The 71,591-nt window shown below is 39.6% G+C and overlaps 3 protein-coding genes and 1 long non-coding RNA gene across 11 annotated transcripts in view; 3 read left to right on the top strand and 1 right to left on the bottom strand.

Moving 5' to 3' along the window:
- LOC121942698 (bromodomain-containing protein 4-like) overlaps positions 1–8,119 on the top strand; it is a 24,181-nt gene extending 16,062 nt beyond the window's left edge. For 2 of the 3 annotated variants that reach the window (XM_042485979.2, XM_088074200.1), the window contains exons 14-22: positions 43–141; positions 279–677; positions 1,509–2,111; positions 3,085–3,185; positions 3,410–3,530; positions 4,282–4,415; positions 4,532–4,713; positions 5,738–5,981; positions 6,073–8,119. In XM_042485979.2, coding sequence (XP_042341913.1) covers positions 43–141; positions 279–677; positions 1,509–2,111; positions 3,085–3,185; positions 3,410–3,530; positions 4,282–4,415; positions 4,532–4,713; positions 5,738–5,981; positions 6,073–6,141 — 1,952 coding nt within the window. In that variant the 3' untranslated portion in view covers positions 6,142–8,119. The remainder of the gene's footprint in view (positions 1–42; positions 142–278; positions 678–1,508; positions 2,112–3,084; positions 3,186–3,409; positions 3,531–4,281; positions 4,416–4,531; positions 4,714–5,737; positions 5,982–6,072) is intronic. The other variant, XM_042485980.2, reaches the window with a different exon arrangement.
- A 9,297-nt stretch (positions 8,120–17,416) lies between these two features.
- Positions 17,417–45,052, top strand: LOC121941503 (lysophosphatidic acid receptor 2). The gene is made up of 5 exons (XM_042484307.2): positions 17,417–17,829; positions 29,348–29,825; positions 31,443–31,937; positions 35,696–35,955; positions 40,864–45,052. Exons 2-5 carry the CDS (start codon positions 29,570–29,572, stop codon positions 40,960–40,962), a joined length of 1,110 nt encoding a protein of 369 aa, XP_042340241.1. The 5' UTR covers positions 17,417–17,829; positions 29,348–29,569; the 3' UTR covers positions 40,963–45,052.
- On the bottom strand, positions 44,411–47,314 carry LOC121941505 (uncharacterized). The gene is made up of 2 exons (XR_006105758.2): positions 46,945–47,314; positions 44,411–45,554 (listed from the first exon to the last, which is right to left on the bottom strand). It is a non-coding gene; the product is annotated as an uncharacterized LOC121941505 (long non-coding RNA).
- A 241-nt stretch (positions 47,315–47,555) lies between these two features.
- LOC121942099 (calmodulin-regulated spectrin-associated protein 3-like) lies at positions 47,556–70,182 on the top strand. 6 transcript variants are annotated; one of them, XM_088074182.1, is made up of 20 exons: positions 47,556–47,639; positions 49,389–49,659; positions 56,865–57,142; positions 57,533–57,673; positions 58,450–58,536; positions 58,708–58,743; positions 59,705–59,752; positions 60,750–60,888; positions 61,235–61,374; positions 62,017–62,110; positions 62,210–62,261; positions 62,552–62,613; positions 62,696–62,726; positions 62,899–65,326; positions 65,447–65,568; positions 65,685–65,971; positions 66,065–66,164; positions 66,312–66,424; positions 66,539–66,657; positions 67,780–70,182. In XM_088074182.1, exons 2-20 carry the CDS (start codon positions 49,524–49,526, stop codon positions 68,107–68,109), a joined length of 4,743 nt encoding a protein of 1,580 aa, XP_087930308.1. In that variant the 5' UTR covers positions 47,556–47,639; positions 49,389–49,523; the 3' UTR covers positions 68,110–70,182. The 6 variants fall into 6 exon arrangements, with proteins under 6 accessions (XP_087930308.1, XP_042341135.2, XP_042341133.2 ...); XM_042485201.2 differs by lacking the exon at positions 47,556–47,639 and having other exon boundaries at positions 49,106–49,659; positions 63,001–65,326; XM_042485199.2 differs by lacking the exon at positions 47,556–47,639 and having other exon boundaries at positions 49,108–49,659.
- The last annotated feature ends 1,409 nt before the right edge of the window (positions 70,183–71,591 follow it).

The following is a 71,591-nucleotide window of genomic DNA, read 5'->3' as shown; positions in this document are numbered from 1 at the left end:
TGTCAGTCAGTTTCTGAACGTTATGGATGTGCTTTGTTGCAGCAGAGAAGTCTCTGGAAATGACAAATGTGACAAAGATGAAGACAGGATCCTCATCTTCGGGCAGCAGTGACTCCTCTGACAGTGAAGACTCTGAGAATGGTAATGTACACACACACACACACACACACACACACACACACACACACACACACACACACACACAACATTGTCTGCATTATACTGTAAATTTGCAATATATATATCCTACATTTAATTCATGTCCCTTTGTCCACCAGGGCTGGTTCCCAAGCAGCAGAGGAAGATCTCAACTAACAAAGACACCAAGAGGCTGCACCACCTGTCCCACGGTAGCGGAGCGGGCCCAGTCGCTCCTCAGCCTCAGCCTCAGCCTCAGCCCCAGACTCAGCCTCAAGTGGTCCAGTCTAAACCGCCGTTTGTCCCCCCTCCCCCTGTCCAGCCTCTGGACTCCTCACAGCTGATGAGCTCCGGATTTGATCCTCTGGCTCAATTCATGAACCCTCACCTGACGCAGTCGAACACAGAGCCCAACCCAACCATTACTACTGCTGGTGCCCCCCTCGTGACTGGCCTCCTCAATGCAAACACACCCACCGGCCAGACGCCCACTGAGACGCACCCTTTCCTAAACCAACATCCCATCATACCTTCGCCAGGTATGTGCACTTCAGTAACACTTTGCACAGCTTGTGTCTTTGTTGTTAATAATTTCCTTATGAATTAATCTGTTGACTACTTTCCTGCTTGATGCATTTTGTTTAGTCTGTAAAATGACAGAAAATGATTTTTAAAAAAAATCCAAATTGCGTTCAGACACCTTGTGTTGGCCAACAGTCCTCTGATACCAAGTGATAATAAAAATTTATCATATACATTTTTTTAATTTTAACAGATAAAAGTAGCAAATCATCACATTTTAGAAGCTAGAAGTTTGATAAATCAGTCATAGTCCAGAAGTCATGGCATTTTGAGAGTATCCAGCATCAGTATTGTGACATGTTATACGTTAGGATTTTGATTTGATCGTTGAAGAGTGGGTTTGTCGAAACAGTCATAACATTCATTTTTTAGGGACATAATCAAAAAGGTTAAAATTATGATTATCATAATTGTTGTAAAATAATTCTCAGTCACTTTCAGTTAATTCATGTACTTATTCTTTCAGCAAAAATGTTTGTGATTTTTATAATGAATAAATCTTTATTTCAAACATGTAAAAACAAAACGCACAAGCCTTACAGGTAGTGCAATGAACAAAAACAAGAAGTCCACACTGATTTATTCCTACCCGTATGTTTACATTCACATTCTACAGAAACGACTTTCCAAATTTTACAACCTGCTACGATATGGACAACTATCCCAGTTATACAATATAAACCGCTATTCCAATTTTATAAACAACTCAATTCAATAAACATGCTCTCCCGACATTTATGTATTATCCCTGCCGTTGACTGTTGCCTGTCATCTTGTCTTGTTTGCAGCGATCCACAATGCTCTTCCCCAGCAACCATCAAGACCTAGCAACCGAGCAGCTGCACTTCCTCCAAAGCCCGCTCAGCCTCCCCCGTCCTCCCTCCCCTCTCTGCCTCCCGCCTCCTCACCCCAGCTGCAGCCCACGCTTCCACTCACTCTCCCCCAGCCCGTCCCTCGCCCCCGCGTCCCTTCGCCCCCATCGCACGGCATCCTGGGGACCCTCTCGGCACAACCTCCCCAAGCCCTGCTGGAGGACGACGAAGAGCCGACGCCCACCAGTTCTGAAACCCCGCCCCTCAGTCAGGTTCACACCTTCTTGCAGTCGCTCCAGGCTCGGCCCACCGCGCCGACGCAGCCGCTGCACACGCATTCGCCTGCGCAGGGCGCCTCTCAGCTGATGCCATCGATGCACACGCAAGCTGTGACCACACCCACCCCCGCCCCCACACAGAGACACAGCTCAGGCCACGCACACATGCGCCAGCCGTTCCCTCATACGCATACGTCAGCGTCACAGCAGCAGAAGGGGGTTGCCCTGCAGCAGAAGGTACAACAGATGCAACATCAACAACAGCCATCGCCACGCAGCAAAGCTGAGCCTTTCTCAACAGGTAAGATATCCATAAAGCTGGTATACACTGTGCGATGCTGAGCTGTGCCAGACAAAAGATAACCAATGTGACAGAAATGTGGTGATATTTTTGGTCATGGCTCTAAAACGGTGAGAGAGGTGCAAGAATGGCCATTGTCATGGTTGTGTGACCAATGACAGCCTTGGATAAAATTCTGAAAAATCACTGTCAGAAATTTGGGATGACCGTTGCACTGTGTAACTGTTACGAGCTACGTCTACTAACCAACCAACAAAAATGCAGGATGACTCTGCTAAATGTTACTAGATGCTAATAACTTACTTTCAGTTCTTGATGCAGAATTTGTGTGCCAAGTTGGCCTCTTTTCCTCAGCCACGACCGTGTCCACATTCTCCTCCTCCGCTTCCTCAGACTCTTTTGAGACACATAAATGCCACTATAGCAAGGGCTCGAACACCAGTTAAAGGAAAGCCAAGTTTAATAGATTGTGTCGTACCTGTCTCTGGCCATGTTGTGGAGCAAGTTAGCTTCCTTTCAAAGGACAACTACAACCTGCAAAATGATGAACCTGGGCAAACTGTTCTCATAAAAGAAATCAGCAAAAGGTACAAGAAAATTAGCAAAAATAAAACAAAAGGAAAAAAAAACCCAAAATGCTAACTAAACAAAAAAAAAAGGAAAATGTCTATTTAAAAATTGCAATTAAATATAGTTCTCTGAAATTGTATTGTCAGCATTTTTAAGTGGCTCGTTATCTTTTTCCTTTGCTTTTGAAATAAATCAATTTTCTCAGAGTTCAGAGGATTAAAAACTTGTGAAAGACATCTGAGTGCAGCACAAGAAAACTGTCTTCTGTCCAGGTTCAGAGGGTTAAATATCGAAGCACTGCAAGATACTCTGCAGTTGCAGTTGGTACCTTAAAATACAAGCACCATGCTTAGATAGAATATATAGAATTAAATGGAGGAATATCTTTTTCGTTTTTTCCCAGGTTGCCTGCGTGAGAGTGCTTCTCCCCTGATGATGCATTCTCCTCAGATGCCTCAGTTCCATACGATGGGACAGCACTCACCCTCACAGACCAAGAAACATGTAAGTGAGCCACATTTATCTTTATGCTTTGTGTGTGTGTGTGTTAACTCTATGTGCTAAAAAAAACAAAATCTGCTGTGTCTCATTTGAATCAGTGTGTATTTTGATCCAGTTACAGGTTGGAGAAAAAACAGTTTGAATGCAGAGAACATCCCATAACGTGTTTTTCTTTTGTTTTTGATTCTTGATAATAGACTGTGAATGTGCTCTGTGTCTGCCTGTAGGAGCAGAGGTCCAACCTGGTGGCGGTCAAAGAAGAGAAGCCTTCCCAGTCGCCAGTCCTGCCCCCCTCGCCCTTTAGCCCTGCTATGCGTCAAGACACACACAAACACGACAACAAACATAGTAAGAAAAATAAATGTGTTTCACTAATTCTTAATCAAAGTGTCAGAATCTTAAATAGCAGAATATCAGTTCCTTTTATGTGTTAATTGTTATAATAATTAATGCTTCTGACCCCCTGTCCAATTATTAATCACATTTCTTATACATGGAAAAAGTATAGAAAAGTATGGAATCTAATTAAACTAATTTCCAGGTCTGGATAAGTATGGGAAAAAAGAAAAGAGAGTATGGAAAGAGACTAAAACACTAAATTCAGAGTTTCTAAAAATAAATTGATCATACAAGCAGAGTAGTTTTGGTGCCGTTTTGTAGCAGGCAGCCAGAACAGCCAAAATGTTGTACCACTGTATGACAGTGTGTAGGCCAGGGCAAGCTTGATGCGGTTTAAAGCAAAGTGAGAAGTATGGCGTGCAATTGAACGCACACTCCTACGCAGAGCTGCCTTCACGTCTGGACAACCGCGGCCAAAAGAGTTTGAAAGAAAACGCCAGTATCAGCAGCATCAGTTAGTGTACTTCCGCATTGAGCAGAGATGATGGACAGCAGAAAGATTCCAACTTTTTTGCCACAAGAGGTAAATGCAATATGTCCAAGGGCTGGATGATATTAAATATGGTCTTAAAAGTCCAACAAAAAGTCTGGAAAGTTTAGTCTGGAAAAGCATGAAATTTTGAAATGGAAAAATATGTAGGAACCCTGACTTAAGGTACACACTGTATGTGTAGTTAATCCGTATTTATGTCTGTGTCAGGGTTAGACGTGAAGCCATTGGATGGTTCTCGTCCCGGTTCTCGCCTCCCAGACTCCCCAGCTCCACCTTGCTCCCAGCAAGACAACAAAATCAAACAAGAGCCCAAAACTCCCATCGCTCCCAAGAAGACACAGGTGCGTCTGAGAGTCTACAGGTGTATTACAACGACTTCTGGCTTGTCTGTTTTCTCTCCTGCACTCAGTCCGTCATTCTCTGACCACTTCTCCTTGTCTTTTTACCTTATGTGCAGTTAAAGAACATGGGTTCCTGGGCCAGCCTGGCTCAGAGGTCCCAGTCCACGCCGGCCTCATCCGTGCGCTCCTCCAGCGACAGCTTCGAACAGTTCAAACGGGCCGCCAGAGAGAAGGAGGAGAGAGAGAGGCAGCTGAAAGCACAGGCTGAACAGGCCAGGAGAGAGCAGGAGAAGCTACGGTAGGAGGGACGACAGTGGAGGAGTGTGTCACTGCTCACCAGCAAGAGTCACTGTCTTAGACGATGACATTGAGGGACCTTTATAAAAACTGATGAGAAGCTTAAGAATCATACCAGATGTATTATTATCATTATTATTACTACTATTATTAGAATGTTATTATTTTTATTATTAGCACTGTTATCATTGTTATTTTTATTATCTTTTAAACACTAAATAATTCACGTAAATCATTTAGGGCATAAAATAACTTTAACAAAAAAATTTGGATTATAAATTGAACCCCAAAGATAAGGGTGCTTTGATTGATCGTTATCGACTAGTATAATCTATAGTTGGAATGCTGATCAGAAGAGCCGATCAGCCGATCAGCTGATACTGTGTTTACATTTAGCTGTTCGTCATGTATTACCGCAACATCACGTGACCTAACGTGACATCTTCATGCGCATGAGCTCATTTCTCCAGGATTTGAGTTGTTTTTGTCTCTGTGACTGGAAATGCACGGCTGATTCAGGTGATCTGTGTTCTTCTTGTTATCAGCCATCACTTGTTTTTATAAGCTATGTTAGAGTCACAGTATTTGTTTTTTTTGTTATCCAGGGTTTGTATACGTATTCAACTAATTAGTCATTTACTGTGGCCACAGCAGACATGGGATGTTGGGAGGGTTAGCAGTATTTTTGTTAGTGTTTTCTCTTTCTCTTTTTCTTTAATGCAGACACTCTGCTATAACCTATAGTTGATGCATTACTCTGTACTGTCTGCAAGAACTGAATTAAAATTGGGAGAAAAATAATCCACCCCCATGTGCATGAGCGATTTTAACAGCATGTGCGGGTATAGGAAGCATTTTTTTTAACCTAATTTAACATCTCCAAATATGTATAAATATGTATATTAAAACCTTCTTGTGTCAACAAAGGAGCTAAATATCTTTTAGCAGCACAAAATAAAACTTCAGATTCACAGGAGGTCAGCTGCAGCCAGCCGTCTGACTTTGTTCTTTCCTTTTTTATTTAGAAGCCGTGACGACGACGACACCATGGAGCAGGCTCGCCGAGCGCAAGATGATGCCCGCCGTCGCCAGGAGCAGCAGTCACCACTTGCCCCCACACCTCCGGCTTCCACCCCGCCCACCCACTCACCACAGGCCCCACCTGCACAGCCACAGGCCCCGCCCACGCCCTCCTCTGCAACACAGAACACTCTCGACCAGAGGGAGATGGCACGCCGCCGTGAGCAGGAGAGGCGCAGGAGAGAGGCGGTACGAAGAAAACTGTGGAAAATAAAACACTCATTCTTGATTTTTTTTTTAAGAGCTGTCTCAAATACTTGTTCTTTCGTGTGTTCTGCAGATGGCCGACACCATCGACATCAACTTCCAGAGCGACCTGATGGCCATTTTTGAGGAGAATCTGTTCTGAAAGGGAAAAAGCCGATGAAAGGAGTGAGAGAAGGACCTATAGACACACACACATATAAATAACATCAATACACACATGCATATAAACCACGATGCTCTGATACACACAGTCGCTGCTCACACACTCACACACTCACTCACACACTCACTCACTCACAGACTTGATAGTAACTGTCCCTTTCTCTCAGTAGTTGAAACAGCTGGCTTGTGTCATGTGAATGAGAGGGGGGAAGTGAAATTGAAATAAGCAGCCCTGTTTTCCTCCAACCTCAGATACGTTTTGGTGTCTGGCTTGGTGTTTACGGTTGCTGGCTCTGGGTTTCCCAGAGGGCGACAGGTGGAAAAACGGACAGAGAAATAATCAATTATGGTTCCCTCAGGTGGGAAAAAAGTCAGAAAGAAATGGAGGGGACAGAACTTTTACATTAAAAAAAAAAATAATGGCGCCGAAGAGGATTTAACTTAAGAAATTGCGTGGAAAATTTATAAAAACCTTATTCTCTAGTGTCTGAGAGAAGAGAAGAAGGTTTAAAAGGAACGGGTGAACAAATTACAAATGGACAGATCACTTTTTGTTTTTTCCTCTCTCCTAATATCGTTTTTTTTTTTTTTATTTTAAGTTGGATTTTAACTTGGAGGGGCGGGCGGGTGTGGTCTAGTTTGTCAGGTCCAACGGTCATCTTGGGTTGTTTCCTCAGGACACAGTGGGAATGCAACACCCCGGCCACATTCACACACTTCTATAAGACATCTTTCCTCCCTTTACCTCCATCTGTTTTTCTCTCTTCAGTCACTAAGCGGAGAGGTGGAGGCTTCGGTCTGATGAACATCTGGGGGGTCGATGAGGAAGGAAGTGATGGCATTTTAAAAGTTTCAGAGTGTGTCCTTTGCCTTAGCGCTCTGGCCTGTAAACTAACAATCATACCCTTACAAATTATACATATTATATATATAAATAGATACATGAATATATATTATATACGACGAAACGTCAATGAAAAAGATCATGAGAGGAATTTGGATTTTGGGGAGCAAAGCTCGTCTCTGTGTTCATCTCTGAGCTCTGGTTTTGATTTTGTAGAATTTACTGTAAAGAAGAAAAAAAAAACTTTTTTATGATTCTATTGAGAGGATTGTTTTCGTCTGTCTTATTCTCTCTCATACCTTTTCTGTTTTACTTATTTTTTTCTCGACTCTATGCCAAAACCAATCTATTGAGTGCTGAAAGTTCATTCACATTTTTTTTACATGTAAAATGCATCTTCTTTTCACTTTATATTAAAGGCTATGTTTTTATTGCTATTTAATTTTCCTTTATCCCCTTTTTAAATCCAATGTTATGCAGCGGTTTGCTCTGTAATAGTTTGAAGAAGCGGTTCCAAAATCATCGTACATCAAAACTTTACTAGGCCCCATCACTCTGCAGCTGCACTTAACTCTGTCATTACTTACATCTTCTCTTTTTGTATTATTTCCATTCATCATGTACATGTTTTTAGTCTTTCTTAGCCATCTCGTCCACCACTATTTCCGTCACAGCGTCTTCGGTCTGTATAATAGGTTCTTGTTTGTCTTTCCGTCTTTTAGTTTTTATTTTTTAAAATGTTTTCATCGTCCATTAACTGTTTTCGGGATGTCGTGTGCCATTGTGTTTTTCTGAAAACGGGAGGGTTTTCCCGGTTTCTGTAGGTTGGCCCAGAGATCTGTGAGTGTTTTCGATTCTATAATCGCTTTTTTTTTTTTAAATGTTTCATTCATTTCTTTTCCCTTTTCATATTTGATTGTTTTGAGTTTATTTTGTTCTCTTTTCCCTTTGCTATTTTTCCTCTTGATTTCCTCTTATTTTACCCAGAACAACCTGTCGGAATGTTTGTTGAGTGAGGCATTGAGGTCAATAGATTCATCTTGTTCAGATTATGGAGTACAACATCTTTTTTTAAGAAAAGTATTAAAATAATATTTAAAAAAATGTTTAAAAATCTTGTATTTGTGCTTTTGTCTTTTGCACTGTGAGAGTATATTTCTGCAGCTCTGCTGCAATTAGTCAGGAGGGCCAAAGGGGGGCGGTACATAGAAAGAAGTACAGTTTGAGCTCCCATTCACAGCTGTGCACTCAACATACTCGATATAGCCAAAAGTATATGGACACCCCTGTCCACAGACTACATTTCACAATTTTGGTGTGAAATGTTACAGTGTCCACATACTTTTGTCCATGTAGTGTACATGAATCCTTAAAATAGAACTGTTCTACAAAAAAATGTCAGCAGAGGCTGGCTGATACTGATTTAGATACTTGAGAATCTTATAATGATAATAATAGAAGAAGCTGTATTTGCATTGTGCTTTGAAATTAAAGTTTGGTAGGCAGTTTAAATTTTGGCGTCATTTGGCAAAATCATCATACTAAACTGTTGGCATAATGTAATTCAAGCGATCTGAGAGAACGGGAGACGTGTGCAACTTCGTTTGGCTCTGTTTTCAGGCTTTAGACGATCTAGTCCGAGACTTTGGCCAATCACAGAGCGTTTCAGAGAGAGCAGCCGTCAGTCATGTCAGTCACTGCATGTGAACTGCAGCCAAACTGTCAAATCAGGCAGTGCTGATCAAATACATATATATATGTATGTATGTATATATATATATATATACTTATACTACATCTGCTACTACGACTACTACTGCTACTACAACCACCTCTACTACTACTACCACCACCACCTCTACTACTACTACTACTACTACTACTATCACTACAACCACTACTACTTCTACTACTACCACTACCACCTCTATTATTTCAGCACCACCACCTCTACTACTACTACTAGTACTACCAATCCTACTACTACTACTACTCTTATAAGTTTTTTTAGATAAAGCATCTTTAAAGACACAAGTCGATATCACAATAGATCCCAGACAGTAATGCAGAGCTAAAGCATAATGAAAATTAAGGTCAAATTAAACGAAATAAGATACAAAAACTTATCAGATTAGAAAAAAACACGATAAATGTAGTATTGCATGAATTTATTAAAATATTGTCTAAAAACCAACTATATAATATAAAACAGTTATTAAAAAAAATAAAAGTAGGTCAAATTTACATAAAATATGTGCCACTAAAATATTTATGGCTCATGCGTACTCCTTTGCTATTTCTTTGCATATTCAGCAGTTGAAATTGCTGCCACATTGTTAGAAAATGTTTCACGGCCCATAATCCATATGATTTAATGCACATTTTTATGATGCATAAAACAGTGTTCATTTATATTTTTTAAATGGGAGGGTGAAATATTCGACCACCCGTTCCTAGATTTACACACTTCTGTTCCACTGTGGAGATGAAGTGTGATAACAGTGGGAAACACAAACAGGAAATGAATGCCGGTGAAAAGCAAAGAGGACACTTGGTTTCATGAGGCTCGAAGGTGTTAAAGGAGTCCCTCTGTAAGTGGACCACAGTGCAGGATGTACTTTGACAAGAGAGGAACAGAGGATATTGTGGTTGAGACCAGTTCAGACCAGCAGCAGGTTGGAAAGAGGCACATTCAGACGTCGTCAGTCACATGATTTGAACAGATCCAAAGCAAGTTTAGACATCGCCGCTTTGCATTGTAGGACAAGACTGAAGTATCGCATCTGAAGGCTTGGCGCACGCACTGCTAATAAAACTACAGTTATGTTAAACTGTATCCTAAACTGAGAGTCCTGTGGCCTTCGGTCTGATAACATGTACGCTGATAACCCTGCAGGATCTGCTCTGCTCCACTGTTCTTTATCTTCCTCAGCAGAAAGCTTTTCCTGTCCATCGCCTTTTGACTTTCAAATGAGCGCCTCTGTGGTTTTTGCATAGCATTTAACTTGTTGAAATCAAGTCCAGGGCGTGACAGAAACCTACTGCGTTTCCAAAATACTTGGAGCAGAGATCAGTGAAACTGAATGTGGAGAAACTGCCGAGCAGGCCTCTGAATTTATCAGGTGAGGATGAGAAAAGGCCAACATAAAGATAAGGGATGCTGGTGATATGCTGCACTCGCTTCTTCCGTCTCTAGATAAGAGGAATGAAGGAGAAACAAAGCAAATAGTCCGGTAATGTGAGAATACTTGAGACTGAGAGTTTTGCGGCAAATGCTGTTGGCAGCTGGAAGTGAGATTTAGAAATGTAACTTGGAAAAGGGAACCTGGGAGCATTTGTGGTTTTTGTAAATGACAAAGTTAAAAAGTGTGTTGAGACACGGAGAAAGCATGATGGGCAGAGGGATGATGAGAGGCGGATGAATAGCAGAGAAGGAATGAGAAACATTAGTTACTGCTGCATGTGGAAACAGATGCGAGAGGGTAAGCTTTGAGTGCTCATGGAGCGGTCATGTGATCCTCTCATAGAGGCAGAGAGGCGCTTTGCTTTCTTGACCTTTTCTTTTCAGGTCAGGTTTGTTTTTATGACAAAGAAAAGTACAGTTACGCATTTCTAGTATTTAAGCAGTTTTGAAATATGTTTGTTCTGTGTGACTATAGTTGTTTATGTTTATGTTTATGTTGTTTATGTTTCAGAGGGAAATGTGTGAAAAGTGTTTTTGGCTTGTGAACTTTTAAAGGGTAAGTTCTGTGGGGTTTTTTTTTTAACCTGCACCCTATTTTACCGTTCACATTTTGTGTCTTTAGCTATGTTTACACTCCACTGTGGGCCAAAGTGGCCCGAATCTGATGTTTTCCCCCCCATGTGACCCAGATGTGGTTGTTTAATGACATTGTAACCAGCACAAATCACATCGAATCTCATCTGCTAAAAACAGATTTGGGCCACTTTCATATGTGGTTTTGAATGTGTGGTGGGATATTCACATGTAGGCAAATTCATTTGACGTTCTAGAGGTCTTAATGAAAATATTTTTGTAATTTTGTACAGAAAACTAAAAAATCTAAAAAGGGTCAAACATAATTTTAAAAACATGCTTTGCCAAAGAGTTGATTTGGCCTTAAAAAAATACTATTTGCTAATATAAATGAACTTTTGATCATTTTTGTTACTTGATACATTTAATATTATCCATTATACACAGTATACAGTGAAAACATTTTGTAAGTACGATTTTTTTACCATCTTAAAACGTGTTTGAGGTTGGGTTGGCTTTTTATGGTCAAAGTAGTGATGGAAAGATAATAAATGTAATTTTTTTCTTGGGTTAAAAATTTTTGAATATTCACTGTTGTAAATACAATACACTACTATTAATAATAATAATGACAAAGTTCATTCATATAGCACCTTTCAAAACACAGATACAACGTGCTTTACAAACACATCAACACACAGAGAAAACAAAATGAACTATGAACCAAACACAAGGTACAAATTAAAAAGGAAAAGATGTGTGAAAAATGGCGTTAAACGTAACAGAAATCACAGAAAAGCAATTTTAGAAAACTGCTGATTTTAAAAGTGGTTGAGACAGATGAGACGGAGTTTGCGGCCCAGATCTCAGATGGGTCTTTCCAAAGTGTAAGAGCTCCGTGTCACCTTTACGAAATAATCTGGACCTGCGAATGACAATGAGGGACACATCTGAGGGTGCGAGACGGGACGGATATAGTTAATGTTAGTCCATTATTTATATATATATATATATATATATATATTTTTTTTTTTTTTTTTCATCATTTCTGGGATGTTTTCAAAGTAGTGTCAATATAAAGATCACAAATTGATATATGTTGGTATACTAACATACTGCAAGCATTATAAAGTAAACAATGGGGTCTGTTTTAAAATAAACATTGATTTTTTGGATTATAGCTGCAAGGACATAAAAAAATGTAAAGAAAACATTTTCCTTGCTTTCCTCTTGGTGAGGACTTTAAAGTGATACTGAGACATTATGTCTGTGCTGCCGTAAACAAAACCACAGATCCATATTGTCTCTTGTACTCTAACAGGCGTGACCACACGGAGGGCTGCGTCTACTCAGATAATGTTGATGTCATCTCTTATGTGGGAAAGATATTGGGGCTTTACAAACGTACTGTACCACATGCCAGCACGGCACATTTATGGCTTCCTCTCCGCACACTCAGATTGAGTAAGAACCGCTGCAGTGTTCCCGTTAATGGCATAAAGATCGACCGGTGGGGGGTGGAAATCGGTGATGAGGGCAATCATTGGGACATCAAGGCACTCCCCAAAAATTGATGCCAGATGACAATAAGCAACTCCATATGTGATTTGTGCACACGCAAACACACACGGTCACAATTCAGACTTGGGAACGTTGCACAAGACCCCTCATGAGTCTGACAAAAACACACACTTGCTGACACACTCTGCTGCTCACACGCAACGTGTTTTACGGTGCACATGTGGGAGGTGATCTGGCTGTCATTTGCTTGTTGACTGGGCCTTCCCTCTCTGTCTCTGCCAATTCACCACACACTGGCTGAAAATGTTTGCGCCGTCCTCAATAAATCACTCCGAGGCACTTCTGCTCATCCTCCAGAGTTTTCTTAGGATCCACAGTCCATTTCCTTTTCCTCCCTTTTCTCCTTCCTGTTCTAAAATAGAGCTTCCTTTTTGTCTGTTATGATTTTTTTGAAATAACCTTTGGGATTTTTTTTTTTTTTTTTTTTTTGCATTGTTATTTCATTATGACCCTCTGGTTACAAAAATAGCACCAATGAGCTATTTATGCAGCAGTTGCTCCAAAACTTTTGGGTTTAGGATCAGCCACAGGGGCTGCAAGATACATTAAAGGCCTTTATGTGGACTGACTTTACAGGGAGAGGAAACAGAACTTGGAAAAAAAAAAACTATCCCACCAAAGAATAATCAGTAGCTGCTCTTAAAATCTTAGTCATATTATGCCAGTTCCAATAGAGTTGTGCAGGAATGAGTCGTAAAACCCAGAAATGAGTTTCTTCCCTGTTCCCTTATCTCAAAGTCATTGGGTTTTATTTCTTTTTTTTTTTTTTTTTTGTGGGTTAGATGTGGTTTATTATCCCTTTGAACCCTTTATTGACTTAATATTTCTTGTGCTGCGTCCAGGTGCCTTTCGCAAGCTATTTAACCATGTCAAACATGTTTTTTAAACACAGGGAAATAATACAAAGAAATTAGTAATATGTGATGAGAAAATTACCTGAAAATAGGTTTCAAAAAACTATCAAAAAACTAGAAAAAAATTAAAACATTAAAACATTTTTAAAGTATCTATGATTATTATAATAATATATTAAAAATGATTATACAGGGAAAAATCTGTTGACTTTTTCTTTCTTTTTTTCTTTTTTGCTCATGTTAGCTAATGTTGATGTAAAATTTTACTAATCTTGCTCATTTTTGGCTATGTCTTGTTTAACTTTTGTATTGCTTTTTCTCCATGTTTGCATACGTTTTTTAAAGAGAGTAATGTTCTCTCTTTTAACTCTGAGGGAATTTCGTTAAATTTGGCTCAGAAGTTCTCTTGGACTCAGTGATGAACTGATTAAAATTTGATGGTCAAAGATCAAGGTCACTATGTCCTGGTCTGTCTCCCTCTTGTGAATATGATATCTTAAGAACACCTTGAGGGAGTTTTTTCACATAAGGCACAAACGTCCACTTAGATTCAACAATGTAATTATTAGAATTTGGTGGTCAAAGGTCAAGGTCACGGTGACCTTACATCTGTTTCATTCTTGTGAATGTGATATCTCAAATATGCCTGCAGGGAATTTTCTCGTGGCATACTGTTTCATGTGTATTTCTTGTGTTGGAGAAGCTCACACAGACCCAACCGTAACCCATATTTATAGTTTTGCAACAACTGATTTAAAGATATTCCAAAGACCTTTGCATGAGTCTGACATCGTTCTCAAACACAGGATTACAATAAGTTTTGGGACGCTGAGATGGCAAAACTGCGGGTCATCTCATGTCAAACAAAAAGGAAACAATATGAAGTAGTGCAAAACCAAGCAATATTTCCCCATTTTAAACCGGTCTGACCAGGCCTTAATGCTCTCAGTTCAAAACCATCATTGATCCTAGAAAATCATCACAGGTGTCACAACAATTTTTTCCCATGTTGCCATCAACTCTGAATGAGTTTTATTGATCGATTGGTGGACAAAGCCTGCTGTTTAATGGTCACTCATACAAAGAAAACTACATCCGATATAATTCTTGCTGCAATTTTACACCTCAGATATAACAATACATCGCTCTGGCCTGCCGGTAACCCTGGCATGGTGGGTATTATTGCCTAACGTGAAAGATTTATTTAGGCAGTTGCAGTCAGAAACAGGTGTGGAGGGCATGGAGGGCAGTCAGCATCTTTGTCGCCATGGCGACAGCTAATGCAGCCTCCAGGCAGCTGTTTGTGACGTTGAGAGGAAATCAGAGAATGGAGAGGCCTCCATACGTGGAAACTATGACCGTTGAAACACACACTTCGACTACCCACTGTGACACGCAACCCGCCTAATAAGGAAAGCAGATTGTACATGTTATATAAACACGCCTGTCACATTTCTCACGCGCTAACCTCCACACGCTCGGCCATTCATGTAAACAGGAAAGAGTACCCACTTTTTCCTCGTGCCTCTTCACTCTCGCTCAATCTCTAATTGCTGTGCAATCTTCCTGTTATTTCCTCCTTATCTTTTTTCCTGCTTTCCTCCACTCATTTTCATTATGAGTCAGTTTGCATTTGTGATAGAGTTCCATAAAAAAATATTGCAGCAATCTCAAGTGCAAACAGCTCATGCAAAACCACAGGATCATCCCCTGTGGTCCTCTATCAAGCTGAGGTAGAAGAGCAAATATAATCGTCTCTGTGACTGGAGTCTGCCCTCTCACTGGGGTGGTGAACTGGGCTGCCTGCGGGCCTCGTGCCCTCGTCTTGTGAATAAAAGATGAGCCTAACAGCCTATTGTTGCTGGAGGTTGGTGGTGTCGTTTCTATGGCTGCTATTGTCATTATTGTATTGTAGTGGAGGAGGATTTGGTTGTGATGAGGATGAAGACGGGGTCAGGAGGTCTGATCCACAAAAAAAATGTTTTGGAGTTAAATTGTTTATCTTGGTATAAAACTATTATAATCTGAAGGAATGGGTATGTCTTTAAAGTAACAATTATGTGGTTATGTGGTTGTAATACTGGCTCAAAGTAACAGAGGTTGGATTGAGTAATTGTTTTGCAAGTCACAAGTCTCAAGTCTTTGCAGTCATGTCTCGAGTTCAGTCCAAAGTTAAGTCTGACAAGTCCCAAGTTAAGTCCCAAGTCCTTACTTTGGGTTCCAAGTCCTTTGACAACAACCTATAGAGCGAGAATGCTGACATATAGCTGATGTGCTTTTCTTACAATCACAATTTAAACACATCAATATGCACACAACATTTTATAAACTGGAAGGATTTAAACCGTGAAATGGATTAGTTAAGCTATACCAAATGGAAAGCAGAAACTCCAGCTGCTCGAATATAATAGATGCATAGAAAAAAAACCCCAACTATATTACAGTTCAGAGGTAAGGGTACTTCACATGGTTATTTTTATACTTTGGACTTCCTACTTACCCATCTTTCAAGATTCTCATAAAGCACTAATGGCACATTAAACTATTTCAGGCATTTCCCCCCATTCAACAGCGAACCACTGAAAGGTGACAGGAAACATGAGAGAGATCTTGCAACAAAGGACCACAGCTGGCGTTTAACCAAGGATGCTGCAACTGTGCTTTTGTCAGACGTTTTAACCACAACCACAATCTGTGCTCCTATGTAGGACAGGAGGCGGGGCCTTTTTCATATCTATACAGGGACCCATTGTCTTTCTGTCCGGCCATTACCTGTTAGCTATTTATGTTATATTTTACACTTTATAATTAGCCAGTTCTTATATTTTGATCCTTATGGTTTTCTAGATATTTAGTTTATATTTGCTATGTAGTGTATTTTATATTTACATTTGCTTTTCTGCTATTTTAGTCCTTGTATATTGCACGCTCTGTGTCTGCAATCCTCTAACTTTGTATTGCAACTGCAGCACAGCAATTTCCCTCAGGATGAATAAAGTTTTACCAATCTAATGTTATCCTATTTACCTGACCTACATGATTTTAATGAATTCACTTGAGGGGAAAAATAAATCAGCTTTTCTTAGTTACTGAGATTCATATCCCAGAATGCATAGCAAAGTTTTCATAAACTGGAAAACAAATCTGCTATTGTTTTCTGAATTAATAAGATAATAATCATGTTAATTAAAAAAAAAAGAACATTTTTTTCCCATTAGAATATTTTGGCAGCATTTTTAGATAATTGTCTTTTTAATTCAGAAAAACTGGGCAAATTTTTTTCTGAATTTAATTCATTATGCTTCAGACAAACAAGTCACGTTGTTAGGCCTATTTTACAATCAGCCCAGGATCTAAATATATAGGCTATATATATTGTTTGAAAGTAAGAAAAGGCCATTCATATTTGCACTTGAATAGACATGCATAGTTTCATTTCACCACTGTTTGGTGAATGAAAAAAAAAAAAAAGCAATGAGCAATGAAAGAATAAATGACCCAGAGATTAGCAAGAAATTAGTTAAAATGACATGTAATTCAATTCAATTCATTTCAGTTCAAAACTTTATTAAACTCAGTGGCACGGAGAAAATAAAAAGGAAATAATATATATATAAACATACAACAGTGAATCAGGCATTTACCTGATTCTTTTAAAAGAAAAAAAAGGGAAAAGTGAAACAAATAAAAAAACACTAGGAAGTTATCTGGGGAAAGTGCTGAAAAAATTTATTTAAATTTAAATTAAATTCTGTAACATAATAATGTTTTTGAAATAAACAGCTTCAATTTGTTTGGATGTCAAATGTTTAAAAACTTGCAAACTTGCATTTGAAAGCAACACAAGTTAAAACTGAGGTTTCAAAATGATTAAAGCAGGTGCCTGAATGCACAAAAAAGAATCAGAATAGAAAACGTGTCTGCCAAATAAATACAAAAAAAAATTCTGAAAGCAATAACATACCCCCCCCCCCGAAAAAAACAAACAAACAAAAAAAAAAGTGAGGTCTGGGCTAATCCCCCAGCGTCCTCTAATCCTACAAACGCCCCTGGCACTAATTTACAGCGAATTTAGGGGCATGAATAATCAACCTCCCACCAAATGTAAACCCGCCTGAACAACAGCCCCGCCCACACCATCAATCACTCCAGCTCCACTCTCATTGGCTGTTCCGCCCTACGTCAGCTCACAGGGGGGTAGCTGGGGGCGTGTATCAGTCCTGCAGGTTTGCGGGAGCAGCAGACTATCCCGCTCCTTTGTGAAGGAGAGGCGGCAGCAGCAGCTCAGAGCCGTGCCGCACCCTTTCTGCTCTTCCTGGGACTCACCGCGCGGATCACTCCGCACAGGTAACCGCTCAAACTACCGGAAGCAGAGGACAAATCCAGGTGACGGAGACAATTCAAAAAGTTTGTGCTGCACGAGGAGAAAACTGGAATGGAGCCTCGATAGAAAGACATAAAGTAACATCAACTTACTTTTTATTTTTGACGCATTATTTTTTTTTTTACACCTTGTGCTCGGAGGGCGTTAGAAGTGCGCAGGAGCGGCTTCAGGTACGACTGCACTCTGTTTTTCTCCTGGACGAGGACCTGGATTTACTTGATAAACGAGTTCATAGACGAAAGCAAAGGGTGAGTTGACATGTCTCTCCTCTTTAGGCTGGATGTATTGATTTCCTGTGTGTAAAATGCTTCTATTTTGAGTGTGAATTGCGTGCTTTGGAGGAAGACGCGGACTTGTTTGTGTGTTTTATTGTTCGGGGCGCAGTGAGCGTGCTGAGGCATCTGCACCGTCTCACAGCAGTCTGGAGTTCATTACAGTCTCAACACCCTCATCACTGCCAGTTTGACCATGCCATTTTGTCATTTATCTCATCCTCCTTACAAAAAACAGTGTCATCTGTCTTTCTTTCAATATGATGTTTCATTTTCTGAGTCCTCCCCCCTGGATCTGTCTGGGTGTAACCACAGCACACTGTATCCTGCAGATTGCACAAATAAAGTATGAGTAGTTCATTTGTGCCTTAATGGTTCCAGGCAAGATAGACAAATATAATTTGCTTTTACAGTACAGGTGTTACCAGTTCTTTTTTCCTTTATGGGCAATCTAATGCAATCCAGTGCAGAACAGCCCTGCGATAAATCATGGTGAAGGTCATGGTGTTCAGGTATTGTTGACATTGTGTCACAGTGTTGACTCACCTTTATGGCAGTTTTTTCCACCTTTTACAGTATATGCTGACGGTGTTGTGTTTGACTGCAGGAAATTCCAATGCTACTCTTTTTTTGACATTTACATTTATTCATTTTCTTAATTTTTATTTTTAAATTTATTTCATCTTTTTAGTTTTTGTTTTATCTATTTTATTTCCTCTTATTTGTGGCATGATTGCTTTTATTGTTTCCGTTGTTGTTTTTGGTCTATTTCTCTGTATAATTTTATATTGACGTTATGCGCCCTGCATTATTTGTTTTCTGGTTTTAATTTGATCCTAACTCTACCCTAGTTTTTTCTTGCTTGTGCTTAATAGGATTGCTGTTGTTGTATCACCGTCTATGCATCTCATTTCTGCTTTGCTTTGTTTGTCAAAGCACTTTGTAGAGTCTGTTTCAAAGGTGCAATATAAATACAATTATGGTTATTATATTATTGTTATAATGGGGCAGATATTAAAAAAAAGAAATGTATGATTATTTTCATTATCAATTGAGCTGTTTTTTTTTTTAATTAATTGATCAATCATGTAGTCCAGCAGAAAATGGCAGTAAATAGCTTATCACAGTTTCCTAGAGCCCAAATTAATTTCTATAAATATCATTTTTATCTAAGTCTAGTAGTAAAAAATACAAAGACATTCATCTTACTGTCAAAAAATAGAGATTAGTCACAAATAAAAACACATTTGTGTTTTTGATTAATAAATTAAACTCTTAATTAATTAATGGAAATAGGCAACTAATTATTTCAGTCCTACATCCCTTACAATATCCACAAAATAATGTTCAATACATTGCCACTGCACTGTAAAAAATAAAGTAATTGTGTTAACATAAAAAATAAGTTGACTGGATTTGAGAAGACAAGTTGAGTTAATTTTGTTATGTTTCAAGTTGTCTTCTCAAATTCAGTCAATTTGACAAATTTAAGGCAGCTTAGCCTCTAGCTTTTTTTTAAAAATGAAGTTGAAACAAATATATTATTTCTACAGTGTAGAGCTGGGTATTAAACCTCAAAAAATGTTTTAAGTATTGACCAAAATCTGTCAGAAACACTTTATAAAAAAGTACCCAAACTACCAAAAGTAGGTTTTAAATGTCTGGTCTGGTTTGTAAATTAATGTATCTTCAGATAGTTTCTGATTTAAATCAAAATGTGTCCTGTTGTAGATGGTTTTTGATCAGGTTAGGTTATTGTGTGGCTGCTTGCAGTTAGACAACATTCAGCAATTAGAATCTGCATCAGCATGTTGAACTGGTGTTGGAGACTGCAGAGCCCGTTGATGAATTAAATCACTCTGTGCAGCTCAGCACAGAAGCGAAATGAAAGTGAAGAGAGCAAATAAACCGCAAGTCAAGAGGGAGTTTGATTAAAATAAACTTGTTGTCATAAGTAAGATTATTTTTTTAAACTACTTAAAGTCATGGAAATTATGTAGAATATTGTGGGAAGTCACAGTAAAAAAAATTAAATTCATTGGTTGAAAAGTGCAGAAATTCTAGTATATTCTTAAACACACACTGTGTAGTTTACTCTCTCTGAGCCTTCAGGTGTCCTTTTTAAAGAGAGAGACAAAGACCGCACTAAGCAGATTTCCGTGAACCCTCAAATTGCACAAATTAAAATTGCTAATATAAAATATGACTAATGGAAGGACATTAATTAAAATTTCTTATTTATCTCAACCAATTTTTTTCACAAGCATGAGGTGGTATTTGAGGTGACTCGAAAAAGTCATATTTCGCAATTAATTATTATTAAGCATACATGTTGCTATGGCTATGCACTGGTCGCTAGGTACCGGCCCCCGCTGGCATGATGCAGCAGGCGCTACAAGAGGTGTTATTGCATCAAATAACTCATCAAAAGTTGAACAGATCAGAAATTTTGAATCCACGATTCATCTGTGAATTCGTGGGCTATCACCTCCCAGAAATCCCTCATACGTGGATGCTCCCATGTAAAAGATGCTTGCCTTTCCATGATCACTCCCAAAACACGCCTACGTCGCCTTTGATTGGAAACAGTGACGGTTAGTGCGGTGGCTGCAATAGAAATAAACCTGCTAATGTTTTGAACATCCATCGCCATGCTTCTTTGAATGTTATCGCTACAGGAGAAGTCGCATAACATCTCTTAATGGAAACTAAGTCGTCTCACAATCTTGTTTTATCGACATTTAGAAAATATCACTGAAGTTTTGCGCACATCTTTAATGGAACCCTGCCTACTGGTAGATCAATCACATTGGTTTCCTTGTGTGGAAGTGTCTGCATGCATCTGTGTGATAAAACAGCCAAAGTTAATCATGATGCAGGTGACACCTAGTCAGTCCCACCAGTTGCATGTCCATGCTCCACAGCTGGATTGAAATGTTTATACGTCAGTTAAAAGTATTGCAAACGGAGACATGGAGGTGATGAGCAGAAGATCACATTTTACCTGGATTTAGGTCACAAAAAACACCACCTCTGTAGCAGTATTTGCTTCAGGCACAGATGTGTGTGTGGGTGGTGTAAATCCTCTCTGTTTCTGGCTGAAGTTGGTGTGCTAAGGCTTAACTTTCAGAGAGAAGGGAGGAGGGAACAGAAGAGACTCGGGTGTGGCTGCCCTGGTAATTACCGGGTTGCATTCAAACTGGTGTTTACTGATTCAGCTCAGTCCATTCACACACAAACAGACATGTGATGCATGAAAACACACAGTCATGCAAATGCAGTCGTCTCAGAGCCACACAGAGTGGAAGCAGGAGGAGTCCCGAGTCAGGGGAGCACATGCTTTGTCAGTTTCTTTGGGAGGGGAAACTCTGTGAGGTCAAGTTTAGGAATGTACCTAAAGTTTTAATGAGCCGTGCCGGGAATGCTATAATTAGACACAACTTTACTCTAACGTTGATACATCATATCTCTTTAAAATGTGGTGTTTTATTCGTGTTTTTAGTGTGATACGTTCTAATAAGTTCTGTATATTACCTGGATATGTGGAGCTATCATAAAAAAAGACAACAAAAAGAACAAATGACAACAAAGCAGTCCATGAATTACTTCATCTTGTGAAGGGCTCATTGGATGGATGATGGTAGGATTTGTGAAAAAATTAAATTGCCTTTATTTTACATGGCAATATACTGTAAATTAACCTGTTAAAACCTGAGCAGTTTGGTTTGATTTCTTTCAAAAACATGGGAAGAGGGCACTGAGCAACTTAACACAAAAGTACCCTAAAATTAGCAAGAAATTAGTAAAAAGTTACAAAAAATGACCTGAAAATTACATTTAACAACTTTAAACATGTAATTAAGCGAATAATAAATGTAGTTTTCTGGATATTTTCCCTCATTTTTAATTGTATCTAATAATATAATAAAATATATTATATATTTTAATAATATAATAAAATGGCTGATTGTCCTTGTCACCTTTTACTAATTGTATGCAGTTTGCAGGATGTTTTTTTGACAAGTTGCTGTTTTTGAAAGAAATCAAACCAGTTTTCTCTGGTTTCAGATGGTGAAACCATCACTAAAGGCGCTGAATGCAGCACAAGAAAAACTGGCATTGATCCGGGTTGTAAAGGGTTAAATAGACCAACATGCTGCAAACCCACAGGTCCTCATCGGAGTCATAGTCTGTAGCTACATGCAAATCCTACAGTGTGTCTTGGATTGTTTTTGAAGGAGATTGCATTTTTTTTACTTTTTATATGTGATTGAGAATCCACTTCATCCATGCACCACCACAAAGACCCAGCAGTGCTTCTACGCCTTTGTCTTTGTCTGTCCTTTCTCCATTTCCTTTCAGAGGTCTGTAGAAATGGTGACATTCTGGAAAGTTGTAGAGGTAGATAGGTCTCATGTCTGTACACTAAATTGAAGCATGCAGCCAGATACCTTGGAAGAAAACTTCAATTGTTTGATTTGTTTTATGGGAGTTTATGTGGTGAACTATTTCTTTACTGCAACCAGTAACTTACTGTAGCCTCCACTGGATGCCAGTCAACAGCTCAGAGTCACTTTTTGTGCAGATTTCACAATGTTGATATAACATGCAAATGAATGATCTATAGAGATGCTGATAGGCAGATTTTGTTTTCTTTGGACCAGAAATGGGTATTGTTAGGATGCTCTTGATACAGATATTGATACCGATACTACTCACTATGGGACAATCTACGTTTTTATCACTGCTAAAGAAAAACAAAAGTTAATTGTGGTGAATTACCATTATTTGCATAATCGTCAATATTGCATCCAGCACCTAAAGAGACTGCGGCAATACAAACAATAAAACAGACTCTAAAAACAAGCTGCGTATGCACTGAACTCAGAAAATGCAAAGATCTTATAGAAGCATGGGCATATTTCATATTTAACGATATGATGCCATTTCAAATAATGGCTTCTTAAGATTGTGTTATTGTTTGCTATGATGCTTTGATGCTCACTAAAAAAGGATTTATCCTATGCAATAGAAAGTATAATTTTAAGACTTTTAAATTATGATGATTATGTGGATAATAACGTCAGTGACAGTTATTTTTGGGAGGATAATGAGACATGACATTCTCATATCATCCCTGAATCTGAATGATGTAAAATGTATGTAATTTGCTTTCAGAATCATTGAAAAATAGGCAGTTTTCTGTGCTGTGAAATGCTGGGGGCGTATCTGCTGACGTCTTATTATTATTTTGTAGTCCTGTCTGAAACCATATTATTACAATTACAATTTTTGCTACCTTTGTCTGTGTGCTGTGTGGGACTGGGCAGGTTGTGTGCAGCTGTGAGCATGCAATGAGAGCAGGGTTTCTATACAGGATTTGGTTGTTTCCACATCCGGTGATTGCAGCTGCACGTGTCTGAAACCTATTGCTGCAAAATCTATGTCTGGTTTCGTGCATGTTTGAGACAAATTATCACTGAAAACTGACATTTCTAAAGGTGCACACCCATGAGAGTAGGGCTGCACCTAAAGATTATTTTTTTAATTGATCTAACTATTTTTTTTTATTACTCAATAAATATAACAACAAATTTAATGAAAATAATGTTTTAAAACTTGTCATGCACTGCAGGGCATTATTCCCCAACAAAAAAATAGCCCAGTCTTAACTGGTAATCTGTGTTTTACAGTCTCAAAAGTCTCTCCAAAATAAAATTAATGCAAGAGCTTGTTCCATTCAAGTAAAGGGAATGTAGTGTAATCTACATTTAGCAATCCAACAGCAAAATAAATGAGACTTTGTACAATTTAAGTCACACAAAACAGTTACTCTGTGTTACAGTAACAAACCTCAAATCTAGCAGTCCAACAAAACATCTTACAGTAAAATTAGTGCAATTTGAATAACACTATAACTTTTCTCTAACACAATAATATTAACTCGTCCATTATTTCTGCATCAAAATAGTCCAGCCTTAAGAGTGCTGTATTTTCATATTTATAAGCACATATTCCGCTCATTTATGAAGTTGTACAAGCTCCTGCACAGATTACAACCCTGTCCTGTAAATGTTTCAAAATAAAATGCATTGTATCAGCAACTGATGGCATTCTTTCCACAGAAACAAAGTCAGATAGTTTTTGTTGTGAAAGGGAAGCAAGGAAGTTGCGGTAAAACAAACATCTTTGTATTTTGTCATCTCTGTGACAGAGAGACTTTAAACTGCAGTATAAAGTGGTATAGAGTCAACAAAGGCGAGCGTCACGCATAAAAAACGGCGAGGCACCGTTTCTGTGGATGTGCTGCAGCTGACACGCAGCTCAGACGCGCCTGACAAGCAGAGCATTGGGCATTTTTTATTGCGCCAAATACATACAGAATACTGAGTCTTTCAAAACTGATTGACATGAAGTCGGTGTTAATCCGAATTGCATCGGTGCACCTTTATAGCTTCACTGAAGTCATAAAGTGAAGCTTGTGTCTTGATCTTTTATATGGACTGAAGTAGGGCAGTTAGACATGTGTCGCACTTCTACGAACTACTGCTTTGTTGGTTTGTGACCTTTGATTCAGAAGTCACAAATTCAAATTCGCTTCACTGCTTTGTAATTGCTTAAATTGTTTGTTTGAACAATACACTTCAAACAGATTATCAAAGGTTTTAGCCTCCAGGTTTCACACTGAAAAGCAGATATTGTTCAGTCAACTACACTTAACTGTTGGCTGATGATAAAAGCATGTGGGTTGACTTGACTATTGATGAACTAAAAAAAATCTTAACGTCAGTTAGCAAAATAAGCCAAAGTTTCCAAAGACTACGGGGGAAAGTCAGACTGAAATGTAGTTCTTGATTATCATGTTTAAATCTGCTGCGTCAAGTTTAAAGTTTAAGAGCTATAGCATGTGCAGCTGTCACGTCACAAACAACAGTGATAAAAAGCCCAAACAGATATCTCACATTTACTTGCGCAATCACTTTATGTCATTTTCTGCTCTCAGCTCTCGACTCAATCGAAACAAAATACTCCTCAAATGTGGATGTGGCTGGCACGCGATCGATTATTTATCAGTGTCAAACGATGCCATAAACACGTCCTTTGACTTGTTTTCTGTGAACACTCTCAGAGTCTGAAGCAGAAAGCCTAAGTTAACAGACACAGTTGATATTCATGTTCGTGGTACCTGTTAGCCCCGACTGAGGCTGCAGGTTTGTCGAGCCCCCTCAGTCAAAGAGAGCCAGGCTCTGTTGAACTTACTTCGTTGTACAGCCCCGAGCTGCTGGCCTCAAGCAGAGATGGAGATCTACAGAGGTGCGGCTCTCTTCTGTCTAACCCCAGACAGTAATGTCACTATACCAGGAATTTGGTATTTGATGCAATATCTGTGAAATTACACAATTCTTGATACCCAGTTTGATACCATGGTAGAAAAACCAACAAAACAATAAATCCCATGTACTTAAACATAAACTGCTTCATTTAAAACAGCCAAATCTAATCAAATTTAAATTATTTTTGTTAATAATAAAAGATATGCCTTAAGCACAAATCAAACTCTAAATGGGTTCGTGAGATTTTGTGTGTGAGGAAACATAATAATATATCCTAAAGTATGTGAACATACACCATCTCTGTTGTTGTGGTTCTGAACTTGCAAAAGTGAAATGTGACGGTTGGTCTTTGTGGTTGGCTTTATGTCTTGCCCCTCCTCCACTATGATTGTGCAGCTGGGTGAAAGTTAACACTGATACAAGGAGCGTTTCCAACGAAGCTGAACATTTGTCTACTCTTGTGGCAGATTGTAACTACGTGCTGCTCCCATTGCAAAGAGTTAAAAATGCACTGGCCTCATGCTTTTCATTTTGACAAGTTGAGGCAAAGCTGTCACTGCTACTGCACTTGTCAGCATCCCCCACACGTTGCTGTTATTCTTCTTCTGTGCTGGTAGGTGTTCTTCCTCTTCCTCTTCCTCTGACGTTTAACAGCAGATGAGAACACTTGAAGGCTTATGTGCGGCCTCATCAGGCCCAGAAGAATTGCTCTCTGCTATCTGCAGGACTGAAAAAAAGCGAGCGCTTTAATGTCTTCAGATTTTCACCAATGACCTAACACAAAGGCTGCACAATTATGGCCAAAATGATAATCATAATTATTTCCCTAAACATTTAGTCCTGAGAAGGTTCTTCTTCACCTGAATTGAAGTGCATCTCCTGGAAGCAAAGTATAAATAAAATAGTACCAAAACTTTAAATTAACAGAGTAATGCTTTTAAGTAATTCTTAATTCCTACTAAAAAACAATTGTTTTCCATTAAAAATAAGTTTCTTCTTCCCCTTATTTCAGTGCATCTCCTATGTATACATATCAGCTGCTGTGTTTTTATTTTTTAAAAGTTTTTACTGGGGTTATGGTACAATGACACACTGCACTGTCACGGTCATGGATGTCTGATGTCGTGTTGTTGGAGAAAGACAGGGATTCAGTGAGGTAACGTTAAAAACATTATCCCTCCTGGACTTCCTGCATTCATCGTACTGCAGATTGTAGAGTTTTTAACGGGTTTAACAAGTTAGTTTTTTTTCAGAGGAACATGCATTTTAAACATTGAAATTGCAGTTGTTAATGTTCATTTAATTGTGGTAAGCCAAAATTGTGATGGGGATTTATATTCAAGCAATGTGAATTTTCAACACATTCTTATTCGATATTACGCTGCAGGTATCCTTCTGCGTCTGCTGTTTATGTTCCAGGATGCTGCTACCATGATGCCAACACAAGCCGCATTTCATATCATGAGGAACTGAATGAGAACGGGCTGGATTATTTGATTTTTTTAGGCTGCATCCCAAACTGATGCTGACTTGAGTGACATCACGAGGCAGTTTGACATATTTCATGCAGTTCCTTCTGGAGCCACTGAAGATAAATACTTTTTTTTTTTTTTTAAACATATGCAGTGGTACTCTCCAAGACCTGTAAACAGACTTTAATGTGTCAGATCATTGTAGTTCCCCTTCATAAAAAAAAGTCCCAATGAGTTTCAAGTAATGAAAGAAACATATTTAATATTTAAAAAAACAGCAATATCAGTACTCATTTTCTTTGAATTTTCTCAGTTGGGGTTTTGGAATCAGTATTGTGAGAGAAAAGGTCTGACACCTCTGATCAACCCGCCACAGGTGGGCAGTGGGTTTACATAGAAGTGAGTGTATGAGTGTGCTTTCACCGGAATTATACACGTCGAGTGAGTGTTTATGTCAAAATGATGTTGCATGTTGCAAGATTTGTGGTATTAAAAAGTACAACGCTTAAGCAAAATTGAGTGAAGTCAGCACACGTGTTGGGTTGCCAACTGAGCTGCTAACTTCCTTAAGCTGGTGTTCAAACACACCATAGTGACAGAGATCCAAAGAACTGTCAAAAAGCCAGAGGAGTTAATAGGTGTGTCCTGTCGAGGGGAAGAAATGGAGCAACTGTGTGCTCATGGACTGGGGTCAAAGATCAACTGTAGTTTAAGTGCTTGATTGATGTCTCGAGTCTCAGACGGGAACAGAGGCCTTCAAGGAAAAAGGAGTCTCACTTCCTCTCTGCTAACAAATGAGAAGTTGTAGGCTTTGTTTAGTGAGTCACAGACACGCGTTTCCATGCACACACACCACAAATAGTTTATTATATTCCTGTATGCTCAGGACTTATCCTGGTTATGACTTTTGGGTCTTTTTATACATTCTCTCACCTCCTCAGCTGTTTTACGCTATTTCCTTTAATCAAACGCTATTCTTACATTTGTGTCTCATCCATCATTTCATTCTTGAGCCTCTTAAGTTCTCACTCTCCACATTTTTCTGTTTTTGATTTGGCATCTCTCTCCACACACCCTTGGTAGGAGAGTGGGTCACTGAGGCTCCCTCCCTGTGTGTGTGTGTGTGTGTGTGTGTGTGTGTGTGTGTGTGTGTGTGTGTGTGTGTGTGTGTGTGTGTGTGTGTGTGTGTGTGTGTGTGTGTGTGTGTGTGTGTGTTGTGCATGTTTGGATTGAGATTGAGTTACATAGCTGGATTGTGTAATTGTGAGGTGTGTCTCTGCTGCAGGGAGTCTGCCGCTCTGCTGTTTCCATTGTTGAGGGAAAGTTGAACTTGGATTCGACAGTAGAGTGCGCGTCGTCGTGCTGCGCTGGCTTTCACAGGAAAATGGAGAATGTGTGAGGGAGTGTTGTTGACTCAAAACGCGCCATGCAGCGCGTACAAGTTTACCGTAAATAGAGGATTAAAGCTGTTGTTGTTGGCCACATTTTGACTGCACATTTTGAAGTGAAGGCTGAGTTCTTGCCTTAGCTGTGGTTGGTTTTAGTAACATCACCAAAGTCAAAAAGCCTCCCATGTTCCTGTTGGGACTCGTCGGCGTGTATAGATAGTTGGTCTTTGAGCTCAGTGGTAGTAATATAGTGATGATAACTGCTCTTGCAGCTGATCAAGATTTTCAGGTTTACTGAGGTCAAAATTCTCGTGAGCTTAGTGAGTAAGATCCATTTTTGCTGTTTGTGTGAGGAAATTAATGTTTTCACATTTAATTAAACAACATTTTTGGAGGGCTACATTTACCAAGTGTGTTTATATATGGAAACTTTGTGGTAAAGCAAAGCAAAGTGGTCTGATATAATGATGTGAATTCACTGAGTTTAATCTGGATGATGCATTTTTTAATACCATTTTATTTTAGGGTTAGAATTAGTGGGAAAAAAACTACAGATGCCAGTCAACAGAGAACATTGAAGGCCTAAGATAAAAAAATCCTTTATTAGTCCTAGAATGGGGAAACGTGTATTGTTACAGTAGCAAGGTATGTGTAAGATAAACAAGGCAAAAAATATATATGAATAGTAAAAAAAATGGTTAAAAAATATTTACACTAAGATCTATTTCATGATATTTTGTTACATTTTGTGCAATAATGATAACTTTAAATTTTATGCTTTGCTTGAATGATCACATATGTCTAATTAGGGCTTCGCCATTAATCAAAATATTATCAAAAATCACAGTATGGCTAAGTACAATATCTAAATGGTAGGCGCTGCAATTATTATTTTTTTGATTAATGTAAAATGTGTCACAACATACCAATATCAATGAAGCATTGTGGGTCTACAAAGATTCCCCAGCCTGCAAATCATATTCTACACATAAGAGAACATGTTTTGGCACAGGCTAGTACTAACCATGACCTCTTTGCCCTAACCCTAACCACCTCCAATCTTGATGTGTCAATGTGACAATTACCAGGAAATCACAGCTCAGGAGGCGGGACTCGGTGAAACATCCTTGGGGAAAAAAAGTGCATTTGTCTTGGGTAATGAACTTGTGTGGCTGTTCTGGACTGTAATTTGTGGGCTGATTGGCTGGTTATTCTTCTGGTTAAATTACATTATTAAAAGTTTAATTTCAGATTTAAAGATACACATATTGTTCTAAACTGATGCTTTATTTTTCCACAGATTGCAGACCAGTGGATCTCAGACAGCTGCACAGTGAAGGCCTCAGACTTCAACCTGCAGTCCTCACCTGTCCAGCTGATGGCATGCGGATCTCCAACCCACCAAAGAGGGCGAGTCTGAATGACGCCCTAAACCTTCCCCTCTGCTTCCTGTCTGCAACGCCGTACTCCTCTCTGTCCTCTCCAGCTCTTCTCTGATCGCCCTTCAACTGGATATCTCAACATGGATACACAGACCGACGACACAGAAGGATGCTACTACAACCGGAGCGTCAAATTTTTCTACGAGCAGAGTGGCAAGAACATCAGCGACCACTGGCGCAAACGTGACTATGTGATCGTCACTTTGGGCATGACGGTCTGCTTCATTGTCATCTTTTCCAACCTTTTGGTCATAGGCGCTATTTTAAAAAACAGACGCTTTCACTTCCCCATCTACTACCTGCTGGGTAACCTCGCTGTGGCCGACCTCTTCTCAGGTACGATTGTTTTACTTCATGTGCTTTGATGTTCTTGTCTTGTTGTATTTAAACCTTCACATGTGAAGGTTTAAATACATATTTTACAAATTTAAAAAATATTACTGTTTCGTTTTTTGGTTGTTTTTTTTTGCTTTCTGCACTGTGCATTTCTGTGCTGTCAGGAAACCAGGCTGCCTTCTTCACGATGTTATGAATAGGAAAGGCGATTAGCACTATAAGGTCCATACACTCTATACATGTTAACATCTGTGGGCTTTAAATCACATAACAAATGCAGCTATAAAGTGTTCACAAAGGATGTTTTTTAATAATGTTGCCATTTAACATGGTTGTTTTTGTGTCTGTCTGTGCACTTTGTGAGTTTTAACGATTTCTTTGTTTAGATATTTAATGCCTGCGTCATGAAGTGTCACATCTGGGGACCAAATGTGATTAAATTGTTGCTTTTATGGAGAGTTGATGAGTGTAGATGCTGGGGAGTAGCACAGTGGTGTACCTTGATGCAGTGATGCTGGTAAATCTGCAATGATGTGTGTAAGAAAGCTGTCCATGTGCAGGATTACATAGAAAACAATGGCACGGTGTTTGCACTGGCATCATGTGTTTATGAGAGATCAGGACAGGCTTATCTCACAAGTAAGGAAATGAACCTTTCAGTGCTGGAGGTTTATTTTTCTCCAGACTAGTTGGCCCAGTGTTCTTAAATATTTTCATAAGTACATATGATATCCTAATGTCAACATTGTCACTTGGCGCGACCGTTTCTGCAGCCGCGGCTGTCAGTGCATGCTAATGGAAACCAAAAGGAATGTTAAAAAAAATTGGCATTTTTTAATGGTGAAATTGGTGATTCTGTGAACACAAACCATAAATACCATGAAGTTTATCACCATACCCTTATATAGCATACAAACATCTTGGTGGTGAATAAACAACCCTTAAATACAAAATACTCCATGAAGACTATTTAGATTCTATTTAATTTGTTCTGCTTTTTTTCAAAGCCTGAAAATCAATAACGTTTTTGCTTATAGATACTGCTGTCAAGCTCCATGGGTCCAGTAACGTAACGTTACAACCTCCACGGCCAAGCACATAAACATTGTGCATCAAATTAAAGCTAAATGCAGGCCCTGGACTAGCTTCAGGTTAAAAAAACGAATTCAACTCCGTCAGCTCCGACACAGTGTTTATCATCATCCATTCAAAGCAGCAGTGTTAAGCACACCCAAACTGTAGAAGTCCCATCAGTTAAAATCAGTAAAATGACAAATAGGCAAAGGTAAATAAAACGTCATCATGATGTGTTCAAATGTAACATTGAGAAAAAGAAACCTTAATTTTTGGTTAGAAAATTGAGTAATACAGTAGTTTAGGTGAGAAATTTTCTTTGCAATTCTTTTAAAAATGTATTGTTGCCTCCTCTTTCCACCAAATAATAGAAAAGTATCGATATAGTGGTATCGATAAAGACCTCAGATCGTTAAGGAGTCTCGATAATGGTATCAGTATCAATACAAATTAACATACCTCATCTCTACTGAAGACAACACAATATTTATTTTATCTTATTTTCTAAATTTCTGTCATTAAACCTCCAATTTCGTCTTCCAGGTGTCTCCTACCTCCACTTGATGTTTCATACTGGTCCCTGGACCATTAAGCTGTCTAAATACCGCTGGTTTGTGCGTCAGGGGCTGATCGACACCAGTCTGACAGCCTCAGTCCTCAACCTCCTGGCCGTGGCCGTGGAGCGTCACCAAACCATCTTCAACATGCAGCTGCACAGTAAGATGAGCATCCGGCGTGTTTTTATCATCATAGTCTTCATCTGGCTGGTGGCCATCGTTATGGGCCTGGTCCCTACTATGGGCTGGCACTGCCTGTGCGACCTGGAGAACTGCTCCACCATGGCGCCGCTGTACAGCCGCAGCTATTTGGTGTTCTGGGCCGTCCTCAACCTGCTGACCTTCTCCATCATGGTGGCCGTCTACACCCGGATCTTTATCTACGTGAGGCACAAGAGCAAGCAGATGTCCCAGCACACCACCCAGATGAGACACAGAGAGACGGTGTTTAACCTGATGAAGACCGTCTCCATGATCCTGGGTGAGAACGCACACACGCTACACATGAAGGGCAACGAAACGGAAACTTACAGAAAGCTACGTTATTATTCCTTTCTAATGCCGTCAGTAAACAGAACAAAAAAAGTTAAAATAGTGTTAATATTTTCTTACCTTCTCCTCTACCATCACCGTTTAGCAATTTCTTTTATTTTAATTCCCAAATTTATTCATTTAACACTTGACAGGCTGATCAGCTTCACTCTCCTTTTCACAAAAGGAAACATGGCCAGCACTCCCTCAGATATCGTGGTGTACTGATATCGAATGCTTAAGTACATGTTATCAAGAGCTCGCATTCCTTAGAAAATTTTAAAAGGAAATTATCATTACATGTCATGATCTCTAATTATTTCTTGACGTATGTTTTTCTTCTCCATATTTCTTGTTTTTATTGGATTATCATTCGCTGGTCACTTTTTCTGCTTAGTGTGTTTGTCTAGGTTTTTTTTTTTTAAACTTTTCCTCCATTTTTTATTATTGTTTTCCTCTGCACGTTGAGAAGAGGTCCAGTTGTATAAGCCTGCGGACACATTTTTTTTTTTTAAACTCTGTTTATGTGTGTTAATGTGTGTGCATTGATATTTATCAAGATACATTGTTATGTTAACAGACATAAAATGTGAAAAAATTAATCATGTTTACAGATTAAATTAGTCACATTGCCCAGTCCTGTACACACACACACATTTAACATAAACTATTGTCTGTTTTTATGTGTTTTTTAAAAATGGGAATTTATTTGTTTTTAGTCTACCATTAATCTGATTAATGTTAAGCATTTTGGTTATATTTCTACCTTCTATCACAAAGGAAACCAAAGCCTTCTACACAATGTACTCACTTTATCAGCAATGTTTTAGTCCTTAGACCTTCATCAGGTAAGATCTGTGTGTGTGTGTGTGTGTGTGTGTGTGTTTTTGTTTGTGTGTGTGTGTGATTGTTAGTGAGAAATTCTTGGGTGTTAGCTGTCAAGATTTTTGAATTTAAGCACCCGTCAGTAAGACTTTGTGGTGACCTCATCTCTAGAGGACCTTGTTTACTGTAAACGGTGGTGGGTCTAGATTCCTCCCAGAAGGAAACGCAACACGTTTTGGGTGTTTGGGGTCAGAAAATTCGGCGACCTGCTCCTTTGTGAAGGGTAAAAGGATTTCCCTTTCTCTATAGTCGTGAATATTTGTGATTCTGTTTGCAAAGATGGAGAAAAAAGCTCTTTTTTCATAAATTAAAGATGGAGTCTGTGATTCTGGACAAAGATTGATGATATTGGACCTCAACATCCTAACAAATACGCCCCTCCTGTCAGTGCTCCTTCAGAAGCTGCAGTAATATCTCCCGTGTTATTTATGTTTCATTACTATCGTGGCGTTGCTCCTTTCCTTGTGAAAGAGAGAGATTAGTCAGAATAGTGTTGTAGGTTCGAGCCACTGTGTTAGTTTCCCAAATACAGACCCAAGGGTGTGTGTGATCACCAGATTGTTTTTTTAGTGCACACACAGAGCAGAAAGTGAGTGGAACGCGTGGAGACATTAGACGTGTTTTCTACTTATCTGATTAAAATAGGTTTAAAAGCCTAAACAGATTAAACATGATCCATAAAAACACCTCAGTCAGCTTAAACAGGCCCAAACCAAATCAAACTTGTTTGAAGATTTTCATAAACTGATCAAAAGAAAATTTGTATTATGTAAACGGTGAAGCTGATTCATCTCTGGATGTGTTTTTCCTGCGCCTGCTCCATGTGCTCACCTTCTTCCCCTCTCTTATTGCTTCAGTAGAATTACATTGGTACCATGCTGTTGCTTAATTAAGAGCATCAAAATAACAGCAAATACTGCGCTGAACAGACAATAAATATCCATTTTAGCCATTAGTTTGATTTAAGATGCTTGAGCCGCTCAAGCGGCCCTGTAACCATAGTAACTCACTCCTGTCCGAGAGCACTAGAGGAGAGGGAGAGTTATTTATTTTTTTACTGCAAAAAAATCCATTTATGGCATGAGTGTGTGAAAAGTGTCAATTGCATGTGTCTCATGGTCATTTGTGAGTTGGCAGCATTGTCAAGTTACCATATTCATAATTTTTGCACGTCACACAGCTGCCATTTACATGCATCAGCGCATGTAAAAACCAGATCATATTAGAGGTTATCTCATGTAAACAGTTGACCTTGAATCTTTAATCAGATTGATTTCAGTTAGATTGAGAAAAAACTGTGCATGTAAACCCAGCTACTCGCTGACTTTGACAAAAATTGCACTGGGTTACAATTGCAGACTGCACCATAAAACTCTAAAACTTAACCAATCTGTCTCCTCAGGACTGTGCGGATGTAGTTTGACAGATTGATTGACAGTAGTGTCTCAATGGTGCAAAAAAACAGCTGGCAGAGCTCCACCTGCTCAAACCTGCAAGAAAGTCTCTCCTGTAAAAAGACCTGTGTAGTTCTTTCTTGTGCAAATGACTTATCCTGCAGGAGGAGCTGATTGAAAATTGTTTTTGGGGGGCTTTTAATTGCACAACTCCACATACATACTACATGTACACATTACTAATTTTAGTCATTGTAAAAACGATACAGACAGTTTTTAGGGAAACACTTGACTGAATCTTCTCGGAGCAAAATGTCAAACACTGTCAGCCTATTGAACACACACAGGCTGCCTTGCAGGCTCCTGTCTCGGCCTGTCTGTACTTGTTAAACCCGACTTTACTCCCCCCACACATTCACTCCTTCCCTCACTCTCCTGCTGAATTCTCTTGTTTTTTGCTGAACTTGCTGCGCTCCCTCGCTCGTCTGCTCTCTTTCCCAGCCTCCCCTGCTCCTGCTCTCGCATTTTGAACTTTCGATTAAATTCCTCAAAGTTTCAAAAAAGTTACACTTCTCTCCGCCGTCGCTCAGCAGCCAGGATTCAGCACCTCTGGCATGTGGTGAGGGCGAGGAAAACCCTGAGCATGTCCTGACAGCAAGCTGCATATTTCAGTTACTGTGACAGAAAACAGCTTCTCCCCTGCACGTATGAAACCACCGAGAGTATGTAGGATGTTTAATCTTTTACTTCAATGTTTGTGAGGACCCAGTGTGAGTTTTTGACCTTGAGAGAGAGGATATTTTTGTAAAGTGGGACATTTTGGCTCTACCTTGTGCCTTCAAATTGCTGTTTGACAGCTACAACTTGGTTTTACATGTGATTTGGAGGTTAAACATGTAGTCAGTTAAGGTCAGGGGCTGAGGAATGCATTACACATTGTGTGTGCGAGTGTGCGTTACCACATTGTCTTCACATTTACGTCTAGCTCTTACATGTGCATTTATTAGCGTTGAACGAGCTGCGAATGTGCACATAATGAATTCCTGAGCTTCCTAATCGAGTATTATGATAATGAAATCTGATCATACAGACTAAACCCAGTCCACATGCTGACATGTTATGTATCTGTGTGTGTGTGTGTGTGTGTGTGTGTGTGTGTGTGTGTGTGTGTGTGTGTGTGTGTGTGCGCGTGCGTTGTCCACAGAGGAATTTACAGTACATTCCCTTTCTCCCTTAGTTAGCCCCCCATTTCTTCAAATTCTTCAATACTCTGTCTGCAGTCTGTTCATTTTCTTTCCTCCTATTTTATCTGCCTCTATCTACGCCTTTTATTTATTTCTTTTTTTTTTTAATCTCTAATGTTATTACAAGTTTTCTAATGACCTTATGTACCCTTGCTCTCCCTCTCCCTCTCTTCCTCCCTCCACAGGTTGTTTCGTGATCTGCTGGACGCCTGGCCTCGTCGTGCTGCTGCTCGATGGTCTGGGCTGCGACAAGTGCAAGGTGCTGCGATACGAGAAGTACTCCCTGGTGCTGGCCGAGTGCAACTCCTTCGTCAACCCCATCATCTACTGTTTCAGGGACAAAGACATGAGGAGGACCTTCAAGGATATCCTGTGCTGCCTGTGTCGGCGGGGCGACAACCGCAAGAGTACTTCTGGAGTTCACTTTAACACCCTGGAGCACGAGGTACTGTCTGAGAGCAACGGAGCCGACGAAAGCAGTCACAAACAAAACAACCACTCGCACTAAGAACTGTTAATAATGAAACCCTGAAACCACACTGACTGTAGACAGATGACTGTTATTATCTGTAAACCAAGTACAGTACGACCATGACAACCACCACTGAAACAGTTTAAGAGATTTAATGAACTGACAGTTTGCCTGCCTGACTTGACAGTTTAAGGTTGCATTTTAATGTGGCCCATTATTTTCAATTTCATCCTTCTCTCCAAAAAAACCCGTAAAATTATGGTTTAATAAAAAAAAAAAAAATTAAAAAGCAAAATATGATTTAAAAAAACATCCAGATGCAAAACTGATGGGGAAAAACAATTAAACTAAACCACTCTGTATCTTGAAATTTAATTTCCTCGTAAATATAGATTGCTTAAAGCAGCTCTAAATTATGTTTTTACAGTCATAATGTAGCATATAAAATTGTGAAAAAACTAAGTTGCTGCTGGTAGTGATGAACCTAAAAAATAGTGATCAGCATTTTAAGTAACTTCCATATTTGAGTACTTGCATTAAATTATTATAGAGTAGTCAAGTACCCTGCAAAAAATGTCCAGTCTAAGAATAGGAATGTAAATTAGCCGACAACGGAAATCAAGTGCAATTTGAAATTCTTTTGTTGAACCACTAGGGTTCAATTTGCCCACAAAACCACAAATTTTCTGTTGCCATTGCATAGGTTAGATGCACACTAAGCAAAAACCTACTGCAGCAGTGTCTAACATCCATGACCAAGCTGGAACAGTCCCATGAAACTCTGACTCTGTCACTAAACCAGTTAATAACGGTCGGGTAACGTTAGCCTTTTGAAGCAAACAGTTAGCCCTGTCACTGTGTGTCTGTGTCCATGTCGAGTCTCAGCAGCTGTCCCCCAGTACAGCGCTCACACTCCTTCAGCAGAAGTTTCATGACAAACAGAGAGAGTCAGGGGTGCAAGGAGGCACTGAGTGAAGCAAAATGCTGGGCACAACTTCACAGTAAAACACAATTTAACCTCCTTTAAATAGAAACCAAAAAATCATAAATGTAATGATAACATGTGGGAGATGGGGCGAGGATTTACCTTGAACAAATACTGCCGTCCAAATCGAGTATTTAAGTACTCATGCTTGTCTTTAAAAAGAAAATTATCACCTAAATACTGCAGCTCTGTTGGACTTTAGTGAATTTCAGCTCATTGTTTAGCTGTGCGGTCAACAAATTCACTGTATTTTTTGCCTTCATACCGTCTTTTTTGGGTGAAAGAAAAAATACAAAAAACCTACTGTACACTATTTTCTCAGCACCAAGCGACAAACAGATACAGTTAGCGAGTAGCTGCTGAACACTGTGGAGCATTTTTGTGAATATTGGACTTACATTTGCAATGTGAGCAGAAACACAACTCAGATTGAGCGAAGGTGCTCCTCTGTAACTGCAGTCCAAAGTCTGTTTCAATTTCACATTTTTTACCTGAGAATCGTTAAAAAACAAAACTCATGAGCCCTCATATCAAAAAAAGATTGCACCTGATAGTTTTTACTGTAAACTATTACAAGGAAATTCACTGACAACAGCCTTGACAAACTAGATTCATCATTAGATGTAAACGTGGTGTTTTGTATACTAAAATCATACTCAGCAAAACTGTAAAGTCACTACTTCTAAACATTTTTGTCTGTCTTGCTTCAATTCGCTGCTTTGAGCAAATATAAACAAATGTGCTTCTGCTTTTTAATCGCGCTTTGTGTGTAACTGATTGACATGAGTAACACTAAGTTGAATATAAAACCTCCAAATATTAACTCTACTGTGCTGCAGTGTCACTGTTGACTTTGTTGTCAGAGTTTATGCGACTGTTGCAGTGCTGCTGCCTGCTGTTGTTGAGCAATGTGTTGCCTAAAAAATATGCAACTTTATTTATACAAGTACTGTTTATTATAAAAAAAGACTGGCCATGCATGAATTAATCAACAAACGAGAGCACATATAGACATATGATGCTTTAACAGAAGACCATAAACCTGACACGTGTCTCTTGAACAATAAGGAAGATGGTATAGTGTTGTAGGCGGGAACAGTTTTCCACACCTGTACTTTGCTCCTGAATTACATCTCTCACCAACAGTGTCGGTCCATTTATAACCGGTGAATCAAGTGGCTCTGCTATAACAGGTGTCCTCGCTCAAAGTCTCATTGGACAACTTACCATTACTTATTAACTTTTTACATTGAGAAAAATGAGCATTCAGAGTGACTTGAGTATGCAAAGTTTCTTTTGCATTCACTGGACTTGACTAAAGTTACAGGCACCCAAATGCTCTTTCTGTTATAGGTGAGTGTGGTGTTTTTTCCCCTCTACCATCATGTGTAATGCATCATATCTGTGCCTCAGTTCTGGGAACTGGATGGGACATTTCAAGCATTTTTGCACCCATAAGCGTAGGGCTGGGCAATATAAAGATATTACATCGTATCAAGATATAAGACTATATATCATCTTAGATATTGGATATTGTTATATTGAGATATGGAATAAGTGGTGTTTTTTGATGTATTCTTGAGTAAAGTGATGTACTTTTCTCAACTCGTCAGACAGCTCTACTTGTTTTAATATGTGCTTTTACCCACTTAGTTATTATATCCACATTACTAATGATTATTGATCAGAAATGGACATTTGATCTGTCTCCCTGTTCTAGCATTAATGACGTGCTTTTGAGGAGAGTTAAAAGTATTCAGACATACACAGAGTATCAACATGTAGCCTAAAAATATCGCAATATAATTTTCAGCCAAAAATGACCAGCCCTACATAAAAGTTATAGTTTGTACTGACATTATTATTGCGAAAGTTTTACTATGAGCAAGCTAAAATCACTTTTATGCTAGATCATTTTTTGTGTGTTTGTAACATGGATTATTAAAGACAACTGAATACATAAGAATAATTCTATAATTTACAACTTTTAGGTCATAATGGTTTAAATAGGGGCTATTTAAGTGTTTGTTCTAGGAGGCTGATGCACCTTTAATAACAATTATCTGCTGACTTACAGATGCCTCTTTCATAATGTAAGTCTATAGGAAGAGGTCTTTTGAGGCCCCGTGGCGTCACATTATGGACCCCTCAGTTGTAGTTGTTTTAGATGCTATGTCAGATTGACTTCAGAGCCCAGCGCTGTTCCTGGGGGCTTGGTTTGCATGTCATCCACGTAAGCGCACAATAATTTGCCCTTTACGTTTCCTCACACCATCCAACCCTTGCATACAGCCGCTTAATACAACTGTGGATTTCTTTTGTTGCTTGTGCAGAAATTAGAGATAATTCCTCACAACGCTCGGTTTGGAGTGGGCCTCTAAAAAAAACCTCACTTCGGTGGGCCATGTAGCCCCAACACTTTACCTTACCCCTTTATGTGAATGTGCAAAACAAAGGGGAAGTAGTCGGGGCATTGGAATTGTGTCACAAGTTCAGTCTGGTAAAGTTTGTTAGTTGTAAATTTCTCACTTCCTGTTTTGTCTTAGGAGTAGGTCGCTAATGGTTTTCTTCTTTGCGAAATATGATGTATGTAAAAGCGTGTCCTAGTTTGCACCCAGAATTTAATCACAAATAGAGTTCTGTAATTAATTAATGTGAATTCATCCAGCCACAATGTCAAACTTCCCACGAGGGAAACTTTAGTCAAACATCGAGAATGAACTCAATCAGACTCTTCAGATCTCATAAAACGAGGCCTTAATGGTTACTCTGCTTCGTACTATAAACAGATTTCTTTTTGGAATTACCCTTTTGCCTTACGCAATCGTTTCTCACTAGTTTATAGGAAGCACAACATTTCCATGTTCTCTGTGCTGTTTGCTAGTGTGTGTGTGTGTGTGTGTGTGTGTGTTTGTGCGTGTGTTGGATTGCGTGCTCGTGCTGTACAGTCTTAAACCAGTCCAGATGTATGCTGGTGGTTAGAGTGGGTCATGCTCCTTGCCACATTTCCTCTGACTTGTTACTCTGGTATGTGTGTATGTTGGAGGCATGCGCTCTGTCACTCACACACACGCATGCAGCGTGTTATTGCTGTGAGCAGGAAGTGCTACGGCTGTGACTGTGTGTGCGTGCACATGCATTTCTGAGCGTGTGTACTCAATCACAGGCACATTGTTTTACATATTTTTTTCGTTAGTGACATTGTGATTAGAGAGGAGGCCTGAGGGAAAGGAGGTAGAAATGACATGGTTAGAAGAAATTTACATTTTCCCCCCTCTTGTGTGTTGCTGGTAAAATATTTAGTGACTCACGCTATTGAAAAGGAACAAATGATCAACTACAACTACTCTTAAAGGGATTACCATAACGAGAAGATATTAAAGGGATAATAGTGTATTTAAAATATATTCTTTGTCTTCAGATTTCAGATAAACCAACATGTTGATACTTATTTTCATATTATAGGCCTTCTTTTGGAATGATTTGACAGTTCAGACACATTTTCAGATTGTTTTGGGTTTATTTTTGTACAAACGTTGTTCAAACTGATATGAATAAATGCATAAGTCTGCCTACATCTGTGATTTGTTTGGTCTTGTCTGCATGCTTTGTCCGCTTTTCAGCCGTGATTGCTTCTTTGTGATCATTTAGATTCAAATCAAACTGCGCCGAAACACAAACATGTTTTTAATGTCTTACTGTCTTAGCTCATCTCGCTCTTTTTGCTAGTTTGGACATGACTAACCCAAATTCTCTTCTGCCTTTTTTTCACTTCCTGTTACTTTCTGCTGCACCTAATCTCCATTCCTTATTTTCCTCTCCCCTCCTTTATGGCTCTACCTCATTTCAACCCTCATCTCATATTCTGATCTGTCTTTCCACCTCTCTGTCTGTAGAACTATAAGTCTCGCATCGCCGAGCCGACAGAGAAGAGCAACGGGGCGCTTCTCATCCGGGACGACTCAGAGGACGTCCCTGCCTCTTCAGAAACCTGAAATTTACTCAAACAGTGATAAACTGTGAACACACTCAAGACATGCAGACACACACTTGATGCTGAAGTCTGCAGATCTGTGTATTCACACATAAACAAGCCTCAAGACCTGTTTTTCCTCAGCCAGCAGACTGTTGATTCGAGTAAAAAACTGCTTATTCTGAAGACAAAATGGATCTATAGCTCTGCTGCCAGCAGAGGACAGTCTGTATCTGCAGAGCAAAGAAGAATTGGTTAACTTCAAATTGTCCAACATGACGATAGATGGATCTTCTAATGTAACAGAAGCAAGTGGCTCATTTGCGCTCCATTGGTGACCATTAGCAGACACAAGGATGCAAACCCTCCACTACTGGGCCATTTAAACAACATGGTGGGACATCGGAGAGCTCGTTTCCTGTTGAGACACAAATGAGATCTGCCAGTTTTCCCCAAACAAACGAAGAAGCAGAAGAAGAAGCAGCACTGACGGCCACTGAACAGCTGGAACGTACTGGCAGTACATGGAAGAAATGACTGAAGATGTGGACAATCGCAAAGCAAAAATATGTACTCTGTAGAGTGCCTTTCATAAGACATGGATGCTGCCACAAATTGTTGAAGTCATATCCTCCCAGTGGATTCAAGCGCATGTGAGATTACGAGGTTCCCCCGAGTCAGACTAATGCAGTTTAAAACAACAGTCGTGCAGTTAATCCTTCAAAAGGGTTATAATAATTAGTTTTGGTTAAAACTGTTTTAAAGACCTCTTTGATTCTACTGTATGATCATTTGCAGTTTGTTGAAATGTACTGCTATTTACAAAGAGGTGTGTGTGCTATTTAACCTACTCTCATTCATGTAAATGCGGAGGACAGAATAATAGAAATGCCTGTTACTAAAATGCAATACAATTCTGTAGCGCCACAAACTACATCATGCAAAATCATCATGTGGTTAAATCAACTCCTCTCTAAAACAGTTCAAACAAAAACTAATCATTATAACCTAAGAGGTAAGATTTGTTGCAGGACTGATTTACCTTTAGTCGGGTGTACCTAACAAACTGACAACTGAGTGAATATGGAATCACTGGAAATCTGATATTATCAGGTTTCAATTGTTCTTAAAGGGGAACTTTATTTTTTTAGCCCTATTTTATATTTTGAACATATTTTCCCCCTTTTTTGTTTTGTTTGTTTTTGTTTTTCTCTGATTTTTTTTAATGAAAATTATGCAAATCAAATGTATTCTCGTACCTTTCGCTGTCTGTTTTGTGCCCAAGTCTCGCCAAAGGAGAAGTCTTATTCTGAAATCTCACCAGTGGTGACTTGTTGCAGGAGGAAAATGATGTAAAAGCAAGTGAGAGTCAGAAAAAGAAGTGAGATAATAGTCTGTTATGTACAAAAAGTGCATTTTACTCTAATCTTAAAGATTTTCAGTGTCGTGGCTGAATATTTAGCTGATTTTAACAATGTGAAAAAGAGATTTCAGAATGAGACTTTTCCTTTAGCTGGACGGAAAACAGACCAAAACAAGTGAAAGGTATGGAAAAACATTTCATTTCTTTGTGGGGTCTTTTCCATTTTGGTATAAGACACTCATATTTAACAATCTGAGCCTGAAAATGTGTGTGGCTCTCCTGTCCTGGGTGGTTACATTGTAGCCTGTTTCACTGCTGCCAGTTGCTGCTCTCTGTCTCTCGATCATGGACCAATTTTTAAAAAACTTGCTGTTCCCTGGAGTCACTTAGACAAAAAAACAAGAAGATTCAGCTGAGTCCAGGTTGACAAGAATGAAAGGTCCTGTTTTTGACATGATTTTCAGTCAAAAGCCACTAAAGCTAATTAGGAAACCATAATGACTCTGGATGGGTTATACGTTTTTACTAATGGATTTGTTAATGTTTAATATATATTGATCAGCCACGGGATGTTATTAACAGCAACATCTGGGTTGCCAGGTTGTGAAAAATAGTTAACTTGCTCTGTGTTTTAACAAGCTCCTAATTAGTGGAGGAAAACCTCTCTTGTGGACCATTAGGTTGTTTGATGAGCTGCAGAGCATCCAGACCAAAATCCATTTATTAAAAACTTGATATTTACTGCAGCTGCTCAAAGATCCAACCACCTGTTTAAGTCCTGCTCAGGCACTGTCTTATTCTTAACTGTTAGTAAAAGGACTGCCATGAATGTAGCATTTATTTGATTATTTAATTTTATATTTGTGAACAACTTATTAAACTTGATGGAGTATTGCATTGAAATAACCCTCTGTCAGGGACTTGATATTCATGTGTTACCGATGATTTACTCTGACATTAGAAATTCTGGACCCTTTATTGGCTCACTTTTTGATTAGATATCAAGATGAATTAAAGAGTGCAACAAAAATAAATCTTAAAAATGATGCTAAAGAGGATAAACACCAACCAAATGGATTTTCCCCAACTTGGCAACTCATTAGTTAATCTTAATAATGACTTATTACTGATCTAAAATTAAATAAACCTTACTTAAAATTTCTAACCGTTTGCAAGTTTAAAAAGTGGCACCCAGTACCTTCTCTCCATTTGTTTGATAACAAATCAGAATCTTGGCGGGTGTATGATTATGGAAGTTAAGATTTGGTACGTTTAAAGTCTTAACCCATATTTTTACGTGTATGACACACATCAGATAATGTTTACCCTTCATAAATTGGAAGAGACACATTGCATGTTATGACAGTCATTTTATTCTTAATTTTACTGTTTGTTTCTCATAAATATCATGAACATACTGACTTGTAATTTAATGGATATAATCCTGTTTGTTCTCTGATGCCATACCAGTTAAAACTGATTACTTTTTTTTTTTTTTTTTTTTGCAGTTGTGGATCGGCGCTATAAGCTGTTTATTCCTCAAGGTTTTTTTTGTTTCTTTTTTTGTCTCTTTGCTGGAATGGCACACAATATTTTTTTGTAAATTGTTTGTGGTATAAGACTTTATTTAAGATGATGTTGTAGTTGTAGATATTATGTACAGTATTTAGTGAACTTAAACTTGCCATCAGAGGCAACACTTAAAAAATCATAATACCATAAAGGGAAATCTAGCTTTTATTTGTTGTTGGCCTGATCTGCAGAAATGTTTAGTTTTTTTAATGAACATTTTGGTCAAAGGGATAGTTTGGATTTTGTGTTTTTGTTTTTTAAAGTGGGGCTGTTTGGGGGATTTAGCCACAGTCTGTGTAGTAGATGTCAGTCGGCATGCTCCCAGTTTGGAGAAGCAGGCTGGAGTCCGACATGGCAGCAAAGCAATGTCCTGCTGTCGATGGGGGTCAGCAACAAAACATATTTTAGCTGCCTAAAAACAATCCCCCCTAAAAAATCAATATCAGTTTCAGTATTCAAGATACTGAGAGTAATTTCACCGCTTGACCTTTCCTACAGACATTTGCTCCAACAGGAAAAGATTTTTATGTTCTCAGTCCCGCACATACGCTCTCATCAAAGCCACCAGACTCCACTGACAGAAACACTAATTTGGCTCACTGAACACAGGAGCTTCTGGTCTACTGCTGCTTTGATTAGTTAGTTCGGTTGTCTTATTGTGTGACTTTAGTGACTCCAAACTAACCCTTTTAAACACCAAAGTCACACAGTAACACACATAACTGATTGAGGCACAAGCCGACCAGGACTCCCATGTTCAGAGATATTAAATCACTGTTTTTCTCTACAGGAGTCTGGCTTTGAAAAGAGCGATTTAAAAGCTTAATTATTCCGTTGGAAATCACCATCAGACAGAAAGGTAAAGCAGTTCAAATACTCTAAAATTGGGGGTGTGTCAACTGACTGTAATACACTGTCTATAGATAAGTATCCCATACATCACCACTTAAAGGTGTGAATCCCTTTAAACATGACTGAGCAAACAAGACAAGTATGAGTGATGTAAAACTTTGGGGTAAGTTTATTACAGCTGATAGTAAATATCGAAAAAAAAACTGATAGCAAGCTGTTTGTGGGTGAAAGCTTTCCTGACGATAACGCTGTGTGTCATTCTCAGCCATGATAATCTGCCCTCGGTAACTGACAGTGACGTCATTAAAAGCTTTGAATACTTGTATCTCTCTGATCTTCCTGTGGCCTGTTTACTGGCAGCTCGTGTTTTGTCTTCCTGCCAAATTTAAGGCTCTTTCTCTCTAAATTGACTTTGGATCTCATTCAGCCTCTTTAAGACACTTTTGCTCAATTTTTCAGTCCACTTGTTTCGTTTCCTTCCTTTCACAGAGGGAGAGAAAGCCTCTTCTTAATCTGCTCTCCCAGCCTGCCTCCGTCCTTCTTTCCTGGTAAAACAGTCGACTCCTTCCTCGTGTTGCCAAGAGAGAATCTTTTCGACAACACAAAGTCTTTCTTGTCTGTCGACAGTGAGAATTTCCTCTGGGAACGCTTCCTCCGTTTCAGGTTATCCAGGTTCAGTTTATCCAGTGGCAGAGGGATCTTCTTCTTGCGTTTCTTACCGGGTAGCGCCCCCTTCAGCTGACGCCAGGACTGCTGCAGAGGCGACCTCTTTTTCCTCTGCCAGAAGAATTTTTTTTTGGAGGAGCAACCACCCATAGCCAGATAACCTGCAGGAGGAACAACATAATCAACCTGAGAGTAAAGATTATTTTAACAACAGAATTATTAATGCAAGGAAGGAGCACAAGGATCTCAATCATAGCAGGAGCTGGATACCCGAGTTAATAATTTATGTGGTTTGAGTTCAGTTTTATTCATAAAGCCCAACACAACAAACCACAGTTGACTCAGGGCTTCACAAAAAGCATCAGTTTGTCCCAGGACCCTCACAATGGACCCTTACCCCTTTTTTGTAGTTGTAGTTCATCATTTCAAAATGATTTATTTTAGGGTTAACAATTCCAATTTTTTGTCCAATACTGCAAATAAACCATTCAATTAAAGAAAAAACTGGAAATAACCAACTGAAGAAGTAAAAGGGAAACTCACTGCACATAAATTCAGACTGATCAATTTGCAAAGTCAATAATATCAATGCTGCAAATTCAGTGGAATTTTATTTTCAACATTAAGGGTTCAGTATGTATTCAACTGCTGCTGCTCTTCTTGCATTTAAATTTAAATTTCTTAGCTTCCACACAGAGAATTATTACTAGATTTTGTTCTAAACTAATATGTAAATGATGAAAAAAAAAAAACAACCAACCTACTTTACTGCCACCAAAAGATGTACCTGTTAAATATGTATTTAAATATCCTTTATTTGGCCAGGTAGAAGTCTCACTGAGATTAAATAATCTTTTTAAAAAAGTGACCCGGCCAAGAGGTCACACAAACAGACAAAAACAACTGTCACATACCACAAATGAGTGAGCATAACCTCCAGTTAGATTGCAACACAAACAAACAAACAAGCAAAATAAAAAGTTTAACATGAGTGTACAATTTCCAAAAAATATTTCAGTGAAAATTTTAGAGGCAATCGCATAAACCAAGCGTGCTATTTTCTCAATGCTTTATACACAAAAGAAGATCACTGTATTACAAAAAACAAGTGTTTCCTTGCCTAGAGGGAGAAACAGAATTTATTCCTGAAAAACAAACTTAATTTGAGTTCCAGCTTGGAAGCAAGATTTTAAATGACTTTTTTTTTTTTTTTTTTTTTTTTTTACAAAACTGCAATGCAATTGTGCCAACAGTGATGTACATACTATAGCAGCTACCAGTGAACATTAGCCTTAGAATAAAACTTAATTTTGTTAATTTTATCAATTTATATACAAACAGACATAATGCAGTGTGTCGGATTATTAGAAAGAGACAATTAATAAGAGATTAAAGAGAGACAAATCTGAATTTTAAAAGCAAATATAATAAGTTTGTATTAAGGAAAGAAGAAAATAGGGTTGTGTAACATTAAACCTAACTGGTACTTTGAGTTAAAAGTTACTCTTCTTTACATTTCACATACACACACACAAAAATGTCCATACAGACCTTATGTCTTCTCTTCAGGACAAGATGTAGTGTTGCTCGGTTGCGTCCTCCGTCCTGTGTCCACAGAGAGTGAACCGGTTCTTACCTTTATCATCATGAACAGGATCTGATTGATCACCACTGTCTCTACACCTAAGCTAACTAAAATGAAATGTCAAAGTGTCAGGGACTTTTTAACATGTGACCATCAAACAGGAAGAGAACAAACCAGTTCTGTGACATTCTTGTGACTTACTGCTTAAACTCATTCAGGGACGCCCAGAAAGCTGTGCCTTAAAATGTCCATGAACTGTAGTCACTGTATATGTCATGTATGAATCTGACGATTTCTTTCAAAGACTCCCCTCATCAGTCTGTTTAATATTTGTGTGTGTGTTAAATTCTCATTTATGTGGCAAAAACAGTGGAACTCTGTTAAGAACATGTGCTTCTTGTCTATAGAAGATGCAGGTTTCCTTCTGTGCAGTGACGTGGTTGGTCACTGTTGGTCCTCGTCCATTGTTAACTGTTTAGAACAGCCTGATAGACTATGTAACAAAGTTACACAAACCTAAAATAGCATCTTCTGTTTTTTTGCTGATTTGATTCTGTGTTAACTTCTCTCACAGTGCCCAGGAGCAATATGGCACTGCAGCATCGCTTTGAAAGAGTGACATTTAAAGACTGAATGAGAATGGACCTCATTGATCCAGAAGGTAACTCACTCACTCATTCATTAATTCACTCAAGGCATTGTAAGATGATCTGCACCTCCTTCCTCCTCCATCTCGTTAAATCAACATTACTCAGGGATACAAGCACTTTATTTGGACACCGTGCAGCAACCAAAGCAACTTCATGGACACAAAATTTAAACCAGACTCTCTGCTTTTAGATTGTGTACTTGCTCAAACCAAAATTTCTTCTTGTTTGTTTGTGGTTTTCTTTAATGAGTGCTGTGCTCAGCAGAGGTACAGACTGTGGTTTCTTGTTTGTTGCATGCCGCAAAGCCTCGAGATAGCAATAAAGTATAAATTGTTTCTTTTAGGTCAAATATTTTTTTACTATCTTGGTTAGGACTGCAGATAATGCTTTAATAGAAAGAAGGTTGTTTCTGAGTTGCTGTATTTTGCATCTGGACAAAAGAGAAAACTTTAGATCTGGATTTCTGCTGCTGATTGTGGACTTTTTGATGTCATTCTCTCTGGTGTGATCTTCATGATTTCCTGTGTCAGGGGTGTTTGTGGCTTGCACATGAAGACAGTCGAGACAATATCATCTGAAGAGGGGTTTTGCTGTCTCAGCTGGTTGATATCTGCAGCCTTCACCACTAGATATCACAAATTCCTACACAATTAAAAAAACTATGTTAGGCCAGTTTAAAATGTTTCTCAGAATAGACGTATGTTAAACTACATTTTGTGTCCTACTCTGACAGAAAAAAAGAACCCTTCATATGTTGGGTGTAGTTTGCTTTTATAGTAAGCTATACGATCAGCCTTAATGAGATCACTTAAATAGGGTGTCTGTGGGTCCTTAAAAAGTCTTACAATCTCTTTGGTACAATTTTGTAAATATCAGGTTTTAAGAGACATTAAATAGTCTTAAATTTGAATTTGTGAGGTCTTAATTGACTCACACATTTTTTCTAATTTAATTTCATCCATCTTTTCATTTATTTTTGTCAAGTGAGTTGAGCTTTTCTGCATAAAAGTCCACATTTCATTCACATTGTTACAAATCTTGAATGACCATACACTACTTACCCTTTATACCTGCCTGCAATGCTTTAATAAGATTATTTGTACAAAACTAAGTCTTAAAATTGGTTAAAAGTTTCCTTGAAAAGTCCTTTGAAGCATCCTGTTGTTTTACATACTTAACCACCTGACTATGATGATACATGGAGGTTGTATTAATCCCTTTTTATTGGGTATAATTTGCAGTGAATCAAATACATTGAAATTAACCTTAATGCTGTCTCTTCAGAATCAACCTTTTTTTTCTTTTTTGCGCTTGGCAACACAAATACAGTGTTTTTACTGACTAGGTCACCTGGTTAAATTGAAGTCTGGGGGACAAAGTTTGTGCCTTGCTCAATGGCACCTCTATGTGGAAGAAGGGGACCCTGACACGCAGCTTCCAGCCTAGAAAACTGCTCTCACAGACAAAAACGATGATGCTGTAATTCTGCAGAACATTTTTGGGCATATTACTGCTGCTGCTGCTGCATGTGTCGTGAATATATAATTTCGGATTTTTTTTTTCTTCTGTGACATCCCCTATTGGCCATGATGTGACGTTCACGTGGGCGTGGAGCCAGGCGGACATCCTAATTTGTATTTTATGCCCCATATATTTGCTTTTTGATTAATTATGGGATAATATTAATCCACACGTTTCTATTTTCACTATCTCTGTTTAACTTTTGTCGTCGTCGTCTTGTCGTTATTGTTATGTTCCAGCGTGTGTCTACATCACAGGATCCTCCCTCCTCTCTCCTCCTCCTCCTTCTCCTCCTCCTCCTCCTCCTCCTCACATTTTCCCGGTGCGGTGCTGCTCCTGCTGCCTCCGTGTCGTCCGTGCGGCGCAGCGCGGCCATGGTGGACTCTCCCAGCGCGATGAAGAAAACGTTCTCGGTGCCGGAGATCAAACCGCTGGACAAGTATGACTTCAACCGGGCCAAGATCTGCGCAAGCGTGCGGTGGCTGCTGTCGAAATCGTATGGCTCTGCAGGTACAGATTCCCGTCTTTTGCTCTCATCGCTGAGGCGCAGCTGCTTGGGTGGGGCGCTTAATAATTCATCCAGCTATATATGGAGCTCTGAGTTCCACTTTGCGTTTTATTTCGAGGGGACCTCCAGCATCCATCTGCTCAGCATCCATCCTCATCCACCGCCGCTGCACTGATCATTAACCCGGTTAACCTGCGCGTCCCCTTCCAGCCTGTGCAGCTTTAACTCTGCATCTAGGTTACATATCACCAAAGCGTTTTCAGCCAATTATTGACATCAATATGATGTCTGTCAGGAGGAATCTCCTCAGTGGTGATGCATGAAGGAACTGGAGGCTATCATCGCTGCAGTGCAACAAAGCCTTTTGTCAGGCAGGCCTGTGGAGGGGTCCACCAGAATTAAAATAACCTGCAGACACAAACCTATAAGCTATATCATCAATAATTTAATAAAATGATTGCAAAAACATGTATGGACATGTGTAGACTGGCTGTAAATGGGTCAGGACTGCATAATATTTGTGTCAGTGTTACGCACGCACGCTGTGCTATAGCGCGTGGCACTATAGTGAAGGTGACACAGTGGCTCTTATAAGACAATGGAGTGGTTTTGGTGAAAGCTGCTGCAGGTCTGTCGATAAATGCAAATGTCAAATGTACAAATGTCTACAAATTTAAGAATACGAATTATTATTGAAAAATTGCTAGAAACAATAAATAAGAAAACATATGCCTGTCAGCATTGGAATGTATATTCTCTGTAGCTAAAGACACAGTAGGTGCACAAATATAACACCAATAAGGTCTAATGCAACTCAATGTAATACCATTGAGAGAAATAAAATATAATAAGGCTCATAATGTTTAAGTTTTGTTGTATTTTATTGGATGACATCATACTGGTGCTCCTTTTTACATATGCAACTCATTAGTATTTTCACTAGCTAAACTATTTTCTTCCTATAAAATGTAAAATATATATGAATGTAAATAGATAGATAGTGAAAATGAAGGATTGTTTCCTAGAGGACAAGGTTCAGTCTTTAAATTGCTATTTTAAACATGTCAACATTCCAAAATCCTAAGATATATTGATTTTACAGTCATGTAAAACAGAGAAAAGCTGTAAAGATGGATGCTGGAAACAGAGAAAAACTGGCAGATTTAATAACTAACATTCATAATCAAAATTTAATGACCGTATTGTTTCATTGCTGTTTCTGTTATTTCACTCCTGTTTCTGTGGGAATGACACACTTCAGTCACAGAGCTCTATCCGTGGGTTCAGTCTCTGCTGACTAAGAGTGATGTCACACTGTGGGTTCATGCTGCAATAGTAAAGTTGCATAGGTTTGAATTATGTAATAATCCATTTTTATTTTATTTTATTTTTTTTATTGCTGTGGTAATAGCTTCTGACAGAATTTCATGTTACATTTGGGTCCGGTCAATCAGTGCGACAGGAGGGGAGATGAGCTGAAAATGTCTCAGCAGGGGAGGCTTATTGTTGTCTGTCAACTGGAAAATGCCCACTGGGTGCCTCATAGAATTTTAATGGAAGCCCTTAAGAAAATAGCACTAATAAAGCCACACGTGGGATTCATACACACCTCTGATTAAGCTAAGATTCATTTTACCTGAAACTGATGATGACTACTCAAAAATATATACAAAAAGAACTTTGTTAAGGACATTTCTTCCAGTTTTTTGTTGTTATTTTATTTATTTATTTTTATATTATTTAACATAGAGAGTGAAGAAAATCTCTGGAAAGGGCTATGGTAAATTGCTGCTGAACAGATGGTCTTTTCATAAAACTTGGTTGTCTATGCAGTAGAAAAACACAAATACTTCTGAATTTGGTGTTATATGATCAGCGAAAATAGAGAAAAATGGCTGTGGCATTTGCTTTTGCTCAAGAGGCAGGAAACCTACAACTACAAGAATGCACTGTGCCACCAATAAACACTCCTGCTTGTGACATAATGCAAACTTGGCTTTTGTGACACATGAAACAATATGGCGTGTGGCCAGTAAAAAACGGTTTCGAATAAAAGCTAAACAGTACACTAAAATATGTTTCTGAAAACATTTTAGGCAAGAAATAGGCATCGCAGTTGCAGCATCTTGGTTTATATTTGATCACTGCCGCTTAGTTTTACCATTTGATCTGAGTATTTTCATAATACAGGAAACAGTATGGCTGCAGCTTTCTATTTATAGATTCTTGTATTACAGCCAAACAATACACTAAAATATGTTTCTGAAAACATGTTAGGCAAGAAATAGGCAATATTGTAAAAGAATCTACATTTGATTAGCACTGCCTTTTGACCTGAGTTTTAGAGAGACTAGTTTAATTATGCACTTAACTCTATTTTACTATTATTGTTGGTTTGATCTGTTGTTAATTCCATTCACAGTATTTTAATTATAATTGTGCTTTGCACTTTGAATTAAAAAAATGACTAGAGAGAGAGAAAAAGAAAGGAGCAGCTCTCTCTCTCTCTCAATCCACTTACTCTTTGTGTCTGGGGTGGGGACAAGGAGCCCATAGGTTCCTTTGGTGGCAGGGCCCAGCAGTCCATGATCAGCCCCCGTCACTTCTTGGTCTGAAAGTGGAGGCCCTGAAGATGCAGATTTAGTGTTTGGCTAGCAAGAAGTATTAGGTTATAAGAGAGGCGGTGAAGGTTAGGGATTAGGATAAGGGCATTGGTAAGGGTTACATCTCTTTAAATCTCCTTTATAAGGTTAATCACAGTAAAGTAATCATTTAGTCACCAGGTTGGCTGCAGCTTTACATGTCTCTCTGTTTTTGCAATAAAATGAGCAACTAAGGATGCAAAGTGCAAACATCAATCCATAGCATCCTCTGTCAGGCGCGCTCTTATTTTGAAAGTCTATGTGATGATGGCGAGTACATCATGGGCGAGCAGCCGAGAGAAAGATGATGATATTACTATTATTTACTCAGGAATAAATAAGCAGTGTGGAAATGTTTTGTTTTCGGAGAAACTGCGAGTCAACCGACGGCGCACGTGACATGTAAACAAAAGCAGTACTGAGGAAAGGTGAGGTACCTGCCCGACCACCTCACTGACTTCCTGCTAACCTTAGCTGCTGTGTTTCAACAACTTTGACTGAAAAAACGTGCATATAGACTGAAAGTCATCCGTGATTTTCTGTCAGGAGGTGCAGGGACTTAAACCAGCGGTGAGTAAGAGAAGGCATAAATAATAGTAAGTTTGTTAAGTTATGAGTAGAGGAAAAGTCCGCTAGCCGCTAAGCTAATTTCTGTCATGTAAAATGCCATAGGTTTATGTTAATAACGTTAGCATGTTGTATATGTGGGGGAAATGTGACCTACAGAAGACAGCTGTTTTGTCTGTGATCCTTGACAGTTATTATTGAGTTTTATACTAAGATCTTGCTGTTAATCCATGTTTTGAGGATGTTGGGGAAAGTTTGTCTTCAAGTCAGGCCGTCCTGAAGTTTTAGGAGAAAAGATCATGGTTAGAATTAAAATAAAACATTTTTATGAACCAGTTCTTAATTATTTCCAATTATGTTGTTTTTATCTTTTTTGGCCAAAAGCAAAGAAAGGGTGGTAGCTTCTTCTGTAACCAATCGTGTAAATGAGCAGATAATTTAAGCTTATATAGATCGCAGGTCCCTAAATTGAAGCGAAGCAAAAACGTATCGTGGTAGACTTTGAACAGAAATACGATATAAGCAGATAGTACAAAGTATCGATATAACATGGTATCGTGATGAAACCAGTGATTTACACCCCTAAAAAAACAGTGGGACACCCAAATCCTTTTCACAAACTCTTTTATTTCAGCCAAACAGTGCGCTCAAATATGTTTTTAAAGACCTTTTAAGTGAGGCCATATATTTACACAATATCTTATATTTGATCAGAACTGTCTAGTTTTACAGTTTAATCTGAGTTTGAAGAGAGAAAAAGAGGCGCAGATTCCTGTCAAACTCCACTTCTATGCTCTTTGTGTCCGTGGTGGCGGGCTTATGAAAATGCAGAAGGATACAATCTGTAGTTTGAGCAACAGCCTGAGAGTCAGCAAAAAATTGAGCAGGGAGATCTGCATGCTGGTAAGATGGAGGAACGTCTGCCTCAGTTCATTTACATATACTGCTACATTGTTATGCTGAAAAGCTGGTTGAAATCGGCAAAGTATCCCTTTAAGTTAACTATTTCCTGACCTTTACAGACGAAACAATGAATCAAATAATTTAGAAAATAAATGACAGTGGTTTTTATCCCCAAGCATGTGTTTGTTTATTTTGTATGAGGCATGGTGGAAAGGAGATTTGAATAAGTGTCATATTATTATAATCTTAACAACTTGTATATTTTTTGGTGATTTCTACATGATCATACCCATACAATGCATACAATGTTACTCTGTTGCGCATTTTTAGTTGCATGTTTCTGTTTCGTCCCCTGATTGAATCAGCGTTTAGTTAAATGGGTTAGCTGGTTCCTGCTCTGCAGTCCAGTCTCATCGCCTCTGCTGTGATCAGGACAGAATGGCCACTTTCCCATTTCCACCATTCCCATGGTGACGGCAGTCCTATTTCCTCCCACTGCTGCAGAGTGTGAAAGGCGGAGGGTTTAACCCCAAATAGTGTGTGTCACACTGCAGTGGAGTGTGTGCTTCAACTGTTGTTTATGTAGTGACACAGATAGAGGCTGCTATTCAAATTCATATGCAGTAATTTCTCTTCTCCTCAGGATGGGAAGATGGAGTTACAGTTACATAAAGGTTACAGAGAGAAAGACAGTTGTTGCCCTCATTACGAGTCACAGTTAGATGTGTAAGGACAGATGAAGGCTTCAAGGGAACGAGGACTGACTGCAGTAGTAAATGAAAGAGATGTAGACTCTGATATTCCCTCCAATCTTCAGGATTATCCCGACTCCTTGTACAGCCTTCCAGAGATGGAATATGGGTCAGCCAGGGAAGTGTGCATTTTTTGTGTCCACAGTCTGCAAGCATCTATGAAATGACCCACTCATACTGGTCTGAGCTCCTGGCTGTGCACACCATAGATTACTTGGCACACACACACACACACACACAGACACAGACACACACAGACACACACAGACACACTAGTGTGGGGGACCTAGCTGAGCTGTTCATGCAGATGATGACATTATCATCTCCTGCAGCCTCCCTGCAGTCAGACGCTGTCATTGACTGTCATCTAATCTCCATAGTAGGAAAACTTTTTATCTAGGGGTTGACAGATTATGGGCCTGGCCGATTATTATATATCCTTTCTTTAACCAGGTCTCATTGAGATTTAAAATCTCTTTTTCAAGAGCGACCTTGCCACGAGGGCAGCATAAAATACTGTTTCAGCAATAAATACAAGCAGACAAATACAACCATCACACATTAGAAAGAGTTAAAATGCAACACAGAACAGTCAAATACAGTAATTCAGTACTCAGTGCAATTTTCAGTTTCAGTGAGCGTGAGAGTAGCAATCACACTGACCAAAAGTGCTATTTTCTCAATCTTTTAAAGGTGACTCAAAATCCCCTGTAGTGATCAGCTCACACAGTTTAGGGTCCCTCTGAAAGTTACTCCAAGTAGAGGGGGCGGCTACTACTAGCTATTAATAATCGGTATCAGTATTGGCCCAGGAAAACCATTATCAGTCGACCCCGACTTATATCCACTGGTTATTTGGTTTTCTCTTCCAGAACTGATAATTTAGTGGGAATGCGTTTTCTCGGCAGCAGCCTGTGTGACAATTGTTAGCTTTTCCAGCTGGGAAAAAGCAGTCAGAGTAGAACAATGCATGGAAGCTGACTCATGTTTCCCCATCTCCTATATCTACAGGAAAGCAAGAAATATTTTATATCTGCACTATAAACTTGATGTCTCTGTTTCTCACATGCAGCTCAGAAAACATCCTTTAGAGGATGAATGAGTCCCTCCACTCTCTCTTGATAATTATCTCTGCTTGTAGATAATGATTGAGTGGACTCTTTCAACTTCCGCCACCCACTAAAATATTAATTCTGAGCTCTTTTGAGTTCATAAGCGTGATAGTTTCTTTCCCTCTTGCAGCTCTAAGGCTGAGCAGAAGTGTTTCAGCTTCAGCAACTGCATTCATGATGCTAAGATGCTGATGTTTAGCAGGTAAAATCTTCACCATGTTCAACATCTTAGCTCAACATCTTAGCATGCTAAGAGAAAGTACAATTGATGTAAATGTCTTTACTTTTACAAATAACTGGTCATAAACCAAAGTGACCATTTGACAAATTGCAATTTTGACCCGATGATTGCACTAAGTGAAAAGTCATTCAGATTTCACGCTCTTGGAACTATGAATGTCCAGACCAATTTTCTGCGAATGCAGATCCACTGAAAAGATGTTGAAATATGTCAACTACAAAAGACTGAGCTCAAAAAAGTTATTGACAATCATTTGACATTAATCCTCTGGGCACCATGCTTACCTGTCTGACATTTCATTTCACATATGTTGTCATGGTTTAACTTCAATCCAAAAATGCCAACTTCCTGGTAACGTGGGTGAAAAAGTCAGAAAATCAGAAAAGTAGGATTTATCTTCTAAGATATGTTTTTCTTTTTTTCTTTTTTTTTTGTGGAAATCCACGAAGAAGGTCTTAAAATATTCACAAAATAAATGGAAACTTCGATCTGCAGATGGCACGAGAGCCAAATTCAAAACACCACGAAAGTTATTAAAATTAATCCTCTGGGCAATATGCACATCTGTCTTATATTTCATGTCAGTCCATCCAAACGTTGTTATGGTTTTACTAAAATCCAAATATGCTGACTTTGTGGTGGCGCTAGAGAAAAAAGTCAAGAGATCATCAAAGTCAGTAGAATTCATCCTCTTGGGAAAATGAATGTCTGCAACTTATTTCTGTGGAAATCTGTCTTGGTTTGACTGAAATCTAAAAATGTCAACCTTTCTGGTGGCGCTAGAGTCGGGGAATCAGTAAAGTCAGGAGGATCCATCCTCTGGGTAAAATGAATTTAAAACGATTTTCAAACTCCATCTAATAGTTGTTTAAATAATTCAATCTGGACCAAAGTGGTGGACCAACCGACATACCGACATTTCCATCCCCAGAGCCACCCTGCTTGTAAGGCTAAAAGCTCAACAAGACTGTCTTCTGTCTTCTCTTTCAGAAAATGTCCCTGTGGAGTTGCGGGAGCCGCTTTACAAGGACCAGTATGAACAAGACCACCTCAAGCCGGCCGTCTCCAAGCTGCTTCTCTCCCCGGAGATCTACTGCAGAGCCCAGGCCCTGCTGGCTCAGGCACAAGGGGTCTCTCAGCCAGCGTCGCAGGGGTCCCTGGCTGATAACTCTGCGCTGCTTCAGTTCCTCATTAAGAAAGGTTTCGCTCCTAAGGTCCAGGATGCAGACGTCACTGAGGAGGACCTCAGCTCTGTCCCCATCAAAACGGTGGGTGTGTTTGTGTGTGGTGTTTGTATATATGCGTGTGTCATATGAAGATGTATGGTTCTTAGTTAAAATTTTTGTTTGATTTGCAGTGAGAGATGGAAAGAAGGAAGGGATTGAGGTGATATTTAGCAAGATTATCTCATGTCAATGTTTATCTCTAAAGTAGAATATACATACATATATATATATATATATATATATATATATATATATATATATAGAGGGAGAGAGAGAATAAGAGTATTTTTGTCAAAATGTGGTGGGATAAAAGTAGAAGGTATGAAAAAATGTTGTTATCGTTGCTGATTTTGTAATTGATTAAATCCGTCTCCATGGGTACAGAGACCATCAGGTCAGATGGTTAAATTGTCCCTCTTGTGATTAATGCAGAAAGCCCACCTCGCCCTGATTGACGCTCTGATGACGCTGGTCGCCAAAGAGGCGGTGGGCAGGGTGAAGATGGCGGCGGAGGCGGAGCAGATGGGTGTCGGGGCTCCATGGGAGAATGCTCTGCTCTTCTGGGTCAACAGGGTGAGACCACAAAATCAGTTAGTTCTTTGATAAAAGGACAGGGTCACTTTTTTGAACACTTATTTAAAATGTAGTTTACCGAAACATTTACTCAACATGACGGCACTGACAGCCTCAGCAGTGAGAACCAATCTGCTGCAGCTTCTATTTTGGGATGTTTGAGCCTTCAAAACCATAAGAAATATGATTTTTGGGAGCTCAGTAGAGTTCTCAATACAAATTATACCAAAAAGCATACTTTCTATCAGACCTAACTATGCAAATGATCAGTTTTTGGTGTGGAGTTAGCCCAGAGTAAAAGTAAATAAAACCAGATAGAACGCACTGTTTTTACCTTCTTTTTATCATCAGACCGTTGTTGGTACAGGTGTCTCTCCGTCCTGTGAGCTACTGAAAAGTATCTCTTTTTTGAAGACCTTAACAGTTACCTCATTGGCCTGCCTAATGAAGAACTGTAGCTGTATAATGAATTATATGCATGATTACTAACGATGAAAGCAAGAAATAATGGGGCAAGCAATACTTGGACCTGTACGCAGTGAAACACAATTATCTATTATGAATTTTCCATTCATGTTGGGCCTTATTGGCCATATTGCTTCAGTTTTTTAACATTTTTTCATATTTATATACTGTGTATACTTAGTTTTATCCTTTATATAGGATTTACTTGCCTGTGTGTCATTGTTTGATTCTAAAGATCACAGTTACCCTTTAATCATATATTTAATATTTTGGTTGTTGTCATTTGAACTTTTTCTTTTAACTTCGTGCAGCTCAACCAGAAGTTAAGAGAAGTCACAGAAGAAGAAGAGCCCACCAAGTCGCAGACATGCACAGACATGCAGCCTGCTCAGGAAAATGTGAGAAAACAAAACACACACACTGACACACACGTGCATGATGTTTTGCTATGATGCAGCTGTCTCTCATACTGTAGCTGCGTTGCTGAAGCTTCTAACATCAACCTTGCTCTGCTTTTCTGTTCTCTCCCCCCTGATTTTGTCTCTGTCATGCTTTGCTCTCCCTGGCAGTGTCAATCCAACCGTTGGTACTGGAAACTAGTCCCCGTAAGTGTTCTCCTCTCCCGTCTATCTTCCTGTCTGTCCATCTGCTATGGCTGACATTATTGTGCCTGCTGGAGATGCCTCACGTAACTCTTATCTGTCTCGTTATGAAAAGTGCCTTAGCGTTTGATGTCTGTAAAATATATGCTGACCTTTTTTCTAACTGACTCTTTAGAGATGTCCTGTAACTGCTTTATTATGATGACCAGATGATGTTTTGGACATTTGGGTGTTTATGACTTTGTTACATTCAGTCATTAGTTTCATCTCAAACTGCCCAGATTATCAGAATGGAGGGGGGGGGATGTTGGAGAGGAGGGAGGGGGGTGAAATTACTCCCTCACTGATTATTAATCCTCTGAAACCTGGATCGACGCCACTTTTCTTGTGGTGCTCTCAGATGCGTTTGACAAGTATTAAAACCTCTGAACTCTGAACAAATTGTTTTGAATTCTTTCAAAAACATGGTGGATAAAAAAATGAACAACTTGGTAAGAAATGTCCCACAAATTGCAAGAAATTTGTAGATTTAGAAAATTAATTGAAATTTGAAAAAAACAAAACCCTGAGAAAAATATTCAGAGAACTATATATATAATCGTCATAATTTTAAAATTATTTTAGGATTTATTATCATTCTCAAGCAGTTTTTTTTCAAGTCATTTCTTTAAAAAAAATCTCTCTTTCCAGTTTTTTTATTTTTATTTTTTAACTTATTTTCAATTTAAAAAAAGGTACTTTTTCCTAATTTCTTGTTAATTTTGAATAATTGCTCCTCAAGTTTCTCATTGCCTTCCCATGTTTTTGAAAGAAATATGCGCCCCCTTTGATTGTCCCCTTCCTTTCCTCCTCCTTTGACTCCTCTCTCCCTGAGCGGTGACTTTGTGGTGTGGCGGTTCCCATGATTACCGGCCCCTTTGTCATTTATACTTGTTTCCCTCTCTCTGCCATCCCCCCCATCCAGCATGCTATCGCTTTTTGTTTGAAGGAGTCGGGGAATAAGCCGCCTGTGGTAACGTATAACACCTCGCTCTTTTTCACACCATCATCCTCCACGTCTCCCATAGCAACGCACTCGACTATCAGACTGACCAATCGCCACACCTCCTCCACACTGACTGACTGACTGACAGACCGCAAACTAATCACTATTCCAACCCCGAGGTTGGATGGATTAATAAGAACTCATTAACTATTACCAGTATGTATCCATTTTTATCTGCTGCTTTTCTTTATAGTGGGTGTTACAAAGCCATGTTATAGGAGGCATTATGAGACTGGATGCTGTTCTTTGATGCAGAACTTTTCACCTCCTCCAACAAGGCTGCGTAACATTCAGCAGCTGATGCACCTGCAGCGTTTGTTTTGTGTTGGATCCTTTTGGGTGTATTTTATCTCTTGTGCACATTAAAAGAGTGATGCAGTGTTTCACTTTGATAAAATTCACTTTTTTTTCTCATCTGATTATGTATTTTTTACGTGATCAGAATTGAAGGCTCACAGTGTCGTCAGTGCCTGTTTCTGCTGCATGGACACCGGAGGACAAACGTTTCATTTTCACTAATAATCACTCACATTTTTCTACCCATAGTTGTTTTTTCATTAATCTATGTTTTTTTCCCTTTTTGCAATTTTTTTAACCTTTGCACTGCAACTTATGGTTAATGTGTGTGTGCAGATGTTTCTTAATTGAGGCATCACTGGTCTTGCGCTTTTTTTCTGTGGATTTCCTTCTCTGCAATTTTCCTGGAGTTTGGCTGCTTTTATAGTTTGATTTGATGGTTTTATTTGTTGTCTGAAAGAGGGACACTTCTGGCTGGTTGTACATTTCTTTTGTCCTGGGTTCTAACTATCTTAAATATGATGTATTTGTAATTTCTGCCATATGATCCTTCCTCTCTTCCCCTCACTTGCCCATTTGCTGTTTCTGTTTCTGTCTTTGCAAAAACGCCTCCTCTTTTTACCCTCTTCTCTCTCCTTCTCCTCCTTCCCTCTCCTTTCCTCTGTAGATTCGCTATAGGAAGGACAAAGTGCAGTCTAAGCTGACTCCTACTTTCCCCCTGGTCTCTGCGGTCAAAGATCTGTCTAATGGCTGCGCTATAGCTGCTACATTGCACTACTACTGCCCCAGCTTGCTGCCTCTAGAGGGTATACACATGCACTCAAACACACAAGCATACTTGTAATGTACACTTTTGATGTTCAAATATTTATTTTAGCTGATGTATGCAGCCACACACTAATCATCTGAAATTATGGCCCAAAGAAAAAGGTTTCCAATGAATCTTATGTTCACTAGAAGAGCAATACTCTGAACTTCTTGTTGCTATACCTACGCATTTATTTTTGACACTTAATAGTAGTATACGTTATACATTTTGCTGTATCTACAATGAGTCAAAAAGTGCTTGATTGCCACTTCCAAGTGACACAAGCTTATTCACCTTACATGCTGCATACTTATAATTATGAATTCTTCCGTTGCTCCTTCCAGATGTGTGTCTGAAGGACACCATGTCAGTGGCTGACAGTCTGTACAACCTGCAGCTCATCAGAGAGTTTTGCGAGAGCAGTTTACAGAGCTGCTGTCCCCTCGCTGTGGAGGACCTGCTCTACGCTCCACCCGTCCTGCATGTAAGCATTATGACATTTACACTGCAATTAATACACTAAAGATGCATCATTACAGTTAGTGTGAGGAGTACAGAATATGGATGGAAAATGAGGCATGCACATAAGTGTTTAATGCAGTGCAAACAGGATTTCAGCCTGGGTGTTGTAGTTATTCTTCATTGCTGGGGTAGGCAGTTTTCAGGAAAAGGGGAAGAAAGGGGAGAATTTGAAAATACGCCCTCCTCCTGCAGTGACAACTTTTTCTGCAGGATTTTGCGCCACTGAATCATGCTTTTACCATCTGAGGGGAAGAGCAGGTGCATTTGCTTTTGTAGCAGCCAGTGGAAACCTCCTGTTTCTTACGTCACGGGCTAGGTTTTCTAAAGACGACAAACAGAGCCAAGAGGAGGTGCAGAAGTCTAGTTTTCTCTCAGTATACTTGAATTACATGTGCTGAAAGGTTATTATGGGATTTTTGCCCACTGACATCAAAATAAAACTGCCCACCCCAGCTGTGAAATGTTGACAGACCACTTTCCAAGTAGCATCCTGTTGCTCTTTGGGATGATGCCACTGAAGTGACAAAGATTTTTGCTTATTTTGCATTTTGTAATCCCTCCACATGTGAATCCCCATGGTAACCTAATATGCTCTTCTCCTCAGTTGAACATCATGAGCTTCATAGCTGAGTTGCTGGAGTGGTTTGAGATTAAGAAGCCTGATTTTGTCAAGCCCATTCAACCCATTGATCTTACAGGTCTGTGACTTGACAAGACACTACAGTAATGAGAATATTTCTGTTTATATTGGCTAACGCGATCAGCCTCTGAAAAGGCAGTGTTTCCTTGTATTTCAGATGTATCAGGGTTACTAGACTGTACAAGTCCTGTCAGTGGGAACAGCAACAGGTAAAATCATCTGCCCACACAAAGACGGTCAGGGTATAAAAATCAGGCATGATCTTACCAATCTGATTGTTAAATCTGTCCCAAACCAATCTGAACCAAAACTGCAAAAGTATTTATTGAGACAAAATCTGATCAAAATTAAAATATACTTGAGAAATGTTAGTGAATAAGACCTGGTTCAGGCTTAGAATCAAAGCTGGAACATGCATACACTATTGTGAAATGTTACATTTCCATTTGTTTTCATAAGAGTTGTGAATGACGGCATTTTATTGTATTTTTCATTTCAGTGGTTCTCCTTCCTACATCTTCAAACAGCCCTTTGTACCAATCTCTTCCCCAGTGTCACCAGGTAAGAATTAGACAGAAATACACACAGTGTTTTATTGATTCAAAATAGACTTTTTGACATTTTTTTTTATCCGTCTTTCTAGAACACAAAAGTTGGACAAAGAAACAAATCAGGTAGTTATACTTCAAAAGTTCATGCGATTTCTATAGTAGATGTGCTACATTCATATTTTATCTTACTTTTTCAAATCTTCTTACTTTGGCTTCCGTGGTTTCTGCTTTACCATTCATGTTGGCACATCCCATTCATTTGTCCATCCCTTCATCACCATCCACCTCTCCGCAGTCGTCCCCTGTCCGCAGTGACTTTCAGCATCCCATTTGGGCTGGACAGTGATGTTGACATTGTCATGGGAAACCCAATAGATTCTGTCTTTCGCTCCGTCAGCAATGACAGCCTAACCACCGGCATCCCTGCAATGACTTCACCGGTCCCATACAGCCCTCCAGAGGAACTCAGCCACCTGGTCAGCGCTTCTGCTCCATCGCAGCGCTCTTCCTGGGGCCCTTATGCGCACACAATGCCACTAGGAGAGTTGCCGACCATCGAGGAGGCACGACAGGTGGTTCATTCTCCAGGCAGCAAAGATCGGAAGAAAGGAAGGATAGCAGAGAAAGGTGAAAGAGGAGTGTTGGGAGGAAGGCAAGAGCCCAGATTACGTCCCGAAGGAGCCCCTGCTGGTTTCTTTCTACACTCCCCTGAGGAGGTTAATTCCCAGCTCAGCAGCTCTGCTCCCTGTCGCTCTGGAGTCCTCTGCCGGCCTGTTGGTGGAGAGGTGGGCAACACTGAAAGGCAAGGAAGGGCGGAGAGGAGGGAGAGATCAGGACGCAGCTCCGATATGTCACGTGATGACGACTCTGTTTTGCGTGATGGTAGCGTTGACTCCTCTGAAGCATCTGATGACACCCCTAGAAACGCCCCAGGTAATATTCGACCCAGTAACAATCGCCAGGGAAACAACAGCACCAGCAACAGTCCTCGCATGACAAGTTTTGCTGAGCGACGAGACAGCAGAAAGAGACATTCTGCTGCTCCCGGGGAGGAGTCGGCGTCTGCTCCAACCCCGACAACTCCAGGAACTCCACATACACCCTCCACCCCAGCAGGGGCACCTGGCCGCCAGGACAGCCCAGGTCCCAGAGGCCCTGAACCAGGCTCTGAAGCCTGGGAGTTGGGGGCTCGTCTGGAGGAAAAACGCAAAAGCATTGAAGCCCAAAAAAGACGCATCGAAGCAATCTTTGCCAAGCACAGACAGAGGCTTGGAAAAACTGCTTTTCTTCAACTAAAAAGAGACCAAGGAGAGGGAGGAGGAGAGGGAGCAGAGGTGGATAATCTCACCCTGGAGGAGCGTCTCACTTGCATGGAGGAGCAACTGAAACAGGAGGAGGAGAGGGAAGACAAGGAAAAGAAGGAGAAAGAAAAGGATGGAGAGGTGGAGAAAGAGAAGCCATCTGTTTCCAATCCTCCTCGGTTAGAGAAGCAGGTCACATTCTCTATTGAAAGTAAAAAAGGAGCAGAGAAAGGAGGTGAAGCAGTCTTGGTGGAGTGCAATGAAGTGGTGCAGAAACTGAGTGAAGCTCTACAATCACTACAAAAGGACATGCAGAAACTTACAGAGCAGCAACAGCAGCTCATGAGCAACCAAAGACCTCGAAATACACCCAGAACTGCTCCAAAATCAGCACCTAGAAGTACCACCAAAACACCACCCAAAACTCCTCCTCACACCCCAACAAAGACACCACCAAGAACCCCGACAAAGACTTCTACAAAGAGTGCCAGTAAAGCCTGGGTGATTCCAGGCCCCAGTACCCCCGCTGCCTCCTCCCCATCACGGCGTTCTCACCCTGTTACCTCCCCAAAGACTATCATCTCCTCCTCTTGCCCAGCTCCTCGCACCAAGATCCACTCGTCCTCCACTCCCCGTAGCCCAAAGCACCACCCGCGTGCCCATCATCAGCCTCATCCAAGGCCTTCCGAACTCAAGTTCCCCCCGCTCAACCGTGTCTTGGCACCAACCCAGAATGTGGACACCCTACCTCACTTGCGGCGTGTGTCCCCCAGCAAGTGTCAGGTTCAGACCTCTTCTTCCTTTCGCATCGGTGGCCCTCGGACTCCTCAAGAGTCTCCTCAGCCTACCCAGCAGCCACAGCCTGAGGAGAGCACCTCCGATACAGCCTCTAGTGAGACACCAACTCAGTTCAGCCTGGAGCTGGAGCAGGAGGACACGGAGGCTGTAGGAGGGCTGCCTGTCTTACCACAGCCTGGCCAAGATTGTCCAAGAGCTGCTGGTGGGAGCAGCTCCGGCGCTCCTTCTGAGTGCTCATTTGAGAGCGAGACTTTGTCCCTTTCTGCTGCATTCAGCGCAATAGGTGAAGGCAGGAGAGGTGGAGGTGCAGACAAACGCAGCCTCCTTGAGGTCTCGCTGTCATCTCTTGGAGGGCCAGAGGGGGGCAGTGATGAACCAACTGATGAAGGGCAAGAGTTTTCCTCCGATTCCATGAGCGACCACACAGAATCTGCTGCGGAACCTGCAAGAGAACTTGCAGCAGAACCCCTAGACCCCATAGAGCAGCTGAATCTGGCTACAGAAGCCGGCAATTCGCCAGAACAACAGGGTGAATCGGAAGGAGAACAGACAAAAATGGTTTTGGAACCAGCTGGAGAGCAGAAGGAGTCTGGGACAAGAGGAGGAATTGGATTCGTCTTTCAGGTTAGTGCTTGCAGAAAGAGATGAAACGGAAATTTTTCTTTGCATGTACATAAAAATAATAATTATATCATGATTCTGCCATGACTGGTTTTATATGATTTTGTGCTTGCAATGTTGTAGGAGGAAGTGCGTAGTGAGGAGGAGATGGCCCAGCGTAAAGCTTTACTGTTGGAAAAACAGCAGAAGAGAGCTGAGGAGCTGAAGAGGAGGAGACAGTGGAATGAGCAAGAAAGGGAAAACAGGTAACAAACACACTTATGATTGCTAATCAAGTTTTTTTTGCATTGCTTTATAAGTTTCTAAACTAAGTCCACAGCTGAGCTGAACACATGTAAAAGTAATCCTTCTTGATTTTCAGGCCAGCACCCTCAGACAAAAGAATGGTATCTCCCTCCAAAACACCTCCTGCAGGCACGACCTCACCTTTGCTCACACCTCCTGCTACACCAGCCCGCCGGGGAGAGTTCACGCGAGGGGAGTACACACGACGGCATCAACTCAGGTTAATGGAGGACTTGGACAAAGTGCTTCGGCAGAAAACGACCACTCAAGGAAAATCTTCCACTAAGAAAACCCGCTCCCGTCCTCGCAGCATGACCAGGGAGGAAACACAGCTGTCTCTGAGTCCAGCCAAAGGAACAACAGGTAAAATCATAAGTTAGAAGTTCTAAATGAAAATAAATAGTTAGCAGATTATTTCAAAACTGTTTTAATGTCTTAACATTTATGTTTCTTCAGGCTCTAAGTTGACCAAAGTCTACTCTAACTCCTCCCTCAACCTGACAGCCACAGATGAGCCAGGAAGCAGATGTGGTGGCCGCACTAAGAAACCGCCAAGGTACTTTTATAGTGCTAATACAGTAATGTGCTAACATTAGCATAATACCTTCCTCGATGTTACGGGTAAAATTTAGTTCTACTGTTTGTTCTAATACAGATATGAGGGGAGGGGCTGTTTGCTCATTGTGTGATATCTCTCCAACAGCCGCCCTGATTCACCATCAGGATGTGTGACACCGAGCAAACTGGCAAATCAGAACGGAGATAAGGACTGGGAGTCTGGTTCCAATGGAACATCGCCCGCCCCAGAATACACAGGTGCAGTACTATACAGTATCCCTCAGTTCTTGAGAATTCGTATGCATTGCCAAAATGCCTACACTTGTAGACACGGGTTAACATTAACAGGTGATCCCGTTTTTATATTTGCAGGTCCAAAGCTCTTCAAAGAACCAAGCTTCAAGTCCAACAAATTCATCATTCACAACGCTCTCTCTCGCTGCTGTCTTGCTGGAAAGGTCAACGAGACACAGAAGAACAAAATAGTTGAGGTAAGTGATTCATTTTACTTTTCTATGAGCCCCTTTTTTTTCCTCCACAGAAAAATACAAGGCATTTGTTGAAGTCTGTTGTTACATTTGAGCATCAATGGGTTACTTGCCTGCAATAGTGGAAGAAATACTCTGATCATTTACCGTAGTAAAGCATCTAAAATCCTACTTAAAAGAATACTTCACCCACAAACTGATCATTTGTATATCAGTTACCCACCACTTAACCTCGATTTTTTGACGAATACTTCAGTTTTTCTCACATGCGTCCACAGTGAGCAGAGGATTCAAGAAAGTAAACGTTCTGAAAGAACTGAAGGGAAGGGGGACCACCTTTAACACCAACAAAACTTTATCAAAATATCCGTTCTCAAACTTTCACACAACTGATGCAGTATAATCTATGTCTCACTTATCCAGCCGTATTCCCAGTACTTCCCAAAGACAGGCGTTTTCGCTAAAACGATACAATGTAAAAACTTCCACCTACAAGCAGCGGGCATTAAACGTGCCTGGGCATATGCGTTCAAATGTAGTTGCATGCATGCTACTTGGCAGTGCACGAGACTGTTTGTACTGATGTGTTTATAACCGTAATGTTTTTGCAAAACTGCATGTGTTTGGGAAGCACAATAACTGCATAATGAGACTTGCATAATGCTTCACGAGTTTTGTGTGTTTGCAAATAAATGTTTTAATAGTTTTGCTGTTGTTAAATGTTGTCCCCCTTTACTTCAATTTATAAAGAATTTTCACCTTTTTTGGATTCTCTGTCAACCTTGGAGGCATGTGAGAAAAGCAAAGTTTTCTTTTCAAATCTAAAGTAACACGTAATGAGTAATTGTTCTACAGTTACTCATTTTGGGAGTGAAGTAGTAAGTAAAAGTACAAACGCATAGCATTTGTTAATATTCAAGCATCAACACATGAGCAGCTTTTCATGACTGCAGCTGGTGGAGCTAGTCTAAACTACTTTTTATACTGTTAGCAAGTTTAGTCCCGTGGTCCAATACTGTATGTACTTGGTCACTTTCCACCACTACTTGCATGTCTGAAGATCATACATGCACACACAGACAATATGAATTTTTGCACTCTTCTCCCACCACCTTCCAATCTCAGGAAATGGAGAAAAGTCCCGCCAACCACTTCCTAATCCTCTTCCGCGATTCCAGCTGCCAGTTCAGGGGCGTTTACACCATGAATCCTGACTCACAGGAGCTGGTGCGATTGGCTGGTGTGGGTCCACGGACAATTGGCTCCACCCAGGTGGAATCCATCTACAAATACAGTTCAGACAGGAAGCAGTTTTGTGCCATCCCCTCTAAAACCATGGGCATGACTGTGGACGCCTTCACCATCCCCGGCCATCTTTGGCACGGAGGAGGCGCAGCAGGAGGAGGAGGAAGCAGGAGAGCAAGCATTACTAAGAAGGCTGTTATTTCCAAGTGAGGAACATAACACATCACAGTGACAGGCCATTAAACGAAACACCGTCATCTCACTGTAATTATAGTGAAAACTGTAGTCAGATATGAAAAGCGGTTATTTATATGCACACAGATGAGTTTTCAGCCGTGTGTGCATACATACACCTTACCTCTCTTGCCCGTGGATTTACTAGAAATACAAAATGTTAAAAAATCTTTTGTACTCCCCCCTTAATGTGCATGGAAATGTTAACAGCGCAGTTTTCTCCTCCTAAACAAAAAAATAGAGACACACTCATATCTCAGTCTACAGAGGAAGGTTTTGTAAAATGTTCAGTTACTTGCACAAGGAAGAGGAACTTTTAAAAAGTCTCATTACTTATACTTTCATTGTTTGAAGTACAAAATAGACTTTTTTTTCTTTAAGGAGAATTATTAAGTTGTTTATTGAAAAACACTGACTTTAGTAAGACACACGATAACAGTTTGTTCACTCTGGTTCTCTGTTCTCTGAAGTAGAACACCAGTTTTATACATTAAGCCAAACAACAGAGAAAATGCCTTCTCGTGTCAGAATGACTGGCAGGACTTTTGTTTTGTACAATATTCGAGGTAATTCTACCAACAACTGTTGGTAGGTGAATGAAAGCACATCGGTTTTGAAAATTAAAGATAGCCATAACTGTGTGATGCAGAGAGCAGATGTGAACTCAAAGATCTGTAAATGTGTCAGTGGTTTTCAGACATGATTTCCACAGCATCAATGGATGTTTACTATACATGGTATAAGCTTATTTCAAAATAATATCACAGTGAAGACTTGTGGTTTGATGAAACTATGTTGATAATGGGTATACGTATGAGCATCAGATGCCAGTTAAACAACTGATAGTTTATGGCATCCTGAGAATGATAATGTGTCATGCCAAGCTTACATTTAGAAGTACCTGCATTGTTGCGCTCTTCAGTGGGGATGGGTTCCGACAGCTGGTTCCATTTTTGTATCTAATTCTGAATTGGTAAAATTTCTAGATTTTCTGCAGCCACCGAATCTCTTATTGAGTCTTTCATCTATGATCTCTCTTAACCTCTTTTAACTCTTTCTGACAACACAGACATGAAGAGAAAGAAAGAAAGAAAGATAGAAAAACTATTCATATCCTCTAACACTATCAATACTATTGATAGGGTCAATAGTTCTCCTCCCTGTCACCCTCCTTCCCCTCTCACTGCTCCAGCTCTGCCACAAAACAGACATGCCAATAACACTGACAAACGGGTTTGCACCGCTGGCGGATCCCCTGGGGAAGGAGCGCGGGGAAGCAGCAATGTACCCCTCTAGTGCCCTCCCGCCAGGGTCAAGCCGCCAGCCCACACAGAGAGACACAGTTACAAACTAAGATATATTTTAAACTCCTTCAAGCTGTCCATCACCCCAAGATACAGAAAAAAAAGTTTAAACCTAACCTAACCCTAACCCTGGCTGAGTGAACCGGTGAGCTTAAACATTGTGTGAGGGTACTTATGACAAAGGCAATAATGACAAGTCACTTGCTTAAATAATTATCTACCATCTGTTGTAGTAAGCACTTTTTTGATAATTTGGAAAGGACATGTGCATTAGCCATCTAACATTAAGTGCTTCATGCATTTAGAGAAATTGGTGTTTTAGCTGATGCTTTGCTGAGCGATAAAGTGGCTTCTGTAGCTGCAGTTTAGCCCCCCAATAAGTAGCAATCACTGTTATTCCCCACAGCAAGAGATAAAAATGGGGGGTTAATACATTTAAGAAATGTTGAGGAGCAGTGATGAAAGCCACACATCATTCCAGCACAGTGGTATAAAAATTATACTAAGTGCAAGAACAAAACAAAACTATAAACTTCTACATACATATTTGTAAAGACATCATCTCCCACCAAGCGAACTTCATGTCAAGATTCGCTAAGCAAATTCAGACCTGGATTCAGATGTGCGAAAGGCTATCGAGCCCCATTCCTACATTTGGAAGAGTGCAGACAGTTAATTTTGTGTATTTCAGACCAGCATTCATGTATGAAATAACAAACTGGATTAAACTCCACTGATCAAGCTGTTTCTCTTTTGTTCTTTATTCCTACACTCTTTGCCATCCCTCACTCTCGGTTTGGTTTTTCATGTACTTCGTGGTTTTCTGTTTTTGTGTACTGACAAACAAGATGTTGTTGAGAGTAAGTACGATAAAATGCTTTTTATCCAATGGCCACTTGAGGCAGGCTCCAAAATCAAGACAATTCTGAAAGACACTAAAATGTCCAAATTTAAAGTATAAACATTTTTACAGCCTGGTTAAAAAAAAAAAAAAAAAGTTCTCAATGGATAATTTCCCCATTCTTGGCAACTGTACAGGGGACACATTTTTATATAACTTATTTATGTATAACCTGTTTAAAGTGTTAAAGTTGTGGTCACCTCAAGTGACATCTGGCTGCAAAAATCCAAGATGGCCAAAACCAAAAAATGCCATACTCTAGACTTTAAAACAGAGGTTCATAAGGCAGTGGTTACATCATGATGCCTACATCCATTACTTTTTTTCTACAGTGACATTTTTGGATGGAGGTCTATACCATGACAATATGATGCCTTTTTAGATGAAATACTTACCTATAACTTTTTCATGCCATTTTAGATGACAGACAATACAATGACGTATTCATGCTATTTTGGACAATATACTATTCTATCACATTTCGATGCGATTTTCAACCAAATACTATAATATCACTTTTCAAAACACATACTGTACTATGACTTTTTTAATGCTATTTTGGACAGCGAACTATACAAAGACTTTTGGGAGGTTTGATTCACAATCCATATTTTGGTGTTTTATTGCCATTTTTTTTTCCAAATTCTATGCCATGGCGTTTGTCAGCAAACTGTTTTAGACAGTTTTCAGCTGTTTAAGCTGTTTTTGGGGCAGGTCATATTTTATATACTATGCAATGGTGTGTATCTGCATGTTATTTTATTCTGTTTTCAGCAGTTTTCTGCAGTTTTTGGGACGGGTCATTTTTTGACATTTTTTGCCTTACTATAGCCTTGGATTTTGGGTTGTTTTTTTCACGTTCCATATTTTGGTGTTTTTGGCCATTTTTTTTCCAAATCCTATGCCATTGTTTGTCTTGGTAAGGTTTTTGATACCGTTTTCAGCAGTTTTCTGCAGTTTTTGGGACAGGTTATTTTTTGACATTTTTGCCTTACTATAGCCTTGGATTTTGGGTCGTTTTTTTTCACGTTCCATATTATGGTGTTTTTGGCAGTTTTTTCTCAAGTTCTATCCTATGTTATATCTCGGCAAGGTATTTCATGCTGTTTTCAACAGTTTTCAGCAGTTTTTGGGATGGGTCATTTTTTGACATTTTTGCCTTACTATAGCCTTGGATTTTTGGTCGTTTTTTTCACGTTCCATATTTTGGTGTTTTTGGCCATTTCTTTCAAAATTCTATGCCATGGTGTGTA

This window comes from Plectropomus leopardus, chromosome 3, assembly GCF_026936395.1.
Source record: "Plectropomus leopardus strain MGB_pleo_1.0 chromosome 3, ASM2693639v1, whole genome shotgun sequence".
Lineage (NCBI taxonomy): Eukaryota > Metazoa > Chordata > Actinopteri > Perciformes > Serranidae > Plectropomus > Plectropomus leopardus.
Note: the sequence above shows the minus strand (reverse complement) of the source record. Positions and strands in the feature narration are given on the sequence as shown.

Excerpts from the sequence above, each read along its gene's own strand:
- LOC121941503 (XM_042484307.2), top strand. The coding sequence starts at position 29,570 with ATGGATACACAGACCGACGACACAGAAGGATGCTACTACAACCGGAGC. Across the intron at positions 29,826-31,442 it reads TGTGGCCGACCTCTTCTCAG|GTGTCTCCTACCTCCACTTG; the intron begins GTACGATTGTTT and ends TTCGTCTTCCAG. Across the intron at positions 35,956-40,863 it reads TTAACACCCTGGAGCACGAG|AACTATAAGTCTCGCATCGC; the intron begins GTACTGTCTGAG and ends CTCTGTCTGTAG.
- LOC121942099 (XM_042485199.2), top strand. The coding sequence starts at position 49,380 with ATGTTCCAGCGTGTGTCTACATCACAGGATCCTCCCTCCTCTCTCCTC. Across the intron at positions 59,753-60,749 it reads CGGGGAATAAGCCGCCTGTG|ATTCGCTATAGGAAGGACAA; the intron begins GTAACGTATAAC and ends TTTCCTCTGTAG. Across the intron at positions 62,727-62,898 it reads TGGACAAAGAAACAAATCAG|TCGTCCCCTGTCCGCAGTGA; the intron begins GTAGTTATACTT and ends ACCTCTCCGCAG.